The 72089-nt window shown below is 35.8% G+C and overlaps 1 protein-coding gene across 1 annotated transcript; it reads left to right on the forward strand.

Moving 5' to 3' along the window:
* The first annotated feature begins 11582 nt into the window (after window positions 1-11582).
* LOC118856808 (ephrin type-A receptor 7) lies at window positions 11583-49184 on the forward strand. Its single transcript, XM_036767313.1, has 12 exons — window positions 11583-11707; window positions 14946-15114; window positions 22364-22472; window positions 23206-23261; window positions 27762-27887; window positions 28995-29180; window positions 29819-29880; window positions 31969-32178; window positions 33814-33963; window positions 44900-45093; window positions 46186-46341; window positions 48696-49184. The coding sequence occupies exons 1-12, from the start codon at window positions 11606-11608 to the stop codon at window positions 48808-48810; spliced, it is 1635 nt and encodes a 544-aa protein (XP_036623208.1). The 5' UTR covers window positions 11583-11605; the 3' UTR covers window positions 48811-49184.
* The last annotated feature ends 22905 nt before the right edge of the window (window positions 49185-72089 follow it).

The following is a 72089-nucleotide window of genomic DNA, read 5'->3' on the forward strand; positions in this document are numbered from 1 at the left end:
GCAATAGTTTGATGGGATGGTAGATTCAAGTGAAAGGATTTGGATTTGGTTTCGTTTGTTTTGGTCAGAAGACTTTTGCATATTTGTTAGGTGTCAGTGTGGGACCCAATAGAAAGGTAGGGGAAGTGAGAGGCAGAAGTGAAAGAAAGAGAGGAGGTTTAGAGAGAAAGGTGAATGATTGCATGGGTAAGCTGTTAAAAAAGGGTAGACCACAGGTTCAGGGGTAAAACTGAGCATTTGGCCTTTCTGAAGTCTTCTTCAGAGACTAGAGAAAGAAACATAAAATGAGAGATGGTATCAAGGTTTTTGAAGACGTAGAATAATAGAGAAGAGGGATTTCATGGATAATGGCCTTTATTTTTCATTAAAGCCTAGGATAAGATCCTCTGCTGAGACATGGAGGCAGGGGTTTATATGGGCGGCTGAAGAACAGAAGAAATCTGGGAAAGCACTTTTGTATTCTTAATAGCATCTAGCACAGTGTTTTGAAATTAGATGCTCAATAATTATTGGGGAAAGAAAAAGAAGACAAGGAGGTATGAAGGCAGGAAAGGAAGAAAAGTAGCAAAGAAAGGCTAGAAGGAAGGAAGGGCTTAAAATTAGTGATCTACATCCCAGTTCTTTGAGGAAAGGATAGATTCCATTTTTAAGAATATTGTCCCTTTTTTGGTAAACATTTAGTGAACAATTTAAAAGCTTTATCTATGCCTTTTTGCTTTTTATACTATAAACATATCCTGATACATGTGAGAGGCCCCCACCTACCATGGAGCCATTCTTTATCACAAAAAAAAATCACAAGCAAAACCAATCACCACAGAAACCACATCTGACAGTGCGTGCAACATTTCACACTCTCATATCTCACATCTGTACTGATTAAGGGAAATAATTTTAACACATTTTTCATATAACACAAGGTATTATAGCCATTTCTATTGGTGTCACCTGTCTTTGAACTGGAAACCACAGGAGGTCAAGGACCAAATCTTTTATCAGTGTGTTATCTTCCCCAGTTTTGAGGACCAAGTTCTGCACATAGTAGGTACCTAACAGATATTTGTGTGTTTATTGTTGTGCTCAAGGATAATTATTTGCTTGTTTGTAGTCATCAGGTCCCTTTAAAACCTCTGAGCCCCAGTGGGGTTTGTCATTGTTAGGCTCTACCTCCAATGGCTACCCTTTCCCTCTCCCTTTCTAGCCAGGTGCATTCAACCTACCTGCTCTCCCTGTCCTGGGATTGGTTCCTGTCCTAACAAGAAGCATATAAGAAACTTCTGGCTGGTCTAGATGTCATTATCACCGTCAAGACCTCACAGCCTTCTGCTTGCTGATGCCTAGTATTGACTTTGCTGTCTGCTTGTCTGTCTGTCCAGATTCCCGACCCACTGCTTCACCCTGGCTACTGGTAACTGTTCTCTGTAGTCCCTGTTTTATTTGCTTGGCTTTCTCACCACCTGCTTCACTCTCACCTCTGATGGCTCTACTGTCTTGTCTGCCTGACCACGATCTACTGCGTGTTTGTTTTTCCAGGTACCTGACTCACTACTTCATCTTGACCTCTGTTAATAGCATGCTTCAGACATCCAACTTCTGGAGTTTATGAACCTCTGTATAGGCACAGACAATTCTAACACCCTCCCTCTCATTCCAGCATTCTGGGATCCTGTCTGCCAGACTATTTATAGTTCTCTGTTTGCCTTGTCCTTCAGTGTCTGCATGCCCTGTGGCTGCTGCCTGTTGTCTGGAAACTACCCAATGGTCCCTAGCTTGTCTTTATTGTCCCAGAACCCTGATATTTTGTCTGTGTCCTCTGCCACTGCTTAATCCCTAGTATCCTAGCCTTTCCCAGGATAGAGATCATGAATCAGACTCACTAGCCTAGGGGTCAGCAACCTTTCAAAGGTGGTATGCTTTATCTCCTATCATTCGCTGCTTTCCTGACTGTATAGGGGTGAAAAAGCAATAGAGTAAAGAAGTGATCTGTGAGGAAATAATAATATATAATAACTTGAATTTGTATGGTGTTTTAAAGTTCCCCAGCTACTCTCTATATATTATCTCTTTTGAATCTCACAATAGCCTTGTGAGGTAGGGACTAGAGGTGTTATCCTTAAAGACACAGGGCCTTGCTCATAGTTGTCACTTAATAAATGTTTGTTGAATCAATTAACAGGAATACTCCTAGGGCTAGATAAGTGTAGCTTCCTTAGGAGGGGCACTTACCGATTTTACTGGAGTACTAGCATCCACTATACCTCTCTCTATTTCCTTAGCTTCCATGCCATTAAAAATCTCAGATATATAGAGAAGGACTTTAGAGGTCATCATGTATAGTCAAGAGTGTTGGATTGAGTTGAAGGACCTGATTTGGAATCCTACTTCTTCCTTTAATACTCTGCAAGGTAGTTGCTATTTTCTCATTTTACAGATTAAGAGACTAAGACTGAGAGAGAGCAAGTGACTTGCCCAGGGTAAAACAGCTAGTAAATATCTGAGGTCATATATGAACCCTGGGCACACAGCTAGTTAGTTACACCAATGAGACTGGAACACAGATCTAATGACTCCTAGTCTTGTTCTGTTCCTACTATATTTCATATCTTATGAGTATTTGCATATTTCATAATGCTTACTCCTGTACTGGTGAATTTGGAACAAAATTCATTTGGAAAAAATAAGAAATTATTATTTATGATTATAAGTAAAATATAATTTTTTAAAAATATGTAAAAATGTTATTTAAAATATCATTAAAAGTATAATAGGTATAAGTAAAGATGAAACGAGGTTTCCCCACGCATTTGATTTTTAATTAATACTAAATATAAGATTAGGAAGTCAAAGAATGATTAATCTGAATGCATGAAAACACTTTAGCTGTTCAGTAGAATCTAAAAATCTTTTCATCAACTATATGATGTGGAGATTGGGCTTCCAAATAACTTGAGAGTTTCTTTTTCCTGTTCTTTTATCTTTCTTTGTATTATCTGCCTACACTAGATAACATTGCACTGCTATTGTCATGAGAGATTATGTTCTATCCTCAATGCAGCATAAACAAATATTTGGCGATTTCTGGTTAGTGGGGTGAATTGAGAGGCAGTGACAGAGGGTGGAGAGAGGCTAATCTTTGGAGTCTAGAAGACTAACGTTCGAGATCTGCCTTTGCATACTTGGTGGGTGAGCATAGACAAATTACTTAATTTCTCAATGCCCCTAAGAAACTACAATTTTTTCTTTATAGAGGAGGTATTCATTTGTATTGGTTGAAGTTTCTAAATCAAAAGTTCCCTACACTGAGGAAATCACATTTAATTATTTTTTTTAAAGAATTGAGTAATTACCTTCAAACTAATCATGTATGTGAACTAAAACCACCTTGTCAGTCAGAGGTAATGAAATAGATGATTCTTTGTATGAAGCACACACTTTTCACAAAGATGTCTTATTAGACCATCTTCATGTTATTTTTCTGCCATTCAAGGAAGTTGTTATTTCTATAACACATAGAAACTTAGAAGTCCAAATAGGGAAGGTATTAATTTGAATATCCCTGTTGCATTTTCTATTCCCAGACTGAACATTCATTAATAAAAATCATATCAAAACTTGGCTGAGTGATTTCTAATCAGGATGCAAATACACAAAGCTCTCATTTCATATTTATAACCCAATTGGCCCTATACTCTACCTAGATGTTTTCATATATTTAGTTATGTACAGTAAGTTTAAAGTTACTTTACTAGTAACTGAATTTTTAGTTTTTCTTAGAAAGTAAACATGTTCTATGTGACTTTTCCATACATTACAGAATAAATGTGTAACAGCTAAGTTTTGCGTAGTTGCCTTGTTGGTTTCTTTGCTTCAGATTTTTCCTGCCTAATCCATCCTCCACTGAGCTGCCAAAACCATTTATTTTCTTAAAGCCTGACAATGTCACCACCCTACTGAGTAAACTGAAGTGGCTCCCTATTATCACCAGGATAAATATAAAATCCTCTGGTACTTAAAGTTTTTCACAACTGGGCCCCTTCCTACCTTTCTGGCCTTTTTACACTTTACTCACCTCCACACCCTCTACATTCCAAACACATTAGCCTTACTGCTTTTACTTACACAAGACATTCCACCTCAGTGCCTTGCACTAGTTGTCCCCCATGCCTGGAATGCTCTCCTTCCTTAACTTTGTCTCCTGCTTTGCCCGGTCTCCTTCAAGACTCAGCTCAGATCTTATCTTCTGCAGGAGTCTTCATCAACTCCTACCTCCCCTGCCACCTTTGCCTTCTTTATGAGACTATCTTATGTCTTCTCTCTCTCTCTCTCTCTCTCTCTCTCTGTATATAGATATGTGTATATATATATATATATATATATATATATATATATATACACACACACACACACACATATGTGTGTGTGTATGTATTAGATGATTTGGTGTATGGATTATCTAATATAAAATGATTCACCTACATGTGGCATGAATATATCAAGATGGGTTGTAGGATCTGAATAACCTCATTCCATGTCAACAAAAGATGGCTGAAATTTCCATATTTATGGAGGACAGTTGGGATGCATTGACAGTAATCTTAAAGAGGAGGGACAGGTAGGATCCCTTCATAGAAATAGCTTGCAGTGTCCCTACCCTGTCCAAGGAAGAATTGCCCTCTGTCACCTTTGAATGGGTGGATTACATTTACATCATTATTTATATGCCCTCTCCCCCATTACCATGTGAGTGGCTGGGCTTTGAGAGCAAGGTCAAAATGTTTGCCTTTCTTTGTATCCCTATCATTTAACAGAATGCTGGGCACAGTAAGATTTTAATAGATTCTTGTTGAGTGATTTTAGGATCAATTCGATTTTAAAATAACATTTTTAATGTTTGGAAATAGTAATTGATTGTTTTAGACATGAAGTTGGAATAACTTCCCCCTTCTTCTTGCCTCTCTTAATAACAATCAGGATGGTTCTTTCAGGAGCACATTCTACTTGCCTTAACTAAGCAAGAATCCAACAAATATTGCTTCAACGTGCTGTAAATTCATTTGCTCCTCCATGACTTAGCTTCTTTATACCAAATTCTTAGTTACACAAATCACTCATTCTTTCACTTGCTCTTTATCGCTAAACTCATTCTCTATTTGGCACCTTATGTCTTAGAATTAGAAGTTTGGTATTGTATATATCTTTGCATTTTTAGTATCCTACAAATAGAACACTGAAAATCAAGAGGATTTTTGGGAGGTCATTTGTCAACTTTTCCCTTCAGTGTGAATTGGATTTGAATTCCAGAGAATTGAATAAGATGATATTTAAAGTTTAAATATAGCTAGTTAAATTTTTGGTGCTAAAAAGTGGTCAGTACAGTAATATTGCCCTCTGTCAATTTAATTTTCTTCTATATATGAATTGAATCCATTTTCCTTTTCTTTATTCGTATGTATTTTAATATTTTATTCACATGGTGGGTCAGTTATTGTTTTTTGAGCTTACTACCATAAGCTTTACTTAAATCAACTATCTGAATTGTTATCAGTTAAAAGTAACTCCATACAAACTGACATTTTTTTTTTTACTATTAAAGAAATGGTGTTTTCCTATTCCCATATACTTTGTCCATTTCTCTTCCTAGGAAACTAGATTCAGCTACCTGTATTGACATATTTATGCATGTATACTTATATGTAGCTGAAGGCACACATATATATATACATATATATATACATATATATATATACACCTATATACATGTGTATATGTATATATATACACATATATATATTACACATCCATGTGTGTGTATATGTGCAAGTATGTACATATGCACATACACACACCATGTTAGTCAGCCTAATGGCTCATTCCACAAGTGGGGAAAGTTCCAATCAGAAACACCATGTGCTGTGTAATATTCACCAAATATCTTTACACATAGAAGTGCTCTTCTTTAACAAAAATTTTACTAGACATTAATTTCCTTTTAAAGCTGATGTTTTCTGCCTTTGTATGGACAATAATCCCTTTCTGTCAGTACTTTACTGTATTTCATTTCACCAGTAAAAGCCTTATACTTTCTTTTAGCATCATGGCCACCTGAAGTACTTATCTTACTTTTCCCCAAAACTTCAGAAGCATATTTTAGCACAGTGTTTGAAGGGATCACTGTTTTTTTTCTTCACTGCTTTGAACTAAATACTATCCTTCACCATTTCCTGGGATATCACCCACTGGTTAGTGTCAAGAACAGTATTTTGTGATTTTTACTGTTTTGGTGAAAATAAAAACTGGGAAATTTTCTATTTAAAGTTTTTTTTTTTCTCTTAAAAATGGGAGTTCATTATTTTCAACTTGAAAATTGATATTTCTAGCTTCGGAGGCACTATTTATCACAAGTTCAGGACTATACAGTCTGATTTTTTTCTTCTATTTCAAAGTGTGGCTACATGACTTACCAATTATAGAATAATGCACATGGTTCTTATGCCTATCTCTTTTTTCCTGGTGGAAAAAAAAATTACTAGCAGAAATCCAAATGATTTATGCAGTTGTGTCTGAACACTTGAAAAAAACTTAAAAGATGTCTAGTTACTAATTTTATTATAATTATATAACGATAGAACTGGAAGGGTCCTTATAGATCCCTTTGTTCCATTCCTCTTATTTTAAAAAATGGGGAACCACATGCTTGTAAGTTTAAATGAGTCACACAAAGTCATGTGACTAGTAAACCACAGAGCAGGTTGACCTCAAGACTTCTGACTCCTAGTAAAGTGGTCTTTCACTGAACTGTGCTAACAATGAGAATGTCCTAAAATGCCAAGATATTTAATTTGTAAATGCTTGTTGACTGACTGGAGATAATCATGTGAGAAAATAATAGAAATGGACCCTATCCCCCACCCCATCTGCCTTCACTATGACTGGAACACCAAGTTATGATGAGTGAACTTTTCCCTTAACCTAGCCTAGAACTACACTACTCTTCCTCTGCTTTGGCCTCCTTGCCACCCCACTGCCATCCCTGAAATCAAGCATGTGACTTAGTCCCTGGAGTGCTTTGTCTGCACTTCGAGGTGCATCCCCCACTCCTTCTAGCTTCCTGTTATTTCATATCTTTTGCCATTAGAATTTAAGCTCTTTAAAGGTAGGAACACTTATTTGCTTGTATTTGCATGTGCAGCTTTTGCACAGGGCCTAGCACATAAGTAAGCACTAAATGCCTTTTAGGCTAGCTAGCTACATGTATCATTACTGAAAATAAAGGGGGAGTTTTCTGTTTTCCCACCGTCAAATTTTTTACTAGGTTTTATGTTCGCTGTGTTTTTTTCATAATCGTATAATGGAATGTCTGACAGTTTTCCTCTTTAAGGAAAAATATCTAGATTTAAATGAATAGACCCCACATTGGTCTTTGACCTTTGTATATAAGTTGAGTGCACAGGGCTATAAAAGTATGCAAGTTTCTTCTTCAAAAATTAACCTTTTAAGACTCCAAATATAAATCTGCACATGCCTAATGAGCATGTGTCTTCCAAGATTAGTTGAACGTGTCCTATGTGGTACATATTTGTTATCTCTGGATAATAGCTGAGGGATTATAGGTTCATTTAGATCCTCTACCACTGCATTAAACTTTCTGGACATCCTACCCTAGAAAATAATGGCCAGCTCGAAACCCAGATGACTTGGAGTTTTTGTTAGTCAAATCCAATAGTTCTATTTTTAGTTAAAATTAAGTGAAAAATCCATTTTTCTTGTGCTAAATACCATATTCCAAGGACTTTTTAAAAGATAAAAGGTAAAGTTCTTATTCCTCCTGTTCAAGTGTTGCTGCCTTATGTGACATGTGCTGTTACTTTTGCCTGTCTACCCTATTCTACTGTGGGACTAGATGTTGTGTCGGCAGGGGATAAAAAAAGAAGGAGGCATCTGTTTAGACAGGAAATGAGGTATACAGTTGCCTGGAGATGTGTCCTTAGTGTACGATAGAAATGTGATATTGTCTATTGTTACACAATAAGGTAAAGTTAGCCAAGAATGTGATAATGTGTCTCTTCAAGTAATAACATGCTCAAAATACCTTAGTGGGTTGCTTCAAATGGTACGTTTTCTTTCTTGCTTTTCCTTGGATCCTGATTTGCCCTAATTCTGGTTATAATGTCTCTTTGAGAAGTTAGAATAAGAACGAAATAATGAGACTAGTATTTCAATGTGATTTATGGTAGTCAGTCTTATGGTATCATACTTAGATCTGTTATATGTTACTAAATATTGAGACAAAATAGTTGTTTGCCCCAGGCAGATGTATAGAGCTACATATCCCATACTGTTTTTCTCTTCCTCTCTTCTTCACAAACTGGAATGTCAGAACAATTCTATATATATATAATGTTTATCAAACTTTATATGACCACTTTTGGGAAAACAGAGGTGCACACACAATACTTCCCTTGCCAAGAATCACAGCATGATCATTTCCAAACTAACAAATAGTTTCTATCCTATCTAGAACAGAACAACTGTCTGAGCATCCCAGCTTGTTAATAATAGCTAATAGCTAACATTTATATGGCTTTTACTATGTGCCAGGCACATACTAAGCATTTTAAAATTATTATCTCATTTTATAATCTATGGCTACTGTGTAGAACAGGGGTGGGGAACCTGCGGCCTAGAGGCCACATGTGGCCCTCTAGGCCCTGAAGTGCAGCCCTTTGACTGAATCCAAACTTCACAGAACAAATCCCCTTAATAAAAGAATTCGTTCTGTAAAACTTGGACTCAGTTAAAAGACCGCACCCAAGGACCTAGCAGGCCACATGTAGCCTTGAGGCCACAAGTTCTCCACCCCTGATATAGAATAATGTATATACAAACCCACGGATGATCTATAGTTTCAATCCCATTTAATTCTTAAATGTTATGTTTTAAGTTGTTGCCTGAGCCATAGAAAGTTTAAATGACTTGCCTAGGGTCATATAGGCACTAAATGTCAGAGGCAGGATTTGAACCCAGGTATTCTTGGTCATAGGTCTAGCACTATACAGTCTAGTATCACACTGTGTATCCTATTTTTGTTAATATGTGAATATTCATGAGACCATGCCCTGTAGTGGCTATAGTACCACTCCCCCCTTAATTTATTATTAAATGCTTTGTCAATTTATTAAATAACACTAAATTTCTTTTCACAATTTTCTCTCCTAAGCCAAAAAAGCTTTGAAAACAAAGTAGATATCATAAGTTGTCTAAAGAGATGCAGTTTAATAATTTAATCAGTAGTGGACTGGCCTTGGTGTAGAAAACCTGGGTTCAATTGTCAGCTGTATTATGTATAGATTATTTGACCAAAGGTGAGTGAGTCACTTATACTTTCAGGGCCCCAAGAAGCTCTAAGACCCTAATTTCCTCCCTGGGAATTTCCTATACCAATAAATCAGTTAACTCTGTAGCTACTTTCTCTACCCTTCACCACCAAAAACATGTATGTGTCTGTACTATGATACATGATTTGGGTCAGGTTGGTGGCACAGTATATAGAGTGCTGGGCCTGGAGTAAGGAAGACCTGACTTTGAATTTGGCCCCAGATACGTAGTAGCTGCGTGATACAGGACAAGTCAACAAGCTTTTATCTGTCTCAGTTTCCTCAACTGTAAAATGGGAGTATAGATAATACCAGCTCCTAAGGGTTATTGTGGAGATCAAATGAGTTATTTATGAAGTGCTTAATGTAGTACCTGGCATATAGTAGGTGCTTAATAAATGTTTCCTTCCAATTTGGTAGTTTTGTATGTACTTTATGCTTTTATAGACTGCTTTATATATTCATTTATGTCCTTTTTTTAAAAAAAATAGTTCCCAATGTACTTTTCTCATTTGATCTTCAGAGCAGTTCTATAAGAGGGTAGCAGTGGTGTTTTTGCCATTTGTAGAAGGGAAACTGAGCCTCGGAAAGGTTGTGATGGGACCCAATGTGACACAGTATAGTTGGAAGGGTCAGAATTTGAACCCTGGTATTCTTACCTCCCCATCTTTTTTTCTGCTTCTGTGTGTCCTATCTCTTCAGCTTGCCTGGTAACACATGGCTGCTTTTTCAGTTTCCTAAGGAAGAAAGTGGATATGAGTCCCAAGAGGCACAGTGATGATGCCTATATCTCCTGCAAAGGACAGCATGCCTTGAGTGCAAATATTTTATTATGTCTTTGAGCCAAGTTCTTCTCTTTAGGAACAGATCCAAACTGAAAATCTAACAGGAAAATGAAGTCCAGTATTAAGCATTTTGCTTTATTAGCAACTCTTGAAACTCCTCCAGTCAGTCCATAGTTTACTGAGTAGCTGAATCCCAGCATCTCCTTCAGGGAAAGTTGCCCCACTTAATCTGCCCTAGTTATGCTATTGTTAAATGTAGTCTGAGGGGAAATGGGAGTCATATATCTTGCCTGTTACTCCCTCAAGATAGGCGAGACCAGAAGGAAGCAGAAAATTATGCTTTCTAGGTACCAAAATAGGCTATCACTAAAGAAACAAAATAAAGCCAAAGGGATAAACATGGGGAGCAATCTTAGATAGCTTTGGCCGTGTCGAACTGTTTTTCTGTCAGCAGGAACGTTAATGATTTTGGACATCTTAAAATTAAATTAACAGCCTGAAAATATTCTACAGAATGAGATAGAATGTGATACATGAAACATAATGACCCCACGGAAATTCAGCCAGTGCACTTCATTCTCTCGTTTAGACAGAGAAGACAACTAGTTAATCATCACTGAGCAAATTAGACAGAGCAAATTAGTTTGCTATATTCCAGAGTCTTAGCTACTGAAGGAACTATACACCACTAATTAGAAGGAAAATACTCTAAGCATTCTGTTACCTAAAGAGAGGGAAAGAGGAAGGTCGTGGTTTTGTTCCGCCATTGCCAAAGCACGAAGCCTCAGTGAGGCAGGTCTAAAATTGTATCAGTGCAGGAGTTTATGCCCACCCTTCCCAACCTTACCTCCCCACAAAAGGGGATGTATTTGACGATAACTTGGATGAAGCTGTAATTTATGCATAATAACAATTCAGGCTCTTTGGGATTTTCTAAACAGTACTACAAAAGAAACATTAATAAGTAATGGGTCATTCTCTGGATTGGAAATTAAAGTAACTGCTTACAGGAATTCCGCAGCATGACCCTAGTTTTTGCTTTTTAAAAGTTCATTGCAGGAGCATGTGCAATAAATATTTGTACTTTTAATTTATCACGAGATTTATCTGAAATCATTTTCTGGCCTTAATTAGCATTCATTTGCTTAATTGTCATTCTCATCCCCATCACTTCCAGTTTTTCACTAACCTGAACAATGCTATCTTCTGCTGTTTGCACTTTAATTTAAATTTCTATTAAGGTTTATGAACAGTAATAAGGTCCTGTTTGAATATTCATTAGCTTTTGAATTGTGAGCTATGAAAAGGTGCTTTCTTTTACCTTAATGAAACTGGCACAGCATGGGACTGATCAGTTGTGACATTTGATTTGAAGCATCCAGTGAATTTTCTCATTGTTTATTGACACATCTTGTCCAAACAGCTCCCTCGCAAGTTAGTGGAGTAATGAAGGAGAGAGTGCTGCAGCGGAGCGTCGAGCTTTCCTGGCAGGAGCCGGAGCATCCCAATGGAGTCATCACTGAATATGAAATCAAGTATTACGAGAAAGTAAGTGCTAAGAGCAGCTAAAATGTACAGCGGTGTGCTGTGCACATCATGTCAGCCGGCTCTATCAGAGACAAAAGTTGGTAATTATACCAACTATTATCTGTCAGCCATCTATTTGGAGCCACTTCAAAATTCATAGTTAATTTTACCCATTTTTAATAACCATCTCCCAGATTCTCTGGTTAATTATTATAATTATAATTTCTGTGTGTTATATTTGTATATTACACAAATGAAAATAATCTACTTGATAGCATACTTTTCTAGTCAGCTTTAATATTATTAAAAGAATTAGATTCAGCATGTTTTTGTAATATGGAAATTTTTGCCTAGCCTTATCCTTTTTTAATTTTTGTTGTTTGCTTCATGGTATTATATGGGTCCTTAACTCTGATATATTGCATTGTGCTGTAACTGTGAACTAATATAAAAAGGAACCTAGCTACCTCTTAAACTAAAAACAAACAAAAATAGTGAGGGAGAATACAAAGTGTTTTTCTGGTCTCTTTTAGATCCTTCTATTGACTTAAAAACTTTTTCAGCACAAAATTTTATATTATTACTAGAACTAAAATCCTGTTGTTTTCCTATACTAATCATGACTTAACTTTGGTGATATATGAAGTGGTCACTGTGGGAATGTTCTTTCAGTAAAGCCCATGAGTAAAAGTCAGTCCATTCACAAATTTTATATATAGTACCTGTCAAATAGCAGAGAAACAGTTCAAAAAGTTATAAAATCATGATGTTAATATCAAAACAACTTTGATTGTATAAAAGTAAGTATCCAGTTGTTGGCTAGTATAGTGCTTTATTTTTTCTTAATTCAAAATAGCTCTGTTAGTAGAATTCAGCTAACACATGTACACAGGGCTACACAGCTGATTAATATTTTATTTTGGACAACTGAATGGGTGATATAAACATAATATATGTGATCTAATTAGTATTGTTTATGTGCATTAAAATAATATGTTTGTAGTTTTTAAAATGTGAAATTTTAAAATGCTTCCCATTTGTTGATATTGTCAGAAAAAAATCTTTTGTAAAAAAGTTAATAACTACAGAATTAAGTTAAACCCAATAATTGACTGCTGTATTTATTAGTTATAAGTGACAGTGTTTTAAAGAACCTAGAAAACTGATAACCTGAGCTGCTTTTTACCTTTCCTAATTTAGCTGTAGCTCTTTATATACAAACAGCCAGTGTGTCTTTTTAGCAAAACTGGAGTGAGGATGCTGAAAAATGAGCTCTTATTATAAATAAACAAGTTATTTCAGTCACTGAAGACAGCATATTTCAACCATAAATTATTGTTGAATTTAGAATGTGAAGAGATTTTTTTCAAAGACTAACCTTTAAATGGTATTATTTTGCCATTTATTTCTTACTTTGTGTTTCTCCTGACAAAAGTTACCTATTGAATGTCTCCCTTACTAATTGTAAAGACAATCTGACCTCATAGAATCAGGTAGGGGGACTTCAGTGTTTATTCTTTTATTTGCAACAATTAGTTGTAATACTCATCCAGAGTAACAAAATTCAAAGTGAATTTAATGTATATTTTTTACTTGGAAATATAATTTTTACATTGTATTTGAGCATCATAAACTTACAGCCTTATCTTCTAACATAACATATCCTCCTTTTCATTCAAGGAATGCACATATAAGTTGATAACTTATTTTTCATTTCATAGATGAATATGATAAACCAACTATGAAATACACATTACCTTAATTAAACCTAGTTAAATCTATAAAATGGCAAATGGATTGTTTGGCAGAAATTTTCCCTCAAGAACTGGCTGTTTTTCTGTCACATATATTGATTCTCATCTATACAGCTAAAGGTATAACCTTTGACCTGTTTTTACCAAAACATGGTTTCTCCTCTATGGAACTTGGGGAAAAAATATTTAGATATTGTTGACACATACACATACACTTATTAAGTGACATTTACCACATTTAAAAATAAGCATGACAAAAATACAGAATGTATTATTTCTAAAGTGAACTTGTTCTGCTTTTGGTGACACATGCCCGTAGACCCTTGCACTGGGAACTCTGAGGCTGGAGGATCACTTGAGTTTGGGAATTCTGAGTTGTAGTAGGGATAAAGCAAATCAGATGGTTTGCAATATGTCCAACACCAGTTGGGGCCATTGCCTAAAGAGAGGCAAACCCCAGCTCAGGTTGAAAAGAGAGCAGCTCAAAACTTCCATGCAAATCACCAATAGGTCCAGGACCATGAATGGCTATTGCACTTTCAGCCTAGGTGAGAAAGAGAGACCCAGTCTCGAAAAAACCTGATTGATTAGCTAATGAAATGAAGTGGATTTTTAAGTAACATTTTTTCTTCCATTAAGTACAGCTAAGTCTCAATTAATACAAATGATGAACATCCTGAAATGATCAGATATATTTGAATTTGCACTCTTCAAATTTATAATCATGGCATGTAAAATATAGTAGTTAGTTCCCGCTAAAAGGAAATATGTAGTGTGATTTTGAATAAGTTTACTACTTCAGGGGTTTTGTTTTTCACACTAATCAGGACCTAGCTCCAAAGGACAGACATATGCAGGGAGTTTTCACTTGCTTTTTTTATTTATTTACGTATTTTGAAAGGGCTTGTGAAGGATTACTTTGTATTATTTGTGACCAATTCTGTTCCAGAGCATATCGAAAGACATACATGAAAATTGTCTTTTGAAACTTGTAAAAAGAGATCAGTAAAGGTTACTAATGGAAGATTCCTAAAATATTTTTCATGTTCAAAGGAAAACATAATCAATTTGCTTTTATTGACGTTTAAGGGAGAAAAAACAACATTTAAAAATGATATTATAGATGTAAGGCCCTCCCTCTACTGAGTCATTTTCCCTTGTTTTAACTCACAGAAAATTTGAGTCTAGTTGTAGCTAAATATTCTCTCTTCAAAACGCACCCACACGAGCGCCCAAGAAAAAAAAATCATGATTAGATTTGGCTTCATCATTGGGATAAAGTGCTCATTTTCTCTCTGGAACTTTATGACTAAAGGCATGTGCTTGCCATTTACATTTTATATCAACTTAGGAACACCTCAGTGAAACAGCAGTGTTGTAACACTCCACAGGGTGCAATGTAGTCTTTATGAGAACAATACGGCAAATTGAAATAAATGGGCAAGAATTGTCACATTGCCTGTTTGCAACAATAATTAAATATACCCTGTAAATATTCTTTCTAGGATCAAAGGGAACGGACCTACTCGACAGTAAAAACCAAGTCCACTTCAGCCTCCATTAATAACCTGAAACCAGGAACAGTGTATGTTTTCCAGATTCGTGCTTTCACTGCTGCTGGTTATGGAAATTACAGTCCCAGGCTTGATGTTGCTACACTAGAGGAAGCTACAGGTAAAATGTTTGAAGGTAATTACCATCAAAGCTTTGGATTCTGACCCTCTAAGTCTGATGCAATCTCCAAAGATTAATGTATAGTGAGGATCAGGATCAATTTTCATTTGTACCATTTTTATATATGGTCTTTGTAAAGTAAAAAAGAAGACAAAATTTCAAATGTATTGTGACACCACTCGAAGAGTAAATTATACACGTTTATATGGCAAAGATAAATTTTTAGTTTTGTCCAATAAATCATAGCTGTTTTAAAATAGCAGTAGTATCAGTATCTTTTCAGAAGATATGTAAAGTAGTTTAAGAACAAAATAATTATGCCTTCCCTGTCGTGAAAAGGGTGGAGTTTATAAAGATAAATTCTGAATTTCAAAAAACAGAATTATTAAAAAATTTTCAAGGAAATTGGAAAAAAAAAGATGAAGTTTCTCCCTACCAAAGAGGTCATTGTCTTGATATATGTAGAGACTTTATTCTGAAGAATTCAAAGCATAGAATACATGGTATTAAATTTATAGCATCTAATAAACTACCAGATATATGGCTTCTATGCTTAAGAGAATCAGAAACATTCCTGAAGAAATTGTATGGACTCTTTCTTTTCACATATAATCTACCTTTTGTTTTTTGTGAGACGTGTATTTGTGATTCTGTGTATGTGTGGATAATTTGTGTGCTAGTTGTAGAAAAAGGTTTGTGTTCTCTTAGTTCATTAGCCCTCTGGATTTAGGGAACAGTAAGAGTTGGTAATTGCCAGAAATGCCAATAAATGCCAGTGGAACCAATGCAGAACTGAAGAGCCAGTTTGTCTGCATTTGGCGTGGTCAAAACTTCCAAATGAGTTTAAGCAGGGGACCAAGGAGGGGTTCCATGTAAACAATTGTTTCCAAGAAGATTTTGGTTTCTTTGGTCATGTATTCAGTTTAGTTATATAAGCATTTTTTTAGCCGCTGTGCCAGGTGGTAGAGCGAAAAGACAAACTAAAAAGAGCCTTGTACCCAAAGTGCTTATAGTCTACTGGGAGGAAGCAACATGAATCCACTCCGGAAAGAGAGGTTGGAGCTAGACTGTGAAGGGCTAGAGATACCAGGCTGAGTATTTTTTATTTTATATTAGAAATACTATGGACCCACTGAAGCTTTCTGTAGCAGGGGAATGATGTGTCAGACTTACACTTTAGGAATATCAATTTGGCTGCTGTGTGGAACGTCCACTGGAAAGAGGAGAGATGGAATCTAATGATTAGATAAAACATCATCCATAGGCTAATGGGACTCAGAATCTGGGAAGCCAAGGTTGGCTGATGTAGTCAGAATCCCAGAGCAGAATTCTTTAGCCATAATTGAAATCCTTGTTTTTAAATGGGTCCTGTGATCCTCTTGAACAAGGATTATATCATGAAACTTTTAAATCCTTTGTCTCAAGGCAGCACTACATGCTCTGTTCAGACTAGCTACTCAGTGTGGGATTGATATACTGAACATACATGGGTCATTGTCATACCCTGTGGCCATTACAGATGAGAGTGAACCTGCAAATAGGCACTATTCAGGTACTTCAACCTGGTCTCTAACCTCTTTACTGAAGCCTCCTGTCTCCCTCTCACCCTCATAATCTTGAGTCCTGAAACATAAATATATGTAGGGCACATAGAGTGATACAGTCTTTAAACTCTGTGAACTGAAGTGATTAGGTACCTTGTAAAAAGAGAAAGATAATTATCTTCCACATCACAATTCTAATCTTAACCCAGATTACAACCTTTAAAATAGTTAGGTGAGTTTAAATCTTTTCATCATTGAGCAATTTTATTTAGACATTTTAGAAGACTTGTAGTATTATCAGCTTTAAAGCAATAAGGCACCTTAGAGATTAGTAAAGGTAACAACCCTCTCATTTTATAGATGAGGAAAGTAAAGGGCGAGGAAATGAAATACTCTACCCAAGATCACTCAAAAAGTAGAAGCACTGAGGTTTATTTAAACTTGTTTCAAAAACAAATATAATAGATTTTTGTTTCTTTTGAAAGAATTAAGTCCCTACTTATTTTTGAAAGCAAACAGTAAATAATAAATAGCCAAAATTTTTGCTTGTTAAAAAAACACCTAAAGTATTCTGGAAAGTAATGATACCTTCCACTAAATAGTTGTATGCATGCTACATGATAATGAGCAGTCAAAACTAATCCATTCATAATAATTTATAGAGTTGATAGAGATTGAGGCAGGATGACTGTCTTGCCTGGAAATTAAGAAGGGCATTTACGTGGTGCTGGGGATTGGGAGAGGTAGGATTATGAGAGAATTGTTCTTTACTTGGCCTGTTTTCCCTCCGTTTTACGAATTATGCTGGGCTAAAGTTCAGGGTTTTTTTTGTTTGTTTATTATTGAGGGAGTTGCTTCTATTGAGTCTGAGCCACCTACTTAGATTGACATTGGCTTCCCTATCTTTACAAAGTAGGAACCCAAAATTGTATTCTTCTCTATGAGTATATTGGAGTTTACTGTATCTGTGAAATCACAGGAACCGTCCCTATGCACACGTTGCTACAGAAGCTGCCTAGGCTTTTGCATGTTAAAATATTTATAGACACTCTCAGTACTCTGGGAAATGACATCTGAATCTTGATTCTGATTTTCATGAAAATTGAAGAATTAAAAAATAATTAAAATCAATGTAATTTATATTATTCACCTTTTTGTTTTATCTCTTCTGTTTTTGTAGATCTTTGTAGAATTTGAGGGAGTATATCTTAAAAATATTCTTAGTCCTTAACCCATAACCAACCTTAATTTGTTGCTTTTGCTAACCATATTGTTCGCTAAGAATGAATGGCCAGTTAGTAATGGTCTTCCCAGCCTTTTATTGTTGTTATAAAATATGGCCAAGCAACAAAAATATTTTTTAAATATATGTGAAATAGAAAGTATAGAGACAGAACTGTAGGCTAGACAAAACAAACATGGAAAACTGCCATATACTGAGGCAGGCAATTTAGATTGATATAAAGATCCAGATCTGACTCATTTTAAGGGGAAAAAAATCATTGGGTTTTTTTTTTATTGTGATAGATAGATAGATAAAGGATTCATATGTTTGGATACTAAAACAATTATTAAAACTTTTTGAAAATAGTTTTGTGTGGCTTTTGGCAAAATAAAAAGGTTGCTACAATCTAACTTTTATCACTCATGCCAATTCTTCTCTGTCTGTTCATCAAAGCTCCAAATTACAACATGCTACTCCCTTTTAATAGGTATCCCACCTGGTCAGGAAAGACCACAGTATTTTCTTATGTGTTCTATGGTTGCAACTACTGTCTCCAATTCTCTAATTTGAGGGGAGGAGTTACAAAAATGGCTTATTAAAATAATACTTTTGCTTATATTAGCAATATTTATTGAGTTACAATAAAAAGAATTCTTAAATTTATTTGTTTTGGGCCTAGGGTAAGCAGGTAAATGAGGTCTGTTTAACTGAACTTTGGTTTACCTTAGTGGTAATTAGAAATTCTTCTTGGTTTTACCCTTGGTGTTGAAAACTTTTCAAAATAGTCTCTGTTTCTCTGCTTTAAGAAATTTAATAGGCTTAGCATAGTTGAACTCTTTGGTTTTTAAATAATTCTAGATATTGCAATACTTCAGGTTAATCCTTTGGAATATCTTTTTCATTGTACAGTAGTACTCAAAAAGGGATTGGCTGGTTAAATATGTATTGATCTTGTTATATGCCCTGGAAGTCTTTGTTGCTTACTACATGCTTGCTCTCAGAAACATTTTGCTTTGACCGGGCAACTTTGCCTAAAGCAGAAGTAGAAATGTTGTTGTTTTTTAACTAGTCAGTTCAAAGCTAAAATAGATTTTTTGGGAATATTTTTGTTCTACTTTCACGAGACAAATGAAAAACCAATGAGCTGGTATCACAAGCTTATATTTAAGAAGCATTTCTGGGACAATTGCAATAAAGAATATTGCATAGCAAGTCAAGAAAGCAGAGTTTTGATCCAACTCAACCATACTATTAAGTATGACCCTGACCTTGAAGTTGAACAAATCACTTCACCTCTCTGAATCTCTGTTCATCTGTAAAATGGGAGATTAAACTAAATAATACCTAAGGTAGAGGCCTTCGAACTTTAAAATTGCCTGATATACTTCATATGATAGGATAAGTACAGATGATGTCCAATATGGTGGTCCAATCCAAAAAGGCAATTTGGTATAAGAGCACTAGCTGGAGACCCAGAGGATTTTATTTAAATTCCTTCCTTTATCGCTTATTAGACCCAGGGCAAGTGACTTAACTTTTCTGTCCCTCAGTTTCTTCATCTGTAAAATTATAAGATTGGACTACATGGCCACTGAGGTTCCTTCTAGCTTTAAATTCTGAGACCTATGGTATTTATATTGATCACTCTGTAACCTTGCAAGATCCCAAAGTGCTTTATGATCAAAGGAAAAACAAATTGTGCTCAGTATAGCTTTATTTCTTTTTTTTCTTTTCTTTTCTTTTTTTGGCATCCTAATGCTTTGAAAAATGGGAAATTGGGCAGTGTATTTGTATGTTACATATAACCCATTAATCAGAACAGTCTCTTCACCAGTCATTCCAGGGAAAAAGTATAAAATTTTAAGATGTACATAGCAAAATGATTGTTGTTTTTATAAATTAGGCAGTTTCACTACATCCCAAACTTCCTTTCCAAAATCAATTTGTTGATGAAATAGACTGTAATTTTTGCCACTGATGTTGAATATATGGAAAGATTGAAATTCATATTTATGCCTGATTCAAAAAGTGAGTGATGCTGAGAGACCTTTTTCCAAACTTCTCAGCCTTAACTATATATAGAAAAGAATAAACAACGACACATAGATTCCAATTTGCCATTTATCTTAGTCCAAATCTCTCATTGGAGCCTGTTTCTGAAGCTAATGAGAGTATTGAACCTAAGACAAGCAGAGAATTAGACTCATGGGACACAATCTGATTTGTGGAAAATTATTTCAACCCATATGTGTATAAATCTTTCCACCCACATGAACAGAGCTCCTCCATTTTCCTTCCTCTCAAAATATATTTGAAGAGGCAGAGTAAGAAAGAGGGAAGAAAACACACAAAACATTGAAAGTTGTCTTTGGTCAGTTGTTTAACAAGAGGTAATAATTTGGAGATTAAAGCTTAACAGTTGTGTTTTTCTGTTCAGTTCCCTGAGGGATGAGGGAGGGAAGGGAATAAAGCAGCAGGTGCTGAATTAGAGAGTGTATGTAATGACCTCAGTTCAGAAACTGTGTCTAGACCAGGGATAGAAGATGTTTTCACTGTTTGATGCATTTTCATTCAGGGTATACCTGTTGCTAGTGTGTGCATACATGACCTTAGATAATTGCAGTTCACAGAGTTGGAGCATGCAAATGAATCACACTTTCAGGAAAAAAAAAAGGACCAATAGAAAGAACTTTATGTTTCCCACTGTGGTGAGGCATGGTGAGATTAATATAGTTTACTACTCCTACTCTATCTGGAGATACAGTCCCTTGTTCCCCCCAGAGAGGGTGAAGGATTTTCCATTCACTTTGCCTTGCATCAGAGTGCAGATGTTGATTGCTTCAAAAGAAAGCCAAGTTCATTTTCCTGGCATTGCAAATTATAAGGAAGTACTTCCAAACTGGATCTTACAATGGGTTGAGCATTCATCAGTTATTGCTTTATGTGTCTCTGATGGGTAAATGAAGTTTATTTTACCCCATTGTTTCAGTGAGGACTGAATATTTAAAATGTAAAAGAAAAATATGATGATAGAGCTGTTCCTCTTTTATTTTTGCCTTTGTAATTCCCAGTGCCAAACATAGTGCCTGAAGCATAGTGAGCTTTGAATAAATGCTTATTGAATCTAACCTAAACTAACCTAATTGAACACAGCAAAACAAAACAAAACAAAAACTTATTCAATTTGGGGGCAGTTGGAGAAAGAGAAATCAGGATTGCAGTAAATTGTACTTTAGAATTGTGAAAAGGTACAAAATATAATTTTAGGTATTCCAGGATTCAGGTGTTTAGGTATCTCCCGGTGTCCTTTTCACTATACAGTTATCCCTCATTTGTAAATTTACATTTTAATTAAAATAAGGTCTTCTAAAGTATCCTTAAGAATGCTTAGAGGGAAGAAAAATGTCCGTTGTGTAAATAGGCTGTAGTTTCCCTCTATAATGTTGTTTACTATCATTTCACTTAGGATGTACATTTTAAAAATATAAGGTAAATTTCAGCCAAACATATTAATTATGATAAATCATAAATGTATTTAGAGACTTTATTGTTTGTGTAGTGCTTTAATTTTATGGTGATGATCAAAAAATAAAATGACCTCATGTATTTTATATGACTTAGGAAAAAATTTGAAATATCTAACTCACAATGGCTATAGAAATTCCAGATGCTATTGTAAATAAATGCATGTTGACTAATTGATTGTTAATTTCGCTGTTCCCATTTTACCAGTGAGGAATCAAAGCATGTTTGTTGTTCAGTCTTTTCAGTTGTATCCAACTCCTTGTGACACCATTTGGGTTTTCTTGTATGAGATACTGGAATGGTTTACCATTTCCTTCTCCAGGTGATTTTACAGATGAGGAAACTGAGGCCAGCAAGTTGAGTGACTTGCCCAGGGTCACACAGATAGTATCATTTCTGAGGACTGATTGAACTCGGGTCTTCCTGACTCCAGGTCTGATGCTCTAACAAAGCAAAGAGAGGGAAAATGATTTGTCCCTGTTTACACAGTAAACCAACATCAGAGCAGAGTTTAAAATATGGGTTCCTTGACCTTCTAACTCTCAGAAAATGTGTGCTTATTATACGAGAAGACACCCTAGGTTCTTTAGCTTCTAAACTGTCAAAAATTAATGGAAGATCTCTATATCTCTGCTATTTGCCTACCTGTAAAATTTATAAAAAGTATATTTCTTTAAAATATCTTATGATAACCTAATATCATGTCAAAGACCCCTTTGACAGTCTGTTGAAGCCTATGGACCCCTTCTCAAAATAATGTTTTATAATATATAAGATTATAATGGAAATCAATTATATTGAAATAGTTCATAGACTCCAGACCCCAGGTTAAGAACCCCTATGTTATAGACAAGTAAATAGACTGTTATGATTCTTACTTATAAGGGTTTATCTAACCCAACCAGTGCTTCTACATATTTTTGAGTTATTCTCTGGTACTTTTATCTCTTTGCAGCCACGGCTGTCTCCAGTGAACAGAATCCTGTAATTATCATAGCTGTGGTTGCCGTGGCAGGAACTATCATTCTGGTCTTCATGGTATTTGGCTTCATCATTGGAAGAAGGTATAGCACACAGTTGCACACATTTCTAGCTTAACTTGTTTAGTCTTTTCTAAGCTGGGCCAACCTGTATCCTGTTAGATTCTGACATATGAGAATTATTAAATCATAATGAAAATGTTCCTCATAATAGCAGGATAAAAGATATGCAATCAATGTAGAGGAGTAGCTTAGGTCCTGGGATTGTTTTTGGTTTTTGGGTTTTTTGGTCATATGGGGGAATATGTCTTATATGGGTTTTTGCAATACAACCAACCCATTTGATTATCTTCAGGTTATATTTTTTGCGTATCCAATGCAAAGTACCTAGGAAAACTATCTATTTTAGTCTTGAAGCTAATTGAGCAACAGTATTTAGAGATGTGAGCCTAGTGCTAAATTTAAAATAATTGTATTTTTCAGTTGAAAAATTTAGAACCATCACTCATTTGGAGAAGAAAAATCAGACTTTATTCTTTTGAGCTTCAGAGCTTTCAGGATTAATATAATGTGATATATTCATTTTTTCTTTATGGAATGAACTCTCTATCATTGGATGTATTTTGTAATATGGGAGGGGATTTGGTTTTCTAAATTTTACTTTGCTTGTGAGCAGATGAAGAATATGTACATTGCTTGAATTTTTTATTTTATTGAAACTTAATCATCAAATAAGATTTGACTATTTGAAATATGAATGTCTAAAGTAAAATCTCCATACTAGATCATAAAAATTTTCCTCTCCTCCCTTTTTTAGGCACTGTGGCTATAGCAAAGCTGACCAAGAAGGAGATGAAGAGCTTTACTTTCATTGTAAGTGTTTGGCTTTTCTTTATTAATACATAGCCAAATTATAATAGAGACTTGATTAGTGGTAATAATTACATGGAAAAAATTACTAAAGCATGATGCTTGGTTTTAAATTAAAAGCTTTAAATGAATGCTCCAAGAGCATCTAAATGGAAAAATTTGGAATGAAAAAAATGCATGCTGCAGTTGAAAAACAAATAAAGTGTATGCTGAAATAAACACTTTTCATTCCCTAGGATTTGATGCACTTGTAGGCTATGCAGTTATTTTTCTTTGGCATTCTTTCCTTCTGTGGTGTTTTGCCTAAGTATGTCACACCATCCTAATGATTCCCCATGAGATCTTATAATTGATAGCTGCCTGGCCAAGTGACTTTCCTCAGGCAAGCTTCTCACTGGGAAACATGGGGTCACCATGTCACCCCACAAATAATGCTAAGCTGGTCAAGGATGCTGTCTGTTCTTGCTACTGTAAACTTCATATTACTGATAGATATCATATAAGATATAGCTAGTGTAAATAGCACAGGAAAAATAAGGCACATAATTACTTTGTTTTCTGTCTTGTATACTTGAGATATATATATATATATCTTATTACAAAAGTTCATATTTCTATATCAGTGTATTATGTCAGGATACTTTTCATACCATAAAATTTGTATGTTCTTGAAGTCATCAAGTTTTGGGTACTTTTAAATTCTGGGCCCAGAATTTGCCATTCTTTTTTGCTAGATAGATCATTTAAAACTTCTAATTAGCTATGTAGTCTGGACAATAGAAATAATGGGAAATAAGACTGAGTACAATCATTGATTATCTAGAGAAAAATAAAAGTATGCCAATAAAGCATATCATATAATTCATTTCAGTTTTGACACCAAATAATTTTATTTTTTTATAAAAGACCAGTGTCCTCTTTTCATTTAAATAAAATAATAGCTATACCATTCCATTCTTTGCCCCTGCGAGGTTTAATCTTGTTTTATGCTGCTTGGCCAGCGATAATGGTAAAAAGCCGGATCTCCAAAAAGTGGCATAAAAATGACATCTCTCATTACTTTTTATTTTAAATACTGGGTTTTAAGTAGTAAGATAGTATTTAACAAGATTATGCCATGTAAGTTTCTTAAGGTTACCAACAATAAATGAGTGAGAACAAAATGGTAGCATTTAGTATTTGAATTGAGGAATTAATGATTTTAAAAAAAAACTGGAAATGCTTGACATTTTGATAGTGTTCATCTAATCCCTTTAATTGTCTGAGTTTTTACTTGCCAGATCCATTACTCACCCCTAGTTAGTGTTCCCCCTTTTTAGAGAAAGGGGGATATTAGATCACTTAAAAACTAACTTCTATCAATTGACCCCTGGAAAGGGTTGTTGCTACTGTATAATGGAAACAGAAAGTGTGACTTCATTCTTTATAATTGTATCCCCCCAAAGTCTGGCACATAGTAGGTACTTTAAAAAATTTTATTGGTTTGGTTTTCAGATCAGCCACTCCCAAGTAGACTCTGAGTAGCTAGAGAACACTTAGGAAACTCAAAAGAAGGCTTTTCTCTCTGATCTCCATAACTGGAAGGAGCATGGGCAACACTATCCCAGAAATTAAAGAGAGGATCAAAATGAAAATATCTCAGTTTTTAATGTGTCATATATATTTGATACTGTTTATGGGGAAGAGGGCATGATAAAACAGATCCTTTCATATTTGACTTGTGATTATCAGTGTCACACAAATAGAATGAGGCTTCTCACTTCTCAGCAACAAATATTTTTTTCAAGTACCTAAGAAAAGGAAAGTAGTAATAAGGTATCACTTACACAATGCATTTCAATTTGTTTCCTTGTAATATTGCATTTTGAAACTGAGGTAAAATTGGAATTCCAACAGTTGCCTAAACACCATATGCTGAGTTGTCATCGCCCAGTTTTAATATTTTAATGCCATTCATTTATTTCACATTTGACATTCAGTTTTGGAGTATGAAGAACCAATTATGTTTATTTCCTTCAAACATAGGTAAAATGAGGTAGCCATACAGTAACAGTTTTCATTGACAGCCCAAAATGTTAATGGTGCTGGTTTTCAAATGTTTAACTTTCTTTGAAAATGAAAATCAGTTTAAAACCACCCACACTTATACTTGAGACCCAGAAACTGGCCAGAATGCTGAGAGACTGTGTCAGTCATTTCTTTCTTACTTGTTACAGTGCATCCAGTTACTCCCAATCCAATAGCCAGAAAAAAAATCTGCCAGAGCAGTGAGCATGCGATATTATTGATGGCTTAGGATATTTGTAAATCACTCCTTTTAGGGAATACTTGTTCAGGATCACTGAATGGAAATTCTGGCATTGAATTTACTCTGATGACTGTATCCAGAGTGGGGGTAAAGTACAGCACTAGGGTCATCCGCTATTTACAAATTGGTGTCTTTTCATTCTTTTTATGTATGTACAATTTTCCGTGCACTGAGACACCAGATTGAATTTTCACAGCAGCTTGAAAGCAACCATTTAACTGGCTTTTAGAGCACTGGATTTAATAGAATGTCCAGTCTTTTATTTCAAACCCTCTCAACTTTCCATGGCCCCAAGTGCTACATTTAAAGGTATAAACACAATGGAGGAGTTTTAAGTGAAGCAATTCCAATTTACATTTTGTTTCCTCCTACCATTTTCTTCTAACAATGTCTTCGAATTCAAGCCAGCAGTATTTCATGTTGGTATGCCAAAATAGCTTTGGCCTGTCAAAATGTTTTATGACAGCTTGAATAAAGAACCATCAGAGACACATTTGAGATGCAGAAGGTTACCTCCAATCTAGGCCCCTTATCACAAAAAAAAAAAAGAGACAGAGAGAGAGGATGGCTCATTCTCCATCTGCCTGCCTGAAAACACAATATAGGAGGTTAACCTATTGTTTTCTTCCCCTCTCTCTTTCTCTCTCTCTCCCCCTTTCTCCCTGTCCTCCTGCTTCTTCTCTCTTTTCTCTTTCTATCCTCTCTCTCTGCTTCTTGTCTTCCTCTTTTCTTCTTGTTTTATTTTTGTTGTTCAGCTTTAGTGACAAACGAACATCTGTCAGTTCTATAAACTGCAGCAAAAAAAAATATAACAATCAAATTTGGATAAACAATCAACTCCATGAGGACAAACCTAGAGTTTCAAAATTATTCCATTCTTTTCTTTATATGTTTCTATTTCACTTTTCATTATGCTTTTATCTTTTTTTAAAAAATCAAACAATTAATTCAATTCCATAAGCATTTATTAAGTACCTCCTATAAACAAGGAACTTAATAAATGCTTGATATCATTTGATGACATAAACACACTTAAGTTGTGGCATGATATGTATGGAAATACATTATTTTAAAAGCATTAAGCTTTAATTAAAAGATTGTTCAGTTGCTTCCTTAAACAATGGAACTACTGTTTAAGTTCTGACATAATTTTTTTTTCATTGCATTAGTTGACCAAACGGTATGCCAATCATTTTTATCTACATCTTTAATCAAACACTTAGATTGGGAACACATGATTATGAATGGATTCAATTTAAACTTGTCACAATCGTTATTTGTTACCTGCATGTACTGGGTATGATTTAAAGATGATTTTTATCCCTAAAGCCCTATGTGGTTTAAAATATGGCTGACTTTAAGGAGGACAATAGCCTCCTTCCATGTAATAGTTAAGATCTGCTAGAGCCCTGTGACAGAAAGTCACTGGAATTGTATTCCATGGTGCTTCCTCCAAAATTCCCCCATTCCTGATACCTGGTCACTAGATCCGAAGTGCAGCCTGAATTCTCTTGTCATTTGCCCAGCCATACACTTCACTTTGTGCTCTGTAGATCTGGCCTCAATTGCCCTTGAAGCTGGAGTACAAAGTATGTCTTTTGTGTATACCTCTTTGATTCTGTAATCACAGCCACTAGCATCTTGTATTAATTTTATGTAAATGTCAAGTGGTTGAACTTTTTTATATATACAAATAAACCGAAAAGCAAAAGGAAAATGTCTAAATTATTTTAGTATTGCTGTCAAAGAAGTAAATGGACTTTGAGTTAAATTTCTTCATTTTAATATTATAGGCATTTTGCCTGCTACTTTTTTTTAATTACCAAAATGTGCCCGAGCCAATTTCAAGGCATCAGGGACACAGAGAAGACGTTCACAATATGGCAAAATATGCCATGATAGCAGGGAATCTGAGTAGTCACCAAATCAGATAAGATGCTTGCCAGAATATTTTGGTGGATATCTTTTTTTTTTCATTCACTAGGAAAAGAATGCAGTTTAGCCCTGTTTGAGCTGGATCCCAAGCTTGCCTATAGCTCCAGCATACTGAAGTAGTCTGTTAAAACTGCTCTGAATCAGGTGGTGTGGCTGCAAGCTCACTGTTCCAAGGAGCACTCTGCATAATGAAATTCCTGGGCTGACTGCACAATAAGTGCTTTGCTTCATCACAGTCATGCTTTCTTACATCATTACAGTTAAATTTCCAGGCACCAAAACCTACATTGACCCTGAAACCTATGAGGACCCAAATAGAGCTGTCCATCAATTCGCCAAGGAGCTAGATGCCTCTTGTATTAAAATTGAGCGTGTGATTGGCGCAGGTAAGGCTGTTGTGGCTTCCTTATTCAGCTGTTCCATTTAGCCGAGATCGAAAGTCATACATCATAATGACAGGCAAATAATTATGCCTCACGTATAGAACTTTTGCATTTACTGAAGCTGTTGGGAGCAATGAACCTGCACTTATAAAAATCTTGAGAAAGTGAACCATGTGGCACTAAGAGCTCATATACTTTTGCTCTTCTGTTGGCTTAAAAACATTGGAGTTGTATAGATGATGAAAAAGTAGCTGCAACTTGTAGCTCAGGAAACAATTTGGTGGCACATTTTTAAAAATCCAAAAAAAAAGTCCCTAATTATATTTGTCTGGGATATAAATTTAATTTACTTCTTTGAGCATCCACCATCTTCTGAGGACCTCACGTTTCAAATTTGTTGCATGTGTGCACAAGAATACAACAGATATGTTTATTGTTCAAGGTGTGTAGTGAAATTGGCTATTAGTCAGCTACTTCCAAATAAAAAAATTCCTTTAATTTTTCTTAGTAAAATGTTATTTCATGAAGAACAATAGATGCCTTGAAACCAGGATACTGATTTCTGGCACAAACTGCACACATGAATTACAGGCTTCTTGTTAAGATCTTTAACAAAGCTTTAGCTTTTATCTTTGGGCAGTGGAGGAGGTAGTGACAGTGGCAATGTTCAGAGTTTCCTCATATGCTATAGTGATTCTTATGCAACCAGCACCCAATCTAAAAATTCAACCTTAAAAAACCCAAAATTTTGCTAAATAACCCATTGTTTATAGCAGATAAGGACCTATCACATAGATTAGGCTAGTGAGTGTGTGAGTGGACAAAAATGTCCCTCTTTTTAAATCACTTTATGTTTGATTTAATTCACACCTTCCATTTCACAAATGGCTTCATTGTGTTTGCATTACTTTCAGACCTGAGGATAAAATTAGCCAGCAGCAGGGATGATGTCCATTGTAACCTAGACAGCTTTGCAAATGCTTTTGAATAGAAATAGCTGCTTTACAGGAAAATGTGTGATTTAGAAGTTTGCTCCATTTACTTTGAAAGAGTGAATGTGACATGGAATGAGTAGCGATTTACATGTATCTGCCTACTGTTTTACCTCAGGAGAGTTTGGAGAAGTCTGCAGTGGCCGCTTGAAACTCCCAGGGAAGAGAGATGTTGCAGTAGCCATAAAGACCCTGAAAGTTGGTTATACAGAAAAACAAAGACGAGATTTTTTATGTGAAGCAAGCATCATGGGGCAGTTTGACCACCCTAATGTTGTTCATTTAGAAGGGGTTGTCACAAGGGGTAAGTACTGCTTACATCTTTTGCTTGACTAATGGACTGAATGACAGAAATTGCTTTGGTGTATGCATGGTCAGAAATCTAAATTAGGAACATATTTGCATTCTTTTAATGGATTTTCTCTTGATGTCTAACTAAAACAATACCTATTTTATGCTACATCCTGAGGGGAAACGATAGGAAAGGGGTATGCATGATTAGGAAATGAAGATATTTTGTATTATACATTCATGCATCTATAAGTGTGTATATACATACATGCATATATAGTTTTTACTTTCATTTTACTAAAAAGGTCAGGCAAAAAAAAAGATGTACTTTCTTAAGTCTGTACATATTATCTGAAGTGTTGCTTTTTCTGAGTTTTGTTCTCACAGCAGGAGTCAAGAGAACACACTGACATTTTGATTTGTATGGTTTAATTTTGTGAATCATGACCGTGCTCCATGCAGACATTTAAAGACTTATTAGAGCTTAGTAACAGTGCTGGAGGCATTAGAAACACTCATATTTCAGCTATTCAACCCTAAAAGGAGCAACATGTGCTTTATACACACATACGTATGCACACAATGGCACTTCCAACATAGGCTACAGTTTCTCAGAATATGCTGTTCCTTTTTCCCCCCTTGCTTTTATAGGGAAACCAGTCATGATTGTAATAGAATATATGGAAAATGGAGCCCTTGATGCATTTCTTAGGGTAAGTAACTTAAAATACACACTACTTCAAAATAGACTCTGCATGCTACCAACTGAATGTCACAAACTATTTTTTGCAGTGTAAAATGTGAACATTATAAACATGAACAGATCGGGAATTTATATGAACAGAATCAGATTAAACATCAGGGGACGAGACAGCCTTAAACTAAAGCTTTTCTGAACGTTTAAGTGGTACAATGTGGTAAGGCAAAAGTGGTTTTCATTACTGCTAGATATTGAAGTTAAGAACAGATTACCTGAAGCCCCGTAGAGGGAACACATGAACACATGCTATAAAGTAGCATTTCATTTGTTCAGGATGGTGGAAGTCATCATAAAGATATCTGAAATAGAACACAGGGGAAGTTCTAAGAAGATGAGAAAAGTGACAAAGCAATGCAGTGATCTCTGGTAGAAACCACAATGTGACTGTGGAGTGTCTTTGGTTATCCTGAGAACAAACAAAGGCAAGACAGAAAATGTAGAAATGCTGTACAAATTATTTAGAATAATTTAATGTGATGTGGTTTGTTTCATAAATAAGTTCTAAATAATTTCTGACTCTTTAGTCACAGTTAGTTACATGCCTTCAGTCCCAATGTGTACATAAATGTCAGCTTTCAACTACAGACTAACATGGCAGCAGAATTCTCTTTCATGGTAATAAAAACAACAATAATAGCTAGCATCAATATATCATTTTAAGGTTTACAGAGAGCTTTTCAAATATCATCTCATTTGATCCTTAAAACAAGCTGAGGGGGCAGGTGTTACTATTATGCCCATCTTACAGATGGGGAAACTAAGTTGGGCAGACTAAGCGACTTTACAAATGTCACATAGCTAGTAAGCATCTGAGGGCAGATCTGACTCCAGGTCAAGGACTGTATCTACTGTACCACCTATCTGTCTGTACAAGATCAAGTACTAAAATTATCATAACAATAGCATACATTTACATGTTGGTGTTAAAATTTTAAAATTGCTTTTCTCATAACATTGCTGACCCATTAGTGTGAGGTATGAATTGTAAAGTATCATTATCCTGACCCTGCAGATGTTAACACTGAAGCCCAGACAAGTTAAATGATGTGCCTCATTTCACATATTTAGTTAGTGGTAGAATTGGCACTCAAACTCATGTCTTCTGACAACAGTTTCAGGGCTCTTTTTATTCTACTAAACTTCTGCACTATTTTAGATTTTTTTTTTCCTTTATTTAGGATTGGGTAGTACAACCCAGAGGTGGTCCTTCTTCTTTAGTCACTCCACAACTCATGCCTTAAAAAAAGAAATCATAGGACTATAAATTTTTCTGGATTGGGAATACATACCAGGCCTATAGGCTATAGAACACAAAGACTATTCCAGATCTTAACTCCTCTAAACCCATTTTTGCCACAGATATTTAAATGGCCGGACTTATTGATGACAAGAAATAATCAAACCTAATCACTGCCATTACCTCCCACTACCATGTTTATACATTTAAGGCTGGTAATAGAGCTGTATTAGACTTAGAAACCAACCAGAACTTCCCTCTTTGCCCTTTCACTGAATTATCCTTAAGGTATTAAGTAGTTAAAAAGAAAGAATTATCAATAAAAATATTAATATGTGTGTTTGAAAAAAACTACTACCATAACTTAACCCAACAATTCTGGGTCAGGGGTGGGAAGCATAAGATAACATTTATCTTGGAGTATCTCTTTATACTATTTTGGAACATTCATGCCTGATTCTCCAGAACAGCTTTTTTCTAACAGCTTTTATGTTTGGCTGTGCCCATCCTCATGGTGGGCTTTTTCAGCTTTAATTATCTGCCTTGGCTATTGACGTTTATGACAGTGACCAGATGATTGCTAAATTCCCATTATGTTCTGTGCTATCTGGATACAGTCTATATATCTGATAAGCTCTAAGGTTATCCTTTTACGAGTGTCTAATATGGTATGGGAATTCAATAAATAATTAATTGCTCCATTTTGACTAGGGAAGATGGGTTAGTATATAGAAAATATCCCATGATGACATTTTCCCCATCAAAGTCGAGTTAACTGGGTTTCAACTATTGTCTTTCCTGCAGAAACATGATGGGCAATTTACAGTCATTCAGCTTGTAGGAATGCTGAGAGGGATTGCTGCTGGAATGAGATATTTAGCTGATATGGGTTATGTTCATCGGGACCTTGCAGCCCGCAATATTCTTGTCAACAGTAATCTTGTTTGCAAAGTGTCAGATTTTGGCCTGTCCCGAGTTATAGAAGATGATCCAGAAGCTGTCTACACAACTACTGTAAGAAATTTAAAATATATGTGTATATGTGTGTGTGTATGTGTGTGTGTATTACTGCACTCCTTCCTTCATATTCTGCATGTGTACTCCATATTTCCTCATTAATCGAAATGATTTTAAAAGTTATAATGCAGCAATTATAATCTTCATAGAACCCTAGAAATGCAAGACCAACTACATGCTTTTAAAATAATGGAGCTCCCCTTGTTTTGGAGAAATAATTGATTTTCCAGCAATCCATATACTCAGTACTAAACAGGCCAGATGATTTTGGACTCAGAAACATGTTCATCACGTTTTATAGGGATATCTATACAAGTACCATATGCATGTTCACAAATCAATCCAGAATGGCCACTTTTTCCAGTCATAATAAATTAAGAAGGTATTCTATCTTAAATGATGACTGTTAAGGTTATTAGTGATGATTTGTGGATATTGTTCTCTTTTCTGCTTTTTATCATGTGTGTGACTACTGTTAATGTAAGTATGTGAGCCTCCCTCCAATTAAAATATCCTCTAGTCTATTGTAATGAAAAAATAGGAATAGGTACTGGACCTCTGATTCCATTTCATTGGTGTAGGAAATCCTGGATGAGGAAAATCTCTCTACCAATGTAGGTAGGCATCCTCTTTGATAACTTAAGAGATTTGCCTAGATCACTTAGAATTAAATGACTGGACCAGGGTCACATAATCTGTATGTGTTGGAGATGGGATTTAGACTCAGGTATTACTGGCTTCAAATTCAGCTCTCTGCCCAAAACAGCATGCTGCCTCTCTAATTGAGAGTGACTTTAAATATCCTCAATAATACTGAAATCAATACAGCCATTTTCAGAGTACCCTCATCTCCACCATCTAATTTGACCTTCAAAATACTTCTACCAGGAAGTTATATATTATGATCCACATTTTATCCCACTGGACACAAAAGGAGTTTCCATTTTATATTTTATCCCACATTATTAGAAATAGTTCCAATCATATTATGGTTCTTGCCACTCCAATCCTTCTTCCATTCAGCCAACAAAGTGATTCCCTAAAGCACAAATCCAACCATGTCACCCTTCACCCTCATCCTACCTCAGGAAACATCAGTGGCTCCCAATAGCCTCCAGGATTGAAAGCGCTTCACAATCTGTCCCATCTACCTTTCCAGTCTTATTACACCTCACCACGAAGACTTCAATAAAATAACTTCCTTCCTGTTTCATGAACAAGATCCTCCTCCTGTCTCTAGGCATTTTCTTTGGCTGTCCCCTATAAATGGAATGCTGTACTTCTTCCTGGCTTCCTTTAAGTTCCAACCAAAATGTCTTTCATAGGAAGTCTTTCCCAACTTCTTTTAATTCTAATGCCTTCATTTTTTAAATTGTTTCCTGTTTATCCTATATATAGCTTGTTTGTACACATCTGTTTGCTTATTTTCTCCACCTTTAGATTGTAAGATCCTTGAGGACAAGGACTGTCTTTTGTCTCTTTTTGTATTTTGAGTACTTAGCAAAGTACCTTGCACATAGTAGGCTCTTAATAAATCTTTTTTTATTGACACTGATTTATGGGCATGAGTACAATGGATATGTTATATGCATAACTGTGGTATGATTAATTGCTAATCTCTTTTTAAAATAGGGAGGAAAAATCCCAGTACGGTGGACAGCCCCAGAAGCCATCCAGTATCGGAAATTTACATCTGCCAGTGATGTATGGAGCTATGGAATAGTTATGTGGGAAGTAATGTCTTACGGGGAGCGGCCTTATTGGGACATGTCAAATCAAGATGTAAGTTTTACCTAGGCACAAAATAATGTGCCTATAAACATTTATGCTTATAGTGAATTGTATACCTTTAGAGATACATAATTTATAAATCTAAGATTAATACAAATGGAAAAATGACAGATTAACCTAGTTTTCTTTTTACTATAATATATATATATATAAATAATTTCCTAAAAGAATTTTAGATTTTCTTTTAGTAGTGGGATTTTTTTTTTGTCTTATATACCTTTGAATGTCATATGTACCTATAGGTCAGTTCATTCAATTTCTCAAGGACCTAGATAACTCACTAAAACTATTAAGACCAAATCATTGCTGTCTAAGGTCTTTTCTACCTCTAAATCAATGATTTTTTAATCCTAAATTTTAAGGCTTTTTGGAGGAATGAATTTCCATACTGGGAGTTTACTACATTAAAGAAATCACAGACCTCTACAGAAAAAAAAAAGATTTTGTTCTATATATTACTTTAGGTGGGCTTTAAATAACATGAATATTCACATTTTCTTCATCTTCTATAATAAATACAGTACTGAACAGAAAAAAATACATAGCAAATTCTTGTTTATTTCTTAATAGATTAGGATCTTGATGACATAAAACTGCAAAGTAATCAATCTTCTGGTTTATGCAGATTGAGAAAATGCAGCTCAATCATGCACCCCAAAGGTCTGTCTTACAGGAATGTATTAAGGGAAGGATTTCAACTTTATTGGGAGGAATTGTTCTACTGGCATAGTTGAAATAGGAGAATCAGGGTAATTTTCTCAAATCTACTCAATTTGGAACATGAAGGACAAGTCTTGTGAAATATGACCTCCTTTAGAATGAGGAATGCAAACATTGATAGGCAATTTTTTAATAACTGATAAAGTTTACAGTTTATTATTTCCAGTTATCAGAAAATGGCCCATATTTGAGTAAGAACAAGATTTTGATCTATCTAGATGTCTAGATAGATCTATTTAGATAGATGCTACATCCATATCATATTAAAAATGAAAGAAATTTCATATCCATATCTTTATCAGAAAATATTGTAAAATTTGGAACTTAACTAATGAAACCATCCATGACTTACTCCTTTCTTAATTACTGATTAGTTAGATTTTATTTTTTATCAAAGAAACTAGCATTTTGTGATCAACACTGATCAACATCACAACATTGATACCATGGAATTAAATTATAGTTACCACGGGAACTTTTAGAATCTTTCTATCAATTTTATTAGATGAACATGTAACTTGTATTCAGCTGAAAACCAGTGTATTTATTCAAGTTTCACCATGTACTGGCCTGTGTATAAGCTGCTAAAAGCAAAATATGTAGAAAATATTTAAAAGTCTCTTGAAAGGAAAAACCATTAAACTGAGGCTTTACAAAGCGGCATATTAGTATTGATAAATAGGAACTGTTCCTGCAGTTTGGTATAGGGGAATCCCAATGAAGAAACTTCCTCTACTGCACTGCAGTTTATACTCTTAGAGCATTTCCTGGGGGCACATAAAGATTAAGTGACTTGCCCAGGGCCATTTGTCAGTATGTGTCATGGGCAGAATTTTAACCTAGGTCTTCCTGACTCTGAGGCCAGCTCTCTATATGCTACCCCCTGGCTGCCTCACAGTTAGAGGCATATATTACAACTGTACTGTACATAGTTTGTTAGGGGAAAGTTAAGTCAAACAGGGAAGTCTTTATTTATTTGAATTTTGTGGCAGATTTTTCTCATTTTTTTTTGTTTTTTATTTTTTAAAAGAAAGAGAAATTAAGTAATGAATTAGATGGGGGAGATCATTCCAAGGGAGTATGCTTAAAGGTTCCATTTTTGAAAACAAGCAAATTCTTTGTGAAAGGGTCACCAAACCAAAATTTCATGGCTTCTGATTTTAGTAGAGAATATTTATTACAGAGAAGGGGGAAGAATGAGGGAAAAAAATTTTAAAAAAAGAAACTAAGTAGGTGAGGTATCAGTTAGTAAAATAAACGTTTATTAAGTGTCTGCAATATGCCAGGTTCTGTGTTAAGCACTACTGATACAAAGAAAGGCAATCAACAATCCCTGCTCCACAGTCTAACAGGGGAGACAACATGAAAACAACTATATGTAAATGTGATATATACCAGATTAATTGGAAATAATCGATAAAAGGAAAGGACTAGAATTAAGAGGGATTACAAAAGGCTTCCTGTGGAGGCTAGGATTTTAGCTGGGACTTGAAGGAAGCTAGGGCAGGCAGGAGATAGAGATGGGAAGGAATATTGGTGAATGGCCTTTTAAACATCAGGCAAAAGATTTCAAGGTTGGTGGGAGAGGCCATAGAGCATCCCTGGAAGTTCCTGAGCAAAACAGTGAACTAATAATAATAAAATAATTCTCTAGCAGCTGTGACTGTGAGAGATTGCATGCTGGCAGCTCTACAGGACTAATGCCATAGTATTAAGCATAAAGCAACAGGAGCATGTACTAGAATGAAATAGAAATAGTTTCCTGATTCCATAATCATATTTAGGCAACAAAAATAACACCCTTTCCAAAACTTAATATTTTTATTTTGTTAGCATAATCTTGTTGGCATTTTCAAAAAGCCATGTAGATAGTTATTAAACCTCAGAAACAAAACAAACTGAAAAAAGAGCATTTTAAGACAGTTCAATTTTTTTGGTATTTTGGATTGAGTGATCGACATGAAAGTTCTTTTTTTTTTAAGATAAAAGTCTAAATGATGAGTCAGTTTGGCAGAGTGCAAAGTTGTTAATATTTGACAGGTCTCAGTGTCAAAGATTTCATGGACTGTCAAAATGTGGGCAAACAAATCCTTGGGGCAGAGAAAGAGAAATATTTACATTCCCTAGACACTCCATAGAGTTTCATTTCTTTTGACACCTTCCTTCTGTAGTGGATCCAAACATAAAGGGGTCTGACAGGAATTTAAGATGACTAAAATTCAGTGTTTACTTACCTTTCAAAAGGAATAATGAAAAGCACTGAATTTAGAAAATTAGTGTCTTCAAATTTAATATTGTAATTCTACCAAGTATAGTTCAAAAAAATATATTTTAAATATTTTTCTTGATAAAAATTTACCCTCAAGAAAGTTTAAAATTAAATAAATATATTTAATTAGTACACTTTGTACCCATCATGTGTTTTTATTAATAAAAGCACTTACTCGTGTCCATAAGTGAAATTTTGCTTCTTCTGAGAAGAGATGTCTTCAGAGAGGAAAGAGAGGGTCAAGCACAGAGACACATATCATAATGGAGAGAATATTGTAATGTTAGATATGGAGTTAGAATGACCTAGGTTAACATTTTGCCTTTGGTATTCACTAGCTCTGTGAATTAGCTAGTTGTTAAATTTCATGAGATACCTTAAAGTTCTAACAGAGCATAGATAAGTTATAATCTCCATTGCTCGAGGAAGTTTCTTAACTGGCACTCCTCTATGCTGATGAAATTAAATGTCCTTCATTTATGTTTATATTATATGTGTGTGTACATACAGACATGTATGTGCATGTTATATCACAGACACACTATACATTTTTGGATTGATGCTAGGTCGTAATATGAATTATAAATAATATTGTTATTAATTTACTTTGGTACTTCATATTTCATACAATATGTGTAATCATGTTCATTTTAACCACGTAGCTTGGTAGCATCAATCTCATTACCTTACTATTTCCAAGTAGGTAAGTGGAAATATAGCAGTTATTTGGTTAATTCTAACTATAATACACAGAAAAATTAGATAATTAAGCAAAAAAAGAAAAGAATCTACTCTGGAGTATGGAATATCTAACTTTGATTAGCTAAGTCAACCAACTGACCACTGTACTTGTTGCTATGTATGGTTCCATGCCCATTCTATTAGGGATATGTAAGGCATAATATACGTAGACAGAAATAGAGATACACACACATTATAGTATCGGTTGTATTCCAAATGTTCACATGTAAGTAAAGAACTCAGAATGCAGGAAAGTGTAATACAGATAAATTCTTACTTGTTTTCAGATAAGCTTAATAGAAAACAGTATTAGAAGTAAAGCAGGAAACTTAACAATTACATATAGATTTTAATAATTTTTAAAAGATTAGCAAAAGCTGATGCTTGGAAACCTACTCTTAACTAGATGAAGCCTTGAAAATAGATAAGAAGTTTGGATATTCTGAAGAGGACTTCTGGGCATTTCTTCAAGACTTTAGAGGCTAATGGCACAAGTACTTTATTTACCAAACCTTTCTCTTCGCAACTTCCCTTTTTTGTAAAACTGTATGCCACCTGTACTACTCTTCTGCTCTCAGATGCTTAGTTGCAAGTTACATTTTTGCTCACAAATGAAGAGAGGAACAGGGAGCAACCAGCAACAGGGAGAGATCATTCAGAGCTGACAAAGTGAGAATGAGTTGGAAGAGACAAAGGATGTCAGAGAGGATTATGGAGAAAAGATTTGAGGAAGAATTAGCTGAGATTTGAGTGGTAAAAGGAAAGGCATGGGATTAATCACATTGAAGAAGGAGAAATGAAGCAGTGTGGAAGAACCAGTGATTCATACTGTTCTGTGTAACACCACCAGATCTTTGGCCAAGAGCAGCTTGCCCAGACCTTTGATACTGAAATGACTTAAGGGGAAGTATGGTGGAAAATTTATTGTCATTGATGCAACTTCTGATATGCCAGACAACCTCTTGAGTGTTGTCCTTGGATTTTTAACTCAGCTGAACTTTCATTTCTTGTCTTTTTCCAAGGCAAGACCACGTGTAGGAGCCATGGTATTTCCCAGGGTATCTTTCTAACCTTAGCACAGGACGGAGATTTGTTGTTTGGTTAAGTTGTTGCAATAATGCCCAACTCTTCATGAACCTATTTGAGGTTTTCTTGGCAAAGATTTTGGAGTAGTTTGCCATTTCCTTCTCTAGGTCATTTTACAGGTGAGGAACCTTAGGCTAACAGGGTTAATGACTTCCCCAGGGTCACTCAGCTAGTAAGGGTGGGAGACCAGATTTGAACTCATGTCTTCCTGACTCCAGGCCTGGCACTCTATCCACTGTGCCACCTAGATGCCCTAAGGGGAAGGCACTATCTGCAATAAAGGCCAAAAGTCAAGGATGTAACCCTTCAGTGTCTATGAGGTATAATCGCTTCAGGTCGAAAGCTTCTCACATCAGGGCAAAGGGTATTGGATTTCTTAAAGGCAGGAGCAACAGCAAGCTTGTAGAAGGGATAATGATGAGATTAATTCAAGTTTAGTTAACCAGAGTCTGGGGACATAAGAAAGGATGAGTCCATAGCATAAATACAGGAAACTGGGCCCCAAGGAGGCAGATTCAAATTAACTACCAAGGAGAAAATAGTAAAGTTTTAACCAGGAGAGAAAACAAAAGCCCTGCACATAGTAGGTATGTGGTACAATACACAAACATTTGTTAAATAACAAGTTTCAGAAGCAGCACTTAATATTTATAGCAGTTTGTTTTACTCAAAACAATAAGTGGAGTGAGTGATATGCCTTCAACCAATTCAGTGAAATACATCTACTAATGGTACAGACTTAGTCTCACAAAGTCAGGCAGCTTTGTATTGGTTCTTTGTGGGTTTGGAGAAGCTCAGCTACATGATAACTATCAAGGAAGCACAGGATAAGAGAAATACACCAATGAACCCCCAAGAAGCGACATGTAGGCATATTGGAATGATTACACCTAACATTTATATATTATTTTAAAATTTGCAAAGCATTTTACAAATATCATTTCACTTTTTCCTCACAACAACCCTAGGAGGTAGGTGCTATTTTTATCCCCATTTTAAAGTTGGAGCCCATAACTGTGCTGACCCAAACTGAAAAGTTCCTTAGTCTATTCTCCAAACACTATAGGATGTGGTAGACAAAGTATGAGGAGGGTTAATTTGCAAATGCCAACATTAGGAGTCTTTCCTTTTCCCTTGAAAGGCAGCTTCAGCATGAAAGAAAGGAAGGCCCTAGGGAAATTAGTCACAGCTGCTGCCCTCCGACCATGCTGTTGTTTAGGTACTCTAAACTAGAGGAGTGCCTAAGTTTTTCTTTCTTACTAAGTGCTTAACCTTCTTTGAGTTTTTGCCACCCATAGGTTCCAGGAGCTCTATGAGGTCGAGGCCCCTGTTTTGTCTTTGTATTCCCAGTGCTAGGATAGTATCTGGAACACTATAGGTGCTTCATAAATGCTTACTGAGTGACTGTTGACTGCCCAACTTGGAGCAGCATCAATACAAGTCTCACTTGTACTCAGATCGTGTATCATTCAAGACTATATTGACTACCTCTTCCCCAATAATGATTGACAAAAAAAAAAATAATAACATCCTGACTCATTTAAAACCCTCACCCCCAAAGTGTGGTTCAGAGGGGAAGAACATTAGATTTATTGTTGGAAGGACTATCCATAGCCTTACTCTCTCAGTTACTAGCCCTGTGATTTTTGGATCAGTCACTTACCTCTCTGAGCCTCCTTTTCTTCTTTTGAGGAATTTTGATTAGATTGATGATCAAGGTCCTGTCCAGCACCAGATTGAGGATCCTCTGATAGGACCCTTTCTCTGTGAAAAGGGGGTACCCAGAAAAGGCTTTGCCTAATTTTTTATACCTGCTTCAGGCTAGTTACCAGTAATATTCTTGCATGATTTTTTTTCTTCATTATGCCACCCTCTTCTCTTCCAATACTGCTGATTTTTAAAAGTTCTTTTTTTTCCAGTTAAGTAAACTTAATAAAGTTGCTTTTCCCCCAGTTCCCTGCGAAGTGTTATTGAAAACTTAAATTAGGTCAACAAATAGTTTCTGTGATGACTAGCTTTCATGAACAAGATAAATGGGAGTAAAGGTAATAAGGGCAGGGTCTTGGATAGTTCTTAAAATATTGCATTAGTAATCAGTTTCAGCCTTTGAAAAAATAATCAGTTCATGACTAAAATTCATATTCTCATTAATAAGTAGTCCTTGGGTTTCCATTTTTATTTAGCACTAACCACTAAGTTAGATTTTTTCATCTTTCATGTAAACATGGAAATAAATTTTAAATTTTGGATCTTTTCCCTCTTCTTCTTCACCTCCCAGTAACCTTTATGATCATCTTGCTAAGATTATTCCAAGCAGGGTGATTTTTTTAAAGTTTTCTAAGAATTTTTTCACAGCATCAAAGGAACTGGTCCTTGTGTGTCCCAAAGGCCTTTTAAAAAAATGATGTCATTACCTTAGTCACTTCTGGGTCCTCTGGGAACTATCTAGAGCAAAGCTAGCTTGGAAAACTGCTAACTAATATTTCCATAATTTCTGTGCTGACTTTGTAGCACACTTAAGTCCAGATCCATACAGCCAAATACAAGTACAATTATTTCAGTAATTCAGCTTTAACTTTGTCCCCTTCTGCTGTTCTTCCCCCCCCAAAAAAAAGGACAAACGGGAGGATTTTTATCAGAATTCCCTTGACAATTGTAGGCACCTCTCTGTGGGCAGATCTCATCCATAAATTAGCCATCTTTTTAATTCCATGGATGTTTAACTCTTGTCTTCTTATTTCCTATTCCCATTTTAAGCTACTTCGTTGGAAACCTACATTGAACCAGCATTATATTTTGTAATTCAATCATTCATATGGCCTCTCATCCTGTTGCCTTTCCAGTACTAACAGAAACTTTCAATGGTCTCTAATCGTACAGACTTTCTTAACATTTATTTCCAATTACAATCAAAAGTTGTGATTTGTGGGATGCTGAAGAGGAAATTAGAGAAGTGAGATGTCTTCAAGTATTTTAAGGGATTTCATGTGGGAAGAGCATTAAATTCATTCTACTTGGCCCCAAACAAAAAAATAGAACTTTTTGATAGAGATTGCAAAAGACACAGATATAGATATTGCAAAGAAAGACTTTCTAATAATTGTAGACACCCCAAAATGCAATGAATTGTGTCATATGTATTTCCCTTCACTGGAAGTCTTCAAAGGCTGGATGGTCCCCTTTAGAGGATATTATAATATTGTAGAGGAAATTTTTATTCAGAAGTGGGTTGGATTAAATAATCTCCAAAGTCCATTTCAACTCTGAGAGCTTGTGATTCTGTGACTCCTGAACTAATTTCCAGTCTTGTGTATGTATAGTCACATACAGATAAGATCTACATTTTCAGTTTTTTAACATTTCATTTTATGGCAAGATAAAATCAGTGTCTCTACCCCATAAGAAACAATAGTATCATGGACTGTTATCCCTTCTCCTTTTACAAATGAGAAACTGAGCTCCATAGATTTAAAATTATACATCCAGCTATTGGCAGTTATCATACTAAAAGTCAGTCTAGTGTCCTATGTTCCTCATTTTTCCCCTCTAGGAAAATATCCTATAACCTGAATCTAAATCCTTGGTAATAAGAAAGGAAATTCAGAATAGGTCACTAACTCATTTAAGCCACTAAAGTAGGCACCACATAGTATATTTCAGCATCGTTGTTTATATTTCATTTTTAAGGATCATTTAAGGCACTTTTATACAGTATTTTTTGTCTTAAATTTCAAACACTCATACTAAATTTATCTGGAAATTTGTCATCATGATATAGTAGAAGGCCACCTTTGGATTTAGGAAGTAGCTATGTGACTGTGCAAGTCACTTAAACATTTGTGCCAGAGGTAAACACTAAAACTATAAATTACAGATGAACTATTAATGTGCATTAGGAGAGGTTCTCCATACCAAGAGTATCACAAAGTAATGAAATAAATGTTGGAAACTCCACCCTTTACATGATACAATTGTCATTTTCACAGCTGGCTTCCTTTTCTCTGTGGCTCATTCAAGTTTTAGGTAGCATAGTGCTATGGAAAGAAAGGATTTACAGTCACAAGAATTCAGTGTGTCTTGTACTCTGGTATTGTCGTTTACTATCTGTGTGACATTAGACCTATCACATATCCTCTATTGACTTCAGTTTCCTTATGTTTGTTCCAGAGTAGGAGATGAGGGGAGGAACTAGATAGTCTCAAAGGTCCTTTATGGCTCTAAAGCCATAATCTCATGAGGACATTGGTTTTAGTCAAAGTGAAGATTGTGCTTTTTAACTAAATTCTCTCTTCATTTCTCCTTTCACAGAAGCTTCTATATAGAAAATTGTTGATGCCAACTACTGTCTTCAATTTGTTAAATAGCCTTTTACATTATGTTCTTATTCTTGGAAGTCAATGAATATTTTCCATATTTTTCCTTAAAAAAAATTAAGATCGTTTCAGTATTAGGCTCATCCACATTTTTTTCATGTTAGGTCTTTGTTTTGCCAAATATTTGGAAGGAGTGTCTTGCTACTGTGCAAAACAGTCACAGTTCTTTAGGAATTTTGATAATGATATATCAGTCACTGTTCTTGAAAAACCTCATAAAGGGTGATTTAATGTTTTTTGCCCTTAAAATAAGCCCTTTGTGTCATCCAGCTACATTTTCATATTTCGCCATTGAGGTTCAATATTTTTAGAAACTCATTTTGGTTTCCACGTAAATCCAAGTGGTCAAGTGTGAAAGAATCAAACTGAAGTCATAATTCTTGTATCTTCATCTCTTACCGGTTGACAGTGGTCATCTTATCCTATTATTTTCTCCGCTTCTTGAACTCAGAATCCTAATATCTTTATGGTATCTAGAATAAAAGTAGAATGATTAGCTCAGGGGAAAGGGAAGGGAAGAATGCAGAATTCCAAGCTTCACAGCATCTACTACAAAATCACCTATGCATATTGCTTAGTAGAATACAAGAAATTTAACTATGATGCTCTCTGGATTCCTAAAATAAGAATTTTCCCCAGTGTGATAAAGTACTCACTAGCACTTGCTTTTTTCATGGCAACTTAAATATATATCCATTTGAAAAACTATTATTGTAAATATTTGGAAAATTCAGTGAAATGCATCATTTTAGGCAACAGTTTTCTATTACACTTTAAACAGTTTGGAAATACTGTGGGTAAATATGTTTGCTTCCTGCTACATCCAAGTCAGTTATTTCCATTATGTTCTCCATTTTGAAAATCTCTGGACCAGCATTAATAATATTGCCATCTACTGTATCCCTCATGAACTTAAATACAACTCCCTTGCTGCTGACCTGACTAGGAAATATAATTACATATGGTACACTATATGGTATAATGATTATATTTGGTACAATAATTATACTGCATTTGATACAATACCCTGACGCCACAAGTTCTTAACTTGGCATCCTTGAACTTTTCTGCTCAATATACTTGGTTTCCTTTGTAATCTCATGTATTTTATTTTATTAATTTTAAAACATTATTCTGATAAGGATCCATAGTTTTTGCCAGAGTGCAAGAGGGCTCCTAATCAGAAACAGCATAAGAAGTGCTACCTTAGACTAATTTCTTTAATATTCATGGATGCTGTGGAAAAAATACACCAAAGGTTCTGAAATACAGTGTGGTTGTTTAAAAAAGTCTTTATTAAAACAAATTCTATTTGATTAATTTTGATGGAGATAAAAATTAAATCCGTATGGGGAGCTAAAAAATTTATATTTTATTTTTTTCTTCCATTGATGAGTACAAGTATTCAGATAAATTAAAAAGAGCATAAGAAAAATGATTGTACAAGAAGAAAAACTTTTTTAAAAAGAGATTGGCAAAGATTTTATATCTATAAACTTCTACTCTATACCATTGGTTGAATTCACCCTAAAAAGGTTCATATTTTACTCTTAACATATTAGTGCCAATATTGTCTTGATTTTTGAGAACTTTTTTGACCTTCTTTATCCTCTTGGTATTGCTTTTGTACATTATTCCATTGTTGCATTCCATGTTGACCATTGTTAATGATCCAACTGTACACTGATATCTCATTCAGTGTGTCAATCAGTATTTTTAATGCCATTTTCACTATTAGGTTATAAAAGCAATTGAAGAAGGTTATCGTTTGCCAGCACCCATGGACTGCCCAGCTGGTCTCCATCAGCTAATGCTGGATTGTTGGCAGAAGGATCGTGCTGAAAGGCCAAAGTTTGAACAGATAGTTGGAATTCTGGACAAAATGATCAGAAACCCAAATAGCTTGAAAACACCCTTGGGAACCTGTAGCAGGTAAGTGCCTATTTCTATCAGGGACAAGAATTTGAAACACTGGAAAATTTTTGCACTGGGTAAATTCAAGTTTTCTTATGAAACAAGTTATGCTTGTAAATTGAATGCTAGTTTTAATTTATGAATCTTTCCCCAAATTCTCTTTTTTGATATCTTGTCCTGTTTAAATAATTAAAGCTAACTACTATTTTTGGTCTCCATTCCTCATCCTCACCCATGAGAAGGTGCCAGGTATGGCACATATTATTATCCCTTCTTAAAATATGTATCTTAAAAGACATTTTTTCTACTAGCTTTTCATGATAAGGTAACATCCTGAGTTACAGTAGTCAAGTTTTTTGACCTATGATTTTATTTCTATTGCCCTAATTACGCCCTTTCCTTCTTTGATCTACTCTATTTTGATTTTTAATTCTTCTCTTGAGGTAATTGTGCAAAGAACAACCTTATAAATAGTGATAAAATAAAGTAAGAGGAATATCTATTTAGTAAGAAGAATCATGACACTCAATTCATTCTCATGAGTTGTTTGCCTGGATTGTAACATAGGAGTTGTTATTTAGCCCCCTGCTGCCTTGTAAGCCTGGTATTCTGTGGCTGTTATTGGTAGTAAGTTAGGCCCTTCTAAAGGTGTATTAACTCATGCAGCCCACAAGGGTGCCATTACTACAGTGGAAGAGTAATTTACTAAATAGTCCCCTTGTGGCCTGAACAAGTTAGTGTACCGCCAAATGTGCTTAATTTACTACCAGTTACTTCCAGAGAAGAGGCTGAGCAAATATTTACTGAATATAAATAGTGTAGTCTGTACTTAAACACACACACACACACACACACACACACACACATACGCACACTCAGAAGACATAGCCTAGTAGTCTTAAAATCTGAATAAAGACAAGTAAAATGTAGGGGGCTACAACTTTTACACTAAAAGGATATTAGTAAAGAATTTTCTGGATTTTTAAATATGTAAAACAAAGGAAACATATCTGACCTCATTCTATTTGTGCCATACATTTGTGTTGGTAGGCTTCTTTGCCACCTGCTTTGGTCAATCAAGGTTTGCCTTGCTCGTTTGCTTTTAACTAGGCCAATTAGTCCCCTTCTGGATCAGAACACTCCTGACTTCACTACCTTCTGTTCTGTGGGAGAATGGCTACAAGCTATCAAGATGGAAAGGTATAAGGATAACTTCACAGCAGCTGGCTACAACTCCCTTGAATCAGTGGCCAGAATGACTATTGAGTAAGTATGAGTTTGAATTATATGGGGGCGGTGAGAAGGGGGGATTTCTAGGTTCATTTGAAACTATACTAGATCTGCCATGATTACAAAGGTAGTCTTTCCTGGCCAAGTGTTCTATGCTGCAAACATTAGGCAAAAATTCATTCTGGATGATTTCTTTCCACTCCAGCTACATTTAAGTTTATATAGGCTGAGAGGGATGTGCCAGAGAAAGTTTGTGCCTCAAGTAACAGTTTCCCCACAGCAATCCTGTTGGGCATGAGATCTCAACATACCATGACCAAGGAAGGTGCACTGAGGCATACATTATGGTGATATCTTGAGTTCAACTAGGGAAGCATAGCTCTGTGAACTTGTCACTTACTTAACCCAATTAAATTTTTGGTTGATTTGCTTGAAATTTCTGTTCAACACTTTGCCTGAATCAGTGGCAGCAGTAACAGCGGGAGTAGTAGTAAAACTGTTATTTATATACTTCTTTATAATTCACAACACCGTTTACAATTTTTTTTTCAGTTTATCATCGCGACATCCCTGGGAGGTAGCTAGTATTATTACCCTCATTTTGTAGGTGAGGAAATTTAGGCAAACAGAAGTTAGTTGACATGCCAAGGATTACACAGCTAGTATCTGAAGCTGAAATTTGAACTCAGTTTTTCCTGACTCCAGATCCCATGTCATATCCGCTGTACCACCTAGTTGCCTGATGTCTGGATTGTCGAAATGCTGAATTTTTTATACCACTTCACTACTCCTTCACATGGCCATTAGGAGCTCCTTTAACCCCTGGGCCTTAATTTCCTTGTACCTAAAATGATGAAAGCAGTACTGAGCCCATCAACCTCAGCATAATGCTATAAGGTTAGATATGGCCTACGTACACAGTTTTTAAAAGTATGAAAGTATACGTGTCAGATAGGATTCATTGTTTTGGTAGCCAAACAGTACTATGAAAGATATATCCTAAAATCAAGGGAAGATATTCATAGGATTAAAATCAAAATGAGACAGACCCAAAAGCTATATACCTGATGCTACTGTTTAGGAAATGTAGATTGTTCATCTCTTTGATGTCATCAGTGTTTCTTGATTCTGCCTCTGCTGGTCACAGAAGTGAGCCTGGAGGTTCTCCCATATGTACTATTCAAAGAGCTACTGCCCACGAATCAAAAGAGTTATCAAAATCCCACTACACAACAGCTGTGGAGCACTTCACTACCGTGTTATATTCAGACTTTAGAGGTCTCCATGCTGAATAATGCATGCCATCCAACCTTTAACATCTATTTTGAGCAGAAAGGTCAAAGAAAGAAGGGGGTAAAACAAAACAAGTTCCAGCTACATGTCTGAGAGGGATTTGTTATTTTATGCACCTGACTTCAATATTCTCGCCATGAATTTTTATGGCATACGGTCATAAAAATTTACTGAATTGAAAATTTTCGAGTAATTGTATCTTCAATAAGTACTTCATAAATATCGAGCTAGGTAAAACCTGTATAACATAACATAATATGTGTGTGAACATATATGTATATGTATACATATATATTCAGCGACTTTTGAATTCTGCTGCTATTACTAGCTAAGGTATGCAGTGTGATAGAGTAAGTAATTTGGTTTGGTACCAGAGAACCTAGTTTCAAATTCACACTTACTTGTATATCCTCACACTTAAGGCATCTGGGCCTTATTATCCTAAAAATAAAATAAATAAATAAAATATTAATAATACATAAAACGATGAAGTTTCACTAGATTATATGTAAAGTTCTCCTTCTGTCTTCATCTTATAATGCTGTGAGCACTCCCACTCCTTTCCATGTGACACAGAGGTAAAAATACTGTATTTGCAGTCAGCAGATATGAGTTCAAATTCTGGGTCTGCTACTTACAACCCATGGGGCGACTTTGAACAATTAATCATTCTGCATTCTTTAAAATGAAGAGATTGTTCTAGATAATCTTTAAGGTCTCTTTAAGTTCTAAATCTATGATCCTCTGGTCTACATAGATTTAAGTCTACCAAATTTAGAAGTAACATTTCCAAGCTGTTCTTCAGCATAATCATTTTTCAGACTGCTTATAAATTCAGTTATCAAAGGTGAGACCAATAAAACCAAAATCATTCCACATGATTGTAAATTGAGTATCTGAGCAGTGAGATTTTTTTTTTTTTTTAGAAAATTGAGCATGGCTTTAGGCCACCAAGCTGACTCATTGTTATAATAATAATATGAGGACAGCGACTGGTGGCTAAGATCAGGAGGACTTAATGAAGGGGTTGACAGAAATAAGATACCACATAACTACAATGTAAGGTAACCTATCGAAAATGTCTTTCTTTTCCCCAGGGATGTGATGAGTTTAGGGATCACATTGGTTGGTCATCAAAAGAAAATCATGAGCAGCATTCAGACTATGAGAGCACAAATGCTACATTTACACGGCACTGGCATCCAAGTGTGATAGACAAAATTTCTCCCTTATGAGGGAGGTGACAGACTGTGAGAGAACAGTACTGGCCTTCATTATAGGCGTGGAGTGCTGCTAGAAGACACTTGATTTGCTGGTTCCTTCCTGCAGTAAACAGATCTACAAGAAGCACCTAAAGACTTGAACTCCTAAGTGCCACCAGAATTCACAAAAAGGGAATACGGATCCACCACTGGTGGCCAGGAAAACAGCAGTGACAATAAACAAAGTACTACCTGAAAAAAAAAAACATCCAAACACCTTGAGCTCTCTAACCTCCTTTTTATCTTATAGACTTTTTAAAGTGTACATAAAAATTTAAGAAAGAATATATTTGTCAAATAAAATCATGATCTTATTGTTAAATTCAAAATATTTTCCTTAAATATGTGATTTCAGAATCTTTTTTTAAATCATTTGTGTTTATTCTTCATAAGGACTTTGTTTTAGTAAGTTGTTTATAGCTTTGGACCTTTTTAGTGTTAATTCTGTGACACATTACTACACTGGGTACCTTTGAAGGAATCTCAAGTCGTTAGAAACATAGAAAGCATGATTGAAAATGTATTTCCATCGGAACATTGGTATCTTTTCTGTGCCATTTTCTTCTGTTAAATCAGTGCTGTTCTGACATGGTTTGCTAATTGGCAGGTCATCAAGAAAATGCAAGTTGCCAAGAGCTCTGATATTTTTAGAATACTTTTTTGTAAAGATCAGACACTATCTTTTCAATGAAATTTAAAAGCAATAATGACCCCTAAGTAGTGTAAGGCACTTTTAAAAAAATTATTTGTAGGATGATTTTACTAGATATAATTTAATAAGAAAGCTCAAATTGTAGATCCACAACTTTAAACAAAAAGGGGAAAAAAGAAAAAAAAAAGGATGAGACACTTCCTGTAATGAACATGTGTGGAGACATGTCTCAGAGCAGGAAGTTATCCAGTGTTACCTAAAATTTGATCTGAGCACATCCAGATTTTTCAATATCTGAACATTAGGAAATTTAAGAGAAATAGTTGGCATATATTTTATATCTATTGAGTTGAATGCAGTCCAAATGTGAGCTTCAAGAATTAGATTTTATATTAGAACTTGGGAGCATGATGAAAGGGGCAGTTCACAATTTTCTCCTTTTTAGAACAAATTTGCTGCTCAGAACCCCATCACCGCAGTGGAAAGTCTTTCCTTTGGGAACATTGATGTAGAAAAAAAATTTATTTTGAAAGAACTCTTTCACACTATGAGAAAGAGTAGAGAGGGCCTAGCTTTTTTTTAAGCTTTATTTATTGAAGTATATGATTTGACAAAGTTGTTAGAATATCATAAGCAATAATCAAATGTGTCTTTATAGATATTGCAAGAATGTATACAAAAAGTGAAAGTGAGGCTTTCAAAAGTCAGGAAAATCATGAACTACCCCAGAAGAGAACTATTGTACTTCCAAAGAGAATTGGGCTGTTTATATTGATTTTAATAGAGAAAAGATCCCAGGGATCGGTCATAAATTGGTCTTGTTTGATAATGTGGGCATCCACACAAAAACTGTAAATGTTCCTTTGTAAAACTTGTAAATTTTATTTATACTGTCTTGTTTTGTATACATATTTCTCTGTAGTGAGCTCTGAATACATTGAAAATGCACTATATTTTTCTATTTTACTTGCAGAGCATCACAAAAGAACAGGTATTTTCAGTGCTACATAATGTGTTTTCCCACATTTAGGACCAAAGATGGCTACAGAAAAATTCAAATGGATTGCTCCCTCCCCTCCCCATGACCTTCTAGTTCCCCCTTTTTACTTTTCTTTTAGATCACTGTACAGTGTTATTTGACAGTTTATTTATTTTTTGTTTGATCAACTAGAAAAACAGTCAATATAATTTCACTAAACTGTTTTCTTTTGTCCCTTAAGAAAAAAAAAACTGTAAAAAAAATGCTTTGAATTAGCATAATCCCGTTCCATAGACACTTCCATTTGTAATCTTTGTAATAGACTGTAAATATATTTTTGGAACTATAACACCATGTGCTCGAGGGTTATTTTTCAGTGTCGGCAGTGTATATCAGTGTTTATACTAAGTACAGCACTTTACAATTCTAATCAGTAGCATTGGCCTTTGAGAGAGTGAGTGAAAGAGACTGAGTGAGTGCCATTAGTACAGTTTAGCTTTTAAACTCACTAATAATGGGGTTCTTTTCTTGTTCATAGCTTAAGGTGCTTATTTTTTCTATTAGAATCAAATTAACAAAAAAGCCATTCTAGACCTAGGAGATATAGCATATGGTACATGCAAATCGTGTCTTTCCTGCTTTTTTCTAGCACTAGATTTATAGCTGAGTAATCTTTCTTGAGTAGAAGGGCAGAATAAAAGTGTTGGGTTTGTTTTTTTCGGAAATGACTTTTTTCTTCAGCAATATACCTCATCTGCCTTAAATTTTTTACAGCTCAATACAGGGAAAAGGGAGAAGGGATGGGAAAGACACAGAGCACAATAGGAAATGTATGCTTACACCACTATCTCATTTTAGGTCAATTATCCCCCCTCACCGTTATCATTTTGGATTACATGTATGTGAACCAAGTATTGATTGAGAGAGACTCAACATTGTAATGCTGATTGTAATGCTTTCTTCCAGAAAGAGATGAAGCAGTATAATGACAAGAATGTACAAACTGCACCTTGAAACTTTTATTGAGAAATTAGTGCTCAGGGGAGGAAAGGATGAGAAAGTGAGAGTCAGAAATAAGATTCCGAAATTATAAAGCTGCAAAGGACATGGCCTCCTTGATTTAATCTAGCCACCTTTTCTTTTTTTAAAGAACACTGTCTTCACACTTGACTTGTGTTTTGCCTTCAGTACTGAAATAAAAATAACTGTTTTATTAAATCTGGATCTAACCTTTTCTGAGCAATTGGATTGGGCCTTGTTTGCTGGAACTTGTGGGTGATGCTTGGCAGAGCCCTATTAGTTGAATCATGCTGTATACTCATGTAATCTACGTTAGCTAGAGCTATTCAGAACTCTATTTTAATTGCTCTTATCAGTGTTTTTACATCAATTGAACAAATGGGTGTAATTCACCTTTTTAAAAAATTATTATTTAGGCAACGGTGGTATTCTCCCTTCTGTTTCTTGATGAGCAACCTGAGAAGCAGGCTGCTCGCTCGCTGTATGACTAGAAGATGTGCATGTGCAAAGCAATTGTTGGTGTAAATTTTTCTTTCTAGATGTTGAGAAATCATGGGGGAATTGGGGAGAGATGTGCTTTTTTGTTTGCTGGATTTGTCCCTCCTTGCCTAAGAATTACTATAAGGGTCATCCTTTTACAAGGACAAACTGACTTGGAACAGTATCTTAATGTATCAAGCACAAATAACTCTTTCTTCAACACCAATCTTTAAAAAAAAGTCTTTTTACCAGCGCAAAAAATAATAATAATAAACGAGTCTAATAGACTATGTAAAGAAAACACTGTCTCTACTCATTGATGGATTGCTTGGTGTCCCTACCCATCCTTTATTAAGAAAGAGGCCCCGTGGATAGTCAGTGTTTTGTTCCAACACTTAATTGAGCCAATCTGGTTCCACCAGAAACTATTCTCTCACACCTTTTCTTGTTACCTGTGTATACTCCTTTAATATTCTAGTCATTTGAGACTATCATGCATGCCTGCTGAAAGGAGTGCCTTCAAAACACCACTGACAGGCACCTGGGGCAAAAAATCTTTATCTTGGTCATTCATGTATGGGGTAGGTGGACCACATGTCTGAGTAGAAAGAACAACAGACAGAGTTTGAAGAACTGTATTAGAGTCCTTGCTCATGTGACCTTGAACAAATTGATTCACCTCTCGGAGCCTTCATTGTCCTCATCTGTAAAATGTGGACAATACAACTTGCACTGCCTACCTCACAGGGTTGTTGTGGGGAAAGTGCTTTATAAAATGTATTGTGCTACAAAAATGTGAATTACTATTATTATTATTATTATAGCAAAAAAAATTTCAAAGACAAAAAAAGAATGAATCTTCCTGCATTCTGCAAACTATTTTATTTAAATGAGTAAGGTGTGGAAGCCAAGGGAAGTGGTTTGGAGGGTATGAATGCTGGTAAGTCATCCACAGAGTAGGAAGGAAGCTCGCTGGTTACCTAGTTCAGTTCATACCAGAGCAAGAATGTCCTCGAATAGCCACAATAAGGGGCCATCTAGATACCATTTGAAAACCTTCAGTGCCTGGGAACTCAGTGCCTTTCAAAACAGCCAATTCCATTGATTTTTGACAACTTCGTAAGGATTTTTCCACCAATTTGATCCGGTCAAAATCTTTCACTCAGTAACTTCCACCTCTCTGTAACTTCCTCTACTCTAAGTTCTATATTCTGTGGTCAGGTAAAACTAGTTAAGCAACAATCCTTCAAACACTTGAAATATATGAAGATTGCAATCACGTCCACCACTCAGACTTCTAGATTTCATCTTTCATTCTTTAATCGGATCCTCATATAACGTTTTATTTTGTATTTGGCCTCATCATTTTCCTTCTAATGCCTTCCACTTGTCAATGCCAGTTCTAAAATCTCCCTGAAAGCTAACACTATAGTTGTAGTCTGATCAGGATTCACTCCTTATTACGTCACCATAGTCACACTCCCTTTGGATGCTGTGCTGTTATTAGGGAAGCAAATAATTCCGTTTCCTTGGCCTCTCCCATAACACTTGTCTAATTCAGAGCTTCCAGTACTGTAGCTAATTTGCTGCTGCCTATAGTGATCATGGGAGCCTAGACAAGACAGAGACAGAAACTGATAGAGACACGGACAGAAAAAGACAGAGACAGAGAGATGGAGGGAAAATGATTAATCCTGCTGGTTGGATGAATCTTCTCTTTTTAGTTTAAAATTTTAGTTCTAAATAATTACAAAATCACTGCCTCTACACATCTTTTCACAAACTTTGAGGCCTACTGGATAAACTGACATGTTTAACCTGTCATCGCTTAAATCAATGATCTCATCTTCCTTTCCATAAACAATTATTAATGATAACCCCTGCTAACAGTATTTCTGTTTTCAGGGAGATAAGTTTATGAACTATGATCTGGGAGATGATATTAGTTACTCACATACATGTGGAAATAAGAGACAGAGACAGGTGGTTAAAACTAAAAGCCATAGCTAATCCATAAAGCTCATTCCAACTAGTAGCTTTAACCTCTTCACCATCAGACAGCACAGAAAACATCCTTCATTTTCCTTACCCACAATCTAGTCATCGTTGCTTACATGAAAGAAAATGACCAATACAGCAGGTTTAAGGGATAAAAACAATGTAAACAGTCTTCTAGATAATACACAAAATGGATGATTAGACTTGTTAGTTGAGATAAAAACTATACATTTCTTTAGAAAGATGGGATTTCTTAAATGATACACAAATACAAAATTGTACTAATACCAATGACTTTTCTCTGATCCCTCTCTGCCTTTCTCTCCTTTCTCCTCCCCACATGAATATCCATACAAGTTTAATACCACAGAGATGTAACATGTCTTTGGAAAGTACGTTTGGAAAGTAATTTAAATCTTCCTAAAACACAAATTTTCCCCTTTCATTGCTTGCATTATGTGCCTATCTGAAATGCAGGCCCAGTCATGGTTTCTTAGATTTGTGGCCAAATGGAAGGAACACACATACAAAGCTGAGACATGATCAAGTTGCTAAGGTCACAGAACCATAATTATTGATATTCAGAAATAAGTGAATAGAGTATGTGATACTCTGCAGTTCAGATCATTTCCTATTAAATACTGGGGAACTCTTTAAAGCAGCAATGAAGAGAATAGCATCTTTCTTTTCTTCATGTTTGTACCCCACTTGATGAACCTCTACCTGACTTTTCTTTTTCTTCCAGCAATGGCAGCCTATTGTAATTGGAAAGGTAGGTGAAGGAGACCTCCATATTTCTGCAGGAGCATTTTTTGCTGGCCTCTTTAGAGAGATCAAGTGTTTGGAAGGGATTTCCCCTACCAACGGTGCTAAGGAAATGAAAAATAGAATCTCTTCTTTTCTCATTGAACTTTATAATAAAATCAATCTATCAACCAATCAATAAACATTTATTAAACACCTACTATGTGCCAAGCACTGTGCTAAGTTCTGGGGATACATAAAGAGGTGAAAGTTGGTCTCTTCCCTCTAGTAGCTTCAAATTTAATGAAATAAAATGAGTGCAATCATCTTGTCCAACGACATTGGTTAGACTGCACAGTAGTTGGTGGCATCAATAAGCCTGCCTTAGTCAAATTTTCCTTGAGTCTTTGGACAACAACTGATATTAAGTCATTTGAAGTTCTCAGGGAAAGAGATTCTAAAAATGAGTCATATATTCTTAAAAATAGTACTTAAATATAGCATCTTCAATCAAATAATCTTATATTTCCTTAGCATTTTTAAATTTATGCAGCATTTTCCTTATTAATTATTCTGTAAAGTAGGTAGTGCAAATGTTCGGGTTCCTAAATTAGGAAATTAGTAACTAAATTTCAGAGCAGAATGATGACTAACTCAACATCACTCAGCTAGCAAAGAGCAAAGCTAGGATCCCAAAGGTCTAGATAATATTTTAAGTCTAATATTCTCTCCATCCTGAAAAACCCAAATCCTTCTACCTACACCCTACCTATGTCAGTAGGCCCAGTGGTAGAGCAGGCTAGGAAATATGACTTGGAGCCAGGATGAACTCTGATAATTACTATTTGGATGAAAATGGGTAAGTGACTTTTCCTCCAGAATCTTGTAAAATGTAGATAATAATGTCCTTAGTAGCTAGGTCACTGAGTTGTTGTAAGGCTCGAATGAGATAATTTATGTGAAGCATTTTGCAAACTTTCAAATGCTACATAAATGACATTTGTTATTATGCTTTTTGCAACAACATAGGTTCCAAACGATGAGGTCTTGCTTATGTGTGTATATTTGTATGTGTCTGCCTACCTATCTGTCTGTCTATCTATCTATCTAGATATCTAACTACCTATCTCTCTAAGTAGGTAGTTACATACTGATAAAGACATAGATATATAGATACAGATGTATACATACATACATGTATATGTTTATGCATATTATATGAATGCATATTTATGTGTATATAATTTCATGCATTTGTGTAGAATCATTAATTTGGAACTAGAAGGGAACTTAAAGGTCATCTAATCCAATCCTTTCATTTAGAGATGAAGAAACTGAGACCCCAAAACATGAAATAACTCCTTAAGATTACAGGATAAATGGCAGAGCCAGGATATGTACAAGAGCATGTTGTTTGTGTGAGTGTGCATATTTGGTCAGAACTGTGATTTCATTAATATATTGAACACCTGGTGAGGAAATCCCCTCTACCAATGCGGATTTGCATCTTAAAGAATTGCTTAAGGGGCACTGAGAGGTTAAGTAAATTCCCCAAGGTCATAGTCAGAAGTGTCAGAGGCAAGACCTGAAGCTAGTCTTTCTGATTCTAAGGGTAGCTGTCAATCCAGTATGCAAAAGTGCCTATACATGATATATACACAATTATATACATACATATATACATAGAGACACATATGTATGTGTGTATACGTATAAAAGTACGTGTGTGTGTGTGTGTGTGTGTGTATAAGGTAGCTAAGTGGTACAGCGAGTGGATAGAATGCTAGTCCTGGAATCAGGAAGACCCGAGTTCAAATCTGGTCTTAGAAATGTCCTAGCTGTAGGACCCTGGCCAAGCCACTTAATCTTGTTTGTCTCAGTTTCTTCTTCTGCAAAATGACCTGGAGAAGGATATGACAAACCATTCCAGTATCTTTGCTAAGAAATTGGTATTATGAAGAATCAGACATGATTAAAAATAACTGAATAACAAAAGTTATATATACATATATGTATGTATATATGTAGTATTAATGTGATATTTTCCCCACCCATTCAATAGGCCTCAATGGGCCTATGTGGGAAAGCTTGATTATATCTGTTTGTAAGTAGGCTGAAAGCCCCTGGTTACTGTTATAATATATATCTGCTTATGTGTCTATATAAAGTATGCATAATAACTAGCATTTATCATGCATTAAGGTTTCCAAAGTGTTTTACATATATTCTTTCATTTGATTCAGATAGATTTATGACATGGTGTGAGAAAAAAATTTGATTTGACATCAGAAGACCCCTTTTTAAATCCTGGCTCTGCAACTTACTATGTAAACTTGGGCAAGTTTTTTCATCTTTCTGAATGTCATTTTCTTCATCTTCAAAATGAAGGGTTGAAGCAGATGACATAGGGAGATATGTTTGTGTCTATTATTTCAAATGCACATTTTATTCCATTTAAGTAGATGTGTTATCTAGATAGTATTTTGTGGAGCATATCTACAGCACTTAAGCATGTGCAAGAAATGAGGAGTTAGACTAAGTGAAGCCACATGTTACACATATTATGTATGGGTGCTCAGGAAAAGAAACAGTAATGAGCATGAACCAGATCCAATAACTGCATTCATTGAAGATAACCAAATCAAATGGACCAACTGGATGTATAGAGCAACCAGAAACATAACAAATAATAGAAAGACCATATATTCTGGACTATTGTTCCTGAGTTTTATATAGTATTCGTTTTAATAGCCTTGGGAAATTGAATTGAAAAGATAGGGGAAAATCCTACAAAGCTTTTTTTTAATAAGATAATGAGGTTATAATGACCTGGATCTCATTGAAACTGATAGTAGCATCAGAGAAGACTTGGTAATGAATCACATTAGAAATTTCAAAGGTGTAACCTGACCTCTGCCTATCAGTTCTGTTAATAACCTACACTGTGACATTCAAAGCAAGACTGGCTAGGAAGCTTAAATTTACTATGAACATGAGCAAGGGCTCACCATTTTCTGGGTTCTAACATCTTGAGCCAATTGAGCAGGTGAAACTGGCTATAATTTTGAGATTAGGCAGGGTTATTGAGATAAACTGGGGGTGCTCTCCAGAGGCTTTGCAATGGTTCTTTGTTGTCATTTAGTTACATACCTAGTATAAAAAGCCTCGTGGGTCCTGTATATGTTCATGCCACTGCCCCAGCATCTAATTTCAATGAAAGCTTAGTTCTCTGAGGTTTAAAGGATACCAGTATCTCTCCAGAGGTTCTTAACCTTCTTATGCGTGTCATGGATGCAGTCCCAGGATGTTTTTAAATGCATAAAATAGAATAGATAGGATCACAAAGGAAAATTATTATATTGAAAAAAGTTTGTATAACTGACGTTCAGAACCCTTGACTGGTGAATAAATGAATGAATTAAAATATTTATTAAATATTAACTATGTGCCTGGTCTTATACTAAGGGCTGAGAATACAAATACAAACAAGCAAAATAGTCCCTGGGACTATTTTGCTTGTTTGTATTTGTATTCATGTATGTATATATGTATATATATATATACATATATAAAACATATTTTAGTAAGGTAATATAAGGAAATTATGACTGGAGTAATAGGGGAAAAGACTAAAATATTCTGAGAAATGGTAAGGGCTGATTTGATTACAGTTCTCAGAGCCAAATTTGTGAAGCAATTGGGTAGAAGCGTACCTGAACATTAGGCACATAATAAATGTTTGTCTATTGATTGACTGATTGTCGTGTCATTGAGCTAGCCAGGAAATAGCATGGATTGCCCAAGCTCAGGTAAAAATGGGTGAAATACTCACCAACCCACAAGAGTAGGACCTTCAATTACTTAAAAATGGGTGGCATGGTATGGAGATGTCTGGGAAACATTTAATAAATATTTTATTAATTGAATGTAATTGATAGAGCAAAGGATCATGACCTTGGTATTTGCCGTGGGCCTGGTTAGTGGATTCTATCACCCATTTGACCATTCTGTCAATAAATATTTACTGAGTCTACTATACTCTGGTATAATGCTGTGTGTTAAAGAGAATTCAGAAATAATATAAAACACATTCTTTTCCCTCGTGGAATTTATAATCTAGTTGGAGAGACAAGGCTAAAATATATAGAACAACACAGGTGGTTAAATTTGGAAGGAGAAGAAGAAAAAAGCATAAAGGAGGTTTTTCATGGGATTCCCTGATGAATTTGATGACTTCCCCCATCAATTTGATGAGATTATCGGGCAGGGACCTTAGGCAGAATAGCATTTCCCATAGTAGCATCTTGCTGACAAAACACGGGGAACTTTTCTGGTTGGTGAATAGTCACTACCTTTTGATAAACTGGGGCTATTTTTTGATAACTGTAGGAGGAGCAAGGGGTTGGAATCTCATCAGAAAAACTGACATTCTCACCCCTGCTGTACAAAAGTTGGCTAAAATGCCACCTCCTTATATTCATGCTTTGTTTTTAATCCTTGGATTTCCAGAGAAGAACGAAGTTTCCCTCAAGAGGATAATGGCAATTAGCAAGTAAGGACATGGAAAGCTATATTGATGCCCAAATGATCTGATATGAGAGGATCCTGCTCACTTTTTGCCTTTCAGCTTTCTTTGCTGAAGCCAAGTCTAGAGTTCTTGAGATTTTCTCTCTGCTATATAGGAGCTACCAAAATGTTGGTTGAATTTCTACAGAAGTACATGGAAGTGGTGGACATATGTTTGGTGGTGATTTGAAAGACAGTTCACTGATATTTTCATTGACCCCTCCCCCACCAAAAAAAAACTTCTGTGTAGAAGATGGGGTTGTGGTTTGAATTACCAACGCTCTAGGAACCCAGAATCCACTTTTTAACTGGAGAAGTGAAACATCTGAAGAAAACTACCTGTGGGAGATTTTTCTTGGGTAGCATAAAGTTTAATAGTTCTTGAGTTCAAATATTCAAGTATTGGCTCCTTAGAGAAAAATTTCTTTAACAGCAAGTTTTTGCGAGGGAGAGGGGAGGAGATAGAATAGAACTGCCAATAGAAAATTGTCCCATAACTGAGCAAATTAAGCCATGCCTCTGGTGTTGGAGAGCAATAGGACTGAGGCAGCTAGGTAGTGTTAGAGTGAGCATCATGTAGACCTGCTTTCAAATCTTTCCTTCATCAGTTACTAGCTGTGTGACCCTGAGCGAGTCACTTTACATTCTTCAGCCTATTTCCTCACCTGTAAAATTGGGACAATAACAGCGCCTACTTCACAGAGCTTTTGTGTGAATCAAATGAAACAACCTATGTGAAGCATTTTCCAAACCTTGAAGTGCTATATAAATGCTAGCTATTAAACTACTGTCTGAACCTTGCCAACCCCACTTTTGCAGTAAGTTATTCAGACAATGCAGGTCCTATGGGAAGGGGATTGTTTATTCAGCAACCCCACTAAAAGTGTGCTTACCTTCCTGGGGTAGTCTAATGGACTATTTGAATACTTTATGTGTTTATGTATCTGTTCACAGACGCCTGTGAGTCATTTGGCTTATGTATTTTCTGTAGTGGTAAAAATAAAATAAATAAAGCCTGTTCATTACCTGATGTCCATATTATACGTAAAGAGTTCATGTGGAAATTGAAGACTCTACATTCAGAAACCATCTTCAGAAAGTATATTGATCCATAACTAAACTTTGTTTCAGAGATTTTCTCAAATAAAATGACGGAGTAGGGGAAACACGCCTGCAAGAGTAAACAACCTCCTCCCCGTATAGGTCATGGTCCCAGGATCAGACCCAGTCTGAGTAAGGCAATTTTTTGAAGACCCTGCATCATCATATGGGATAGTTTGACCAATGCTGGATTACTGGAGCCTTAAAAACCAAGCATAAAATGCTGAATTTCAACTTCTGAGCATGGGAAGCTACTGAAGGTTGTTGGACAGAGAAATGACATTACAAAAGCAATGTTAGTCTGGCTGTGGCATGTAGGTATGTAGGCACAGAAGCCAGAGAGGGAGCTCTTACAATAATGCAGGCTTGAAATCACAAATGAAGAAGATCTAAGATGCACACATGAAACAGAATAGACATGACATATATTTCAAAAGATAAATTCAGGGGGAAAAAGAGAAAGTCCTAGTGAAAACTGAAGAAAGGGAAATTAAGGAGAAGGAGGAATAAAGTCTTTATGGTTTTACCTTTGGTTAGTGGAAAGATTATGCTTTCAGTGATGCAGGGAAGTTGGAGGGAGACACTGGCCTAATTACCCTCTGCCAACCTGTTGGAGCAGGTGTAGCTTATTTCTGAGAAGCCGGCGCTAAAAATGAAATGAGAGTTGTTACACATTTATTTATTAAGCATCTGTTACATATAACCACAGTCCTAAATGCTGAGGACCCAGTAAAGACAAAGCCATCCCAATCCACTAAAAACTTATATTCTTCCCGGGGGTGGCATGGGTAGGAACAGAGGACTCAAACCCAGACCTTCTTTGTCATCTCCAGATCCAGCCTAGATACTAAGAATCCCATGCTTATTCAAAAAGTAAGCCATGAATACAAATGAGCCCTATTCATCCAACCCCATTTTGCCATCTCTAGATCTATTTTATATTTATTTGCCACTCTTCTAGAGTTATTGATCTATTTTAAAATGGTCTGAATACAGGTGAGATTGAGCTATTATAACAGGTATTACAGAACAATCCTACGGCCTGACCCTTCAGGCTTTTCCACAAATTTTTTAGCCTACTATAGTCAGAATGAGCCTACAAACGAAAGAAACATTCCCATTTGATTGGCCCAACTGCTTCTAATCATGTCAGTTAAAGTGCTTCCTGAGAGCCTGTAGAACATGCTGTCAATATTCTCCTTCCAGCTAAAGGAAGGGAACCCCTGAGATTGTCACCAGGCTGCAAGATACTGCCAGATCAGTCTTCCTTCAAAAACATCTTAATTATGTCATTCTCTGGTTTAAATTGTCCTTGCTATAAATCAGGCTATAGGGCTATCTTGATCCAATCCAACCCAAAAAACATTTATTAAGTGCCTACTATGGTCAAATAACTAGAGATCCAAAGAAAAATGGTCCCTCTTCTCCAGGTACTCTACTAGATAGATTTAGCATTTAAACAGATAAGTGTATTTTAGATAATTAGAGGAGGGAGAGACTATTACAATTAGGTAGGGAATGAAAGGTTTCCCATAAGAAGTGGCACATTAACTTAGCCTTGAACAAAGCTATTCCAGTTTTCCCCTTTAAAGCCTAGGTAAGTTCCAAGGGTTTTTTCTTTCCCCCTTGACAAGGCTTATTTTTTTTTTTTTATCAATTCTAGAGCCAACAGTAGTCACAGATCAATGCTACCATTTCTGGAAAGAATTGTCAATCATTTTCCCTATGACTCTCCTCACTATCTCAAGACCAAATAGTGATTCATTGTCCACTACTCCAATGAATGTATTTAGAATATAAGTTCTTTGAGGGTAGTGACTGTCTTGCTTTATATCCCTAGCATTTAGTATAGTGTCTGACACAAAGTAATTGATAAATAAATCCTTTTTCATCCATTCATTATAAATGATGGTAGGAGGTAATTAGCACTTTCATGCACATGACAAGAGGGTGTCAAGGCTGCAGAACACATGAAATAGCTTGGTGAATTTGAATTCCTTTGGTTTGCAGAAATATGCTAATATTGCAGTTGCTTATTAAAATATATAACTCTCAAGCCCTGAGAATATTTCTGATCCAGAAGCTTCTAGAACTAATGTAACCTCCAGTCACTAAAGGTCTATTTTTCATTTTATTTTAAACCACTTGAAACAAATCTTTCTTTTACTAAAGAAAGTAATTATACCATTGGGATACAACATGGTTCAAGTAAAGAAAATAAATAGCTAAGGCTTCCAGATTTAGGCTCATAGGAATTCTCCGGAATTTTATTGTGTACCTCACTTTTTGAAAGTGGGAGAGAATAAATTGGAATTCTGAAATATATTCTCTGCTATTTTGCTCCTTGTTTACAGAAAGAAAAAAAAGACCCAACTATTAAAAACAATAATAGTAACTCATATGAGACAGGTCTTAATTTTAAGGTTTTAAATGACTGTGAAGTAGTATAAGTATTATTTTCCTAATTTACAGAAGAGGAAACTGAGGCTCATAGAAGTTGAACTAGTTGAGTAAGACCACAGTGAGCAAGTAGCAGAATCAGGGACTTGAACCCATGTCACTGAATCTCTTGCCACTGTAATATGCTTTCATTTCTATTAATTTGGAGAGTTGACTTCCCATTTCCTGTATTTAACATATATTGTATAAACCACCTAAAATTTTATATCATACAAAAAGAATGTTTTGTTTCTCAATTTAACCCTCCCTAGATATTCTATGTCATTATTTCCTAGTCAGAATTCACGAGGGGTGAGTTGTGTTGCTTTGCCATGTTAGTCTTTTTATCTCCATTATCTCTGGCTGTCTTCATTACATCTCTCTACCTGCAGTTCATGCCTTCTTCTTAGTAATAATTAACTAACAAATATTAGCTATTACATAAACACTTACTATGTGTCAGTCGCTGTACTAAAGATTTTACAATTATTATTTCATTTGCTCCACACGACAGTCCTGCCGGGTAGCTGCTATGATTATACCTATCTTACAGATAAGGAAACAGAGTTCGACTTGTCCAGGGTCACATCATCACTATGTGTCAAGCTGGATTTGAACTCAGGCCTTTCTGATTTTAGGCCCAATGTTCTATCCACTGAATCATCTAGCTGCTTAACTGCTGTGCCTGTAGCCCACTCCTTCTTCAATACTCCTAAGCTTCCAACAGATGCTGTTGATCAAAGCTGTTTGTCAAGGTCCTCTCTACTATGCACTTTGATCTCCCCAGTTAATGCTATCCTGTGTGCAGTTCTATCCTACATGACATTTTATTGTCAACTTCATAACAAAACAAAATCGCATAAATCATTCTCTTTTCCAGGAATCCAGCTCTTAACCAAAACCTCTGAGGGGAAAAGCCCTTCAGAATCCCATTCATAACAAAATGCGTAGCTCAGAACATAGCTCCATTTGTGAAGACTTTCCTTGGACTAAGCTCCCATGATTCTGGCCTTTGCAAAATACATACCCCACAGTCACGAATAGCAATCTATCATAATCCTTCTACCACTTCTGTTGGCTCACTGGAAGTTTATACTCTAACGTCCTCTCTCACCTAATACCTATATGGTGCTGTCTCCAGGCATGTCAGTGACTCCCATGGGTCTAGGACTTCAAGAGAGCACCCCATTCTCACTCTTTTGTCTGTCAGTCCCCTGAAATTTCCCTTTGTGGAAGCTAGATAAGATTATTCAAAATATCCAGGCCTAATTCCTGAAGTAGCTAAGAAAGGATAAGAGATAGATGCAAGGACTCTGTAGACTCTGTAGGCATTGTCATATACCTGGAAAAGAAATATTTTTATTCTCGGCCCAGATACACCTAAGACTAAAAATGAATTCTGAAGGAAGTGTCTGATTTACAAACATGAGACATATGAATTAATCACACATATAAATGCAACACTTGCCTCTGTTTTTCTCTGCCCCTAGCGGTAGGAGAACATCTATCTGCTCTCCCTGTCATTAGAACTGTGATGAAAAATCTTGTATTTTTCATATAAGCTATTGTTTTCTGAGTGTAACTTTCCAATGCAGTGAAGGAAGAATATGTGGAATCAAGGGATCTAAATGAGAAGGTAGATTATTAGGCACAGTTGGTCTGCTTAGCAATAGGAATTACCTGCTATACAAAAATATATTTGACCATATCACCCAAATTTTTTCACTTTATTATACTTCCTAAAATCCTACCATTTAGAGTTCCATTTGGAATGATGAGCAGCCTCTTTTACAGAAAATGCAAAGGGCTTAAGAGAACTATGGAGATATCAGTCACATATTTGTCAATGCAAGGGGGGTGGGGAAGGGAGTAAGGTCCAGACCTGTGATTTCTTTGGTGAAGAAAACTGTGAGGATGTAAACTATTTCTATCAATGAAGATGAGTAACTTCTAGTCTTAGAGTGTTGCCTGGGGACACCTATAGCCCAAATGATAAATTTAGAGCTAGAAGGGACCATGGAGATTATGTAGTCCAATACTCTCATTTTACAGATAAGGAAACCAAGAACCCAGGAAAGTTAAATGATTTTCCTAAGGTCACACAGCTCAGAACTGACAGGGGACTTCAACATCAGTTGTTTTTTTCCCCCAGAATTTGAGGCTAGCTCTTAGCTACTACAACATGCTGTCTCACTGTAATATAGTATAAATTAGTTTAATTGTATTGCTTTTCTTCTAACATTTTCTAAGAGTAGAAGTTTTCATCGGGGGAAAGAGTATAGGTAATTTTTGACCACAGAGCATTTTGGTGAATGGGGCCATACTAATGGGGGGAGTCCTAACACAATTTTCTTTATTGAATGCCTAAGGCCCTGAAAAGCGGATACAAGGAGGTGAAAAAGGTGAATGAAGGAAGATGAGAGAAAGTCAAAGATAAATTTTACCTCTTTCAACATTTTTCCAAGGGTTGATCCTGTGCTTAGAAAAAGAAGAGGTAATATTTTCCTGTTTTTTCCTCCTCCCTGCTCAGAGCTCAGGCTGGCAGAATTAATAATGTATTAATTCATGAGTGATATAGTCCTTTAGAAGACACACATAAACCAAACCACCACTTATAATATCATACCAACGGAAAAAATTATTCTTTGTTCCAAACAATACACTTATAAGCAAGACTTCTAATAATTTGGAGATTGTATGTATTCCATAATTCCAAAGCAGAAGTGTTAATAAGTTTCAGTATAGTTTCTAGGCTAATGATATTTCACTTGGTAAACAAGAGAGCAAAATACATACTCCAAACTCAACCCACAAATGGGGTTAATATACCAATCTCTACATATTTCAACCCTATAAAAATTCACAAAATATCTAAGGAGGCAAAGTTTACTAACACACACACATACACACACACCCATTAGGTGCTAAAAAGTAAGGCATGAACAACTATCATCAATACTCAATGATCTCTATTCAAGTGACTCATATTCTATATAATTAGTCTCTTTCTCATTCTTGAGTTCCATTCTCATACCTCTAACTGACTGATGAACATTTATACTTGAATATCCCACTGGCATTTCAAACTCAAAATATGCAAAACAAAACTAATTTTGATCCTCTCTGAAGGTCAATCAATAAACATTTATTAAGCACCTACTATGTATCAGACACTGTGCTAAACACTGGGGATATAAGAGAAAGAAAGAAAGAAGGAAAGAAAGAAGGAAAGAAAGAAAGAAGGAAGGAAAGAAAGAAAGAAAGAGAAAAAGAAAGAAAGAAAGAAAGAAAGAAAGAAAGAAAGAAAGAAAGAAAGAAAGGAAGGAAGGAAGGAAGAAAGAAAGAAAGAAAGGAAGGAAGGAAGAGAGAGAGAAACAAAGAAAGAAAGGAAGGAAGGAAGGAAGGAAGGAAGGAAGAAACAAAGAAACAAACAAACAGAAAGAAGGAAAGAGAGAAAAAGTGAGAGAAAAAAAAGAAAAGAAAAGAGGAAAGAAGAAAAGAAAAGAAGAGAAAAGAAAGGAAAATAAAAAGATAGTTCTTGCCCTCAAGGTACTTACAAAGGAGCTTATTTGGAAGACAACACATAAAAGGAAGTTGAAAGAGGAAGTGAGAAGAGTGGGACAGAGGGTGTACATGGAAAAAGGCAAGAAGACTATTCTGAGCCCCTTTCTTAAAGAGATCCTGGAATTTGTGGCCCTGCCCTTCAGCCAGAGAGTCCAATCAGAGGAGCATATGGTACTGATGAGATGTGAGTACCAGGAAGATCCAATCATGCAGGAAAAGGAGATTTCCCAAAGATGTGTTTATACAAAGATGAAGGAGAGTCTAAACATCTCTTTTCCGTTAATGGTATCCCTATCCTTGTGGCAATCCAGTTTGATAACTACAGTTATCCTTGACTCTTCCCACCCTTTCAATTATCTGAATTATTTGCCAAATCCTTTCAAGCCTGTCTACAACATGACTCATGCACTTGCCTTCTCTCCGTTCAAACATCCTCTGCTCTAGTTCAGGCTCTCACTGTCTCTTGACTAGAATGTTGCATTAGTACCTCAGTCGGTTTCTTCTTTCCTCTCCAATCCATTCTCCACACAGCTGTTAAGATAATCTTTCTAGTGCACAGATATGACCACATGTCTTCCCTGTTCAAGAATGAATCATGGTTCCTTATTCTCTTCAGGATAAAATATAAATTCCTCATTTTGGCACTTAAAGGCTTCCAAATCTCAAGCCTTCCTTATCTTATTCCACATAGCTGCTTTCCATGCATTCTAAAAGCCAATTCAAATGATCTGCTTGCTGTTCGCTGTTCTCATTCTTCTATGACCTGCCTCCATGTCTTTGCTAAGATGTGCCCCTTTACTGGAAGGCACATCCTCGTCACAACCAAACTGAGCTCGGCTGCTGTCTCCTACAAGAAGCACTCCTGAGCCTCATAGTTGCTAGTACACTCTCCCTCAAATTTTCTTATATTTATCAAAACAGGGCATGACTTCCACATTATTTTGTTCTTGCCTCTTTGGTTAAAGATAACGATCATTGATGCTCACAAGAGGTCATTGTTAAATTTTCAATGGGAGCATTTACCTTGGAAGTCAAGGAACACTTTAAATCAGGGTTGATGTATTTTTTGTTGATTGTGTGGACTCAAGTAATGGGAGAAAATGTTAATCTAGATTAAACTTCAAAGGGTGTCGTGCATGCTTTTTTTTTTAAGAACTAGTTGTTGAACATTTACCAGCACACCACTGAACTGACCCAATTGTCATCATTTTAATATGTAAACCTTAGAATTTACTTTTCCCAAAAGATTGGCAGGGGGAGACAAAAACAAAGAAGATTACATTATTTTTTAAGATTAATATCGCATTTTAAAAGTAATGAGTTTTTTTGTGTTCGTTGAAAAAAACTACCCACAGAAATGAAATCTTTGAAATATTTAAGTATTATTTCTTTGTTTATTTTTGTGTACTGTCGTATAAGTGTTAATGATTATGTCTATATATATGCACACATATATGTATATCTATATGTGTAAATATGTATGTATGTATATATTGATATGTGTGTGTATATATATGCATATATATTAGTTTTTTCCTTTTTCCCCTTGCTTTTTATTAGACTAGGAGGAATAATTTTCTTCTTTATGTAGTCTGCTCATCTTAAAAAGACTTTCACTTGTTTTATCAATTTGAGCAACATTTTCCTACATTGCCCAATTGTACTACCATTTGTCCCAGAGTGTGCTATTATTAACCTTGTCTCAAAGAAACATATTTTGGAGTTATAAAAGCATAGAATAACAATGTCAGAAAAGAATTCAGGGATCATTTGATCCAAATCTCATTTTACAAAAGAAGGAAATGAAGATCCAGAGATGTGAAATGTTTCCCGGACAGTGGTTTATTGGTCACGATGAGATATACCTGCTACATGTTGGAGGTCTCATAGCAAATGTCGTCTGAGATCCTATTCTACTTTCTGGGTGCCAAAGCAAGTTGGCTTGAATTGGTTGTATGTTACCAGTTGCTTCCCCATCTGTCTCAACTTAGTTTCTTTGACAAATTCCAATCTGTGTTTAGGAGAGAAAAAAAAAACAACAAAACACCAATAGTATAATAATGTAGCTGGTTTACCCAAGGTTATTAACCTTTCTTTCTCTTTTCCTTTCTTTCTTTCTCTCTTTCTTTCTTTCTTCTTTCTTTCTTTCTTGCTTGCTTTCTTCCTTCCTTCCTTCCTTTTAAACAATGGCTCTTTTGAAGAAAGCAGAGAGGGGAAAAATCTCTCCCCTCCCCCCAAATATTTTGGTGTCTCCTGACCTCTTGCAGCTATGTGAGCACCATGACTGCGGAGTGACGTATTTCTAACATTACCCCCTGTGTTGTTCTTGCTTCAGTGCCTTCCAGTGAAGCGAAAACTCAAGTTCAAGGTTCTTTTTTTCCCTTTTAACTTCACAAGCTTCCTGCGATCTTGCTGCACATAACCTGTGAGGTCTCTTAATCCCATAAACTCTAAATCATGTCTTCCACGCTCTAAACTACATACCATTTATCTGTTCTTAAAGCCCACCTGGAGTTCCATAGCTATCACAAATTCAATGTTTTGGCCGCAAGGTTATGGACTGGGGATTGAGGAGGGGGATAGTTTTAGTCCCCTCAGTGAAAGTGTAAGCTTTCTGAATTTTAATAGCACTATGACTCTAATCAATTACTTTTGCTTATTTGGTGCCACCCCAGGGGGCAGTACAATTTTATTTAACTCTTTTAATCTTTTTTTTATGTAAATCTAATTATGCTTGTTTGGTTGAACATACGGTGGAAGGAAAGTGTAAGTGTTTGGTTTTGCTATTACAGAAAATGGACTCATAGTGAAGTGCCAGCTATGGGATTAGAACAGGACATCTTGAATTGAAACAACATGACTGGACAGGGTCAACACTTCTTTTGGGATCAGTGTAATTTTTGAGATTTACAACCTGAATGTAAATATTTATATCAGCCATGGGAGCCCTCATGTGACCCTTCTCTCCAGGTTTCATGTCATTTGGAAATGGAATAAAATGACTGACAATATATCAAACATCTTAAAAAAAACTTTTGACAGTAAATGTCTTAAAACCATTTTGTTATAGAGATGTACAGCATCTTAGACACAATCTGATCCAACACATTGGCTTTATAGATTAGGCAAGTGAATACAAAGAGATTGGCTTTAAGTTGGAAGAGGTCTTAGAGACAATTTGGTCCAACCTTCTCATTTTATTAATGAGGAAACTGAGATCCAAAGACAACAAGTGATTTGTACAAGACCACATAGTTCATCAGTACCAGAGCCAAGACTGCAATCCTGTTTTCCTGACTTGGCACACTGATCTTTTCATTCAAAGTAAAATACAATCATTAGTCCACTGCAGTTTTTGAATGACAATATTTTAACTATGTAAGTGTATGTATATACAAACATATGTGCATATCTACATATATATGTATGTATACAAGTATGTATATATTTGTATGTGACATTGTTTCAGAAAGAGGCTACCATTGGTTATTATTCTGTGATTTACATCCTATTTTTTTTTTCTAAACAGAAAATAGTTCTGTTTTACAGCCCTCACACCCTTGGATAATCTCAAGTTGGTTCCTGTCAACTGAAATCCTGTCTTTAGAATAACTGATAGGCAAAGAGGCTAAGAGATGTTCCTGTTCTTTTCCTTTTGTCACAATGCTTCCTATGGTAATCCAGTGGATGATTATCAGTATTGCCTCATACAGAAGCAGTATAGCAAAGTATATGGACACTAGAGTTTAAATGTGACTTTGTGAATATGTGAAAATCATTTGATATCTCAGAGCCTCAATTTCATCATCATTACAGCACATATTCTGCCATCTGCAGTCATTCTTTTGAATATCTGGCCACTTGACCCAGATGGCTCTGGAGAAGAAAGTGAGGCTGGTGAGCTTGCACATCTCCCCCCTTCCTCAAATCAAAGTCAACTGTAAGTCATGTCATCATCTCCCTGATGTCATGCTCCTCTTCAAGAATGAAGGACAAACACAATAGGACATATTGATGAGAGGAGTCTTTAATCAATTTAATGAGCACTCAATCAACTTGATGAGATTATGGCTTAATAATAATGACTAGCCATAATTACTACTGCTACTACTACCACCACCACCACCACCACCACCACCACCACTACTACTACTACTACTACTCCTACTCCTACTACTACTACTAATTTCTAGCTATTATAGAGTCAGTCCATTTTTTAAAGGGTCATCTCCAATGAAGTAGTCACATACCTGATCCACTTTACTGAGACAACACAGAGAACTCCTCTGATAAGTCCCCAAGGATGGGAGCGACCTCTTTACGATTGGCTACCCAAGGTTTAGAAGGATAGATGCTTGAAAAAGAAGCTATCCCACTCTGTGATCTCTAATACTGGAGTATACAGCAAGTAAACAGTGAAATTTCTCTCTCCCTCTCTCCATTCAGGAATGGAAAATGTCAACTTTCAAGAGAATTACATGGAGAGTGGCTTATGCTTGCTCAGTAAAGAATGAGAAGGGGGTTCTTGAATGTTGAGTTCCTGGCTGCCTGCATTCTATTTCCTTTTGTGAGCATTAGCCATAAAATATTGATTTATGGGAAAGTGTAGCCCAGGTTTATGGTGGAAAGTGTTTCGAATCTAGTGTTCCTACTATTCAATCGTAAGAAATGCCATTGCCAAAGGTTAACTGTTGACTGTTATTAATTGTCTGTTAACTGATTATTAATTGAAAGAATGTTGGTGTGTGTTCATGAGACAGAGTAGTAAAGGAAGCCACCCTCCAAGTAACCACTAAAACCTGAGGTAGCAGTCACCCTGTAGGGACTCAAGCTATGACTATGAGTGAAAGTCAGGAAAGTATCCTGGTAGAGCTGTGCACATGGAGCATATGAAGAAAGCATGTATATCATTCAAGAGTGATGTATTTCCCTTCATTTATATAATTTTGGAGGAGTTGGTGGCAGGTACCAGTGAGATCCAAGTTAAAGGTCCTAGTCCATTGTACAGAGGTAGGCAGTTTGGAGTTGACTCCAAAGATGTTGTGGTAGAGTAGGTGACTTCAGAAAAAAGAACAGACAAAAAAAAACAAAAACAAGCAAAGGAATTTCAATCAAGCCCTGTCTTGGAACTTTAGTATGAATTAGGGATTCCCAAAAGTTTACCCAAAGACATCCTTTCTTATTAGAAACTCAAGCCCTCTCTTTTTCATGACCACTCTATGAAATAGAGGTAGAAAATTAGGTGTGGAGTAAGATAACCAGTTTCCCACTTTACCCATGAATGACATCACAAAGAGGAGATATGGGTTTTAGAAGCAGGTGTTCTGACAGTCGGTTCTGAGACAAGACAATAGAGATCATGTTACAAACAACAACAAAAATCAAAACACCGTCCACTATTCAATTACAATGAGATGTGAGAGACTATATCTCCCTTTTTGCCCCATCTAAAACTTTCCCCACCCCACCCCCTCCATTCGAGAGGCAGAGCCAGATCTTGCAATGGCCAATGAGTCCTGATATTACCACATCTAATTTTTGTTATGACTAGCAAAAGACTCTGTAGAGGGAGCAGTGAACTGGGGATACCTTATATTCAATCAGCATGTCAGATTCTCATAGACTGAGAATATTTAAATTATCCACAGTGAATAGTATGTTCTTATAGTTAGAAGACATCATGAAA

Source organism: Trichosurus vulpecula, chromosome 7 (assembly GCF_011100635.1).
Source record: "Trichosurus vulpecula isolate mTriVul1 chromosome 7, mTriVul1.pri, whole genome shotgun sequence".
In the NCBI taxonomy this organism is placed as follows: Eukaryota; Metazoa; Chordata; class Mammalia; order Diprotodontia; family Phalangeridae; genus Trichosurus; species Trichosurus vulpecula.

What these genes read in the sequence shown, in the direction of transcription:
- LOC118856808 (XM_036767313.1), top strand. Translation starts at nt 11,606, where the DNA reads ATGAAGGAGAGAGTGCTGCAGCGGAGCGTCGAGCTTTCCTGGCAGGAG. An exon ending in TGAAGAGCTTTACTTTCATT is followed by an intron (nt 23,262 to 27,761) that starts GTAAGTGTTTGG and finishes ACATCATTACAG; the next exon opens with TTAAATTTCCAGGCACCAAA. An exon ending in CCCTTGATGCATTTCTTAGG is followed by an intron (nt 29,881 to 31,968) that starts GTAAGTAACTTA and finishes TCTTTCCTGCAG; the next exon opens with AAACATGATGGGCAATTTAC.